Below are 72,089 nucleotides of genomic sequence, written 5' to 3'. Positions count from 1 at the left end.
AAATTATTCCCGTCAAATTTCTCGAACTCATAGACTTTGGTGGAAGTACCAAATCAGGGACCATACTTAGCTTCATTGTATCTACTCCGTAGTAGTTGTGGTCCCCTTTGACCATCTTCATCTGATCTTCTAGCAGCTTAATCTTTTCTTCCATTTTCTTCGCTTTGTCCTCCTCATCAAAGTCCGGGATATGGTAATCATCCGGATGATTGTCAGGGTTGAATGAAGAAGTTTGTATCTTTGCAACATATGAGGTCTTCACTTTTACTGCAGATAAGTCCACCGATGTGGCCTTCCCTTTTACTGTAGATAAATCCTCTTGCAGTCCGGGTAATATTTCGGGTGAGATAACAACATGTAGGGTCGGTGGTGTAGTTACCCCTTCAGATGAACATGCCCTTGGTGCACTCGCCTATTGTAAACCAGACAACTTGGCCACGATTTGATCGACCAATGACTCCTGGCTTTTCGTGATGGAATCAAGATTACTCTGACTGTTCTGTGCTATATTATCCTCCAACTCTTTCTGCAATTTTGCCATATTCTCCTTTATTTTTTCGATTCTGGCCTCCATTTGTCTCTTCTTTTCTTGAGTATTGTGCGAATGATGCATGTCTAATGCTTGCGGAGGTAAACTCAGTGTTTGCTATTTCTTCTCCTTTTGAGATATATTTTGTTAGTTAATATGAATGTAAAAACATGGAAAATATAAAAAAAAAATAAACATGAAACATAAAATTCAAAGAATGAAATGCATGATGTATGTAATTTAGAGGCATTGATCCAGAAAAGTGTATGTTATTATGAATAATCCTTATTTAAACAAAAGTGTTTTATCTTTTAAGAGACATAAAACAATAAAAGGTACATCCGGACTAAATCCTCTAGACCCCGAACATCCTCTAATAAGTTGACAAGTCTTCTTCCTTCATCTGTCACTGGTTAAATGCCTTATCGAACCACTCCAGCTTCCCTTGCTAGGCCGTGTAAATGACGAGTTACCTTCTGTACTTGCTCCAGGAAATCACGGATGATTACATCTCTAGCCTTCACCCTCTACTGAGTCTACTCCCAACAGAAACGCCACTGTAAACCTCTGTCAAAGGGCACTATCTGAAGTTCGCTTGCTTACTTCTTGAATCCATCCACAATAGCTTCTAACTTAGACATGGTTTGTCATCTCGCTCTTGTTGTTTTTTAAGGGATTTCTCTATATCAGCTACCTGGATTCTCAAGCACTTGTTCTGATGATGATTGTCTATCAAGCGTCTCTGAGCAGTTTTCAGCTGTTCTTTCAGAGCTTTTCTCTCATCAGGACCCTCAAATTTCCTTTTCAGACTGTGAGCTTCATCTTTCCACTGGTATCGTTCAGCCTCGAGTTCTCTTACCCTCTACTTTAGCTCGTTATTCACAGCTTCGAACTCTTCCTTTGCTTTCTCAAGTTCAGAAGGGACAAGCCTAAGATATTCCTCCATGGTCCTGGTGTCTTCACAGTCTGGCACAGGGATGTTGTCATTTTTCCTTAATCTTCGCCACTCCAAATAGTCTGGAGTAAGCATGTCCTTGGAAGCTACGACATCCATCCGGAATACCTTTTTCCACGATTCATCTACCTCTTTGAGTCTTTTCTTATAGTTATCGTCATGGCATACAAATTCAGATCCAGCTAGTCCATATGTCACTAGGACAAACTGATGTGCCCTAAACTATCGAAGTGCCAGAAGTAGAGAATACCCAACTTCTTCCAACAGCCCACACAGTGTCATGATGTTGGAATCTCCACATCAGAAGTGAATGTCATTGTGGGTCAACCAAGGGGCTCTCCAGGCAATATCTCAATCCTGAAGATGTGTGAAGACTTTTATCAATTTTTCCTTTGAGGCGCCTTCACGCCATTTCATAGTGATGAATTCACCTAAAGGTGAATAAGTGGTATTGAATCAGTGGTAGGCAACCCCATTAGTCTTCTAGAAATGACTATGAATCCAGACTTGAAGAAGCTGAGCACACCCAATGAACCTTTCTCTGCCAGTTTTTCTGTAGTGGTTAAGAGAGCGGAAGGTCTCGGCTAAGATTGTCGGTGCTGGATTTACTCACCTTGAGAGTTGTTCAAATAGCTCTACCACAGCTGTATCGATGCATCCCAAAGTCTTCGGAAAGATAATCAAACCGTAAAGACTCAGTGCAAAAAGGTCTATAGCATTTTATTAATCAGGGTGATTCTTCATCAGTTGCTTGATATCAGACCAAGGAATTCCTTCTTCGGTGCCTCTGTGCTGAGTTCGGTCAGTTACCCATTTCTCGTCTACTCCCGCAATTTTGACCAGTCCATTTTTGAAGGGTTGACTCTTGATATGCTTGATATATGCTCGTTCCAGTCTGATGCTTTCACAGTTTATCAGTGTAGTATACTCTTCGATAGTGGGTACCATGGTTAAAGGTGAAGCACATGTACCCCAGGTTCCAGAATTGAATGAAGGCTCTGATCAAGGGTTCATCTATCTTGACATAGAGCAAGAGTGCGATATCACCATGCTGATGGCTGAACTTCTGTTTTCGGTCACCCTTCCAATTGTCCCAAATGCTTTATAGTTCTTGGATATCATTCTGCTTCAAGCTGACAGAGGTGTAACCGACGAGTTCTGACACATAGCTTCCCTGAAGACTGTCTCCCTTCTCTTTCTGAGTCTTCTCGGACCATATTCGTACCTCGATATTTTTTATCTTTTGTATTATAACACCTTTGTCCATTAGTTCAGATTATTTGTGTGTAATAAATATTGTTTTAGGGATCAATAGCCTTTTTTATGATACAAATGCTAAAAAAGACAAACACGAAAGCAAAAAGTTAGTAAAAATAAAAATAATAGTAATGAAAGTAAAGGTAAAAAGAAAAAAGTAAACTGCATGGTTAGGGTAAAAACATCATAGGGTTTGAAATGTGGTTTCAGGGTAGGCTCTAATTCTCCATAGTCTTTAGGTTTAGGTTCTAAAAACGGTACCCGAGTTCTCCTTCCTGGTACCCCCTTGGGCTTATCATACCCCTAGTCCTAAGCCCATTACAAGCTTTTGTGGACTAAGTTAAAATCGAGAGGAAACAGTCCCTTATGCCCATACGGAGAATAAATTCACACGAAAACATAAGGTATATGAATCTCGAAGGTTACTTGCTAGGCCCATACGAATAATAAATTCTCATGAGAGCGTCGCTTTCACCCCCACTTAAAAACGGGTTTGGAGCTCGGGTTTAGAGCCTTAGATGAAAAACCAATTTTGACAAGCTGAAATCATTGAGAAAACCGTCAGTACAACTATTTATTCGAAAAAACATAATCAGAAGTAAGTAGTAAGGATCGAAAAATTGCCTTAAAATTTTGAATTTATCCTTTTCATTAAAAAGACAACTGGAAATTACCTTAGCCTGACTCACTTACCTGTCCCAAGCGGAGTCGCCAAGCTTTCGGAACCGCCTTTCGGGTGGGCCCGAAATTGGGCTTCGACTTAGGAAAATGATTTGGAGCCGCCACCGATCTTTTATTTTAAAACAAATGGGTAGATCGGATACCTTATTTCTTACCTGATCTGCGTCTTACCAAATATGTGTTGGATTCGGGAGTCGGTTACAGTCAAGGAAGGGTTAGCATCCTTGAGCTGGCCTTTCGGTACTAAGTAATTTCCAGTTATCTTTCATTAAGAAAAATTGCAAGTTTAATGAAAAAAGGTAAAAATTGATCCGAATTACTTACCTCTGATTGACTGAAGTACCCTAAAAATGTTAGATTCGTAGTGAAGTACATAATCGAATTGGGACAGAAAACGTGTAAATATGAAAATAATAAACATAACAAAAATAAGGAAAAATGATAAAATAAGCGAAAATATAAAAATAAATAAAAATAAAATGCTAACATAAATAAAAGATAAAACAAATTAATAAAAAATAAAAATAAAACAAACATAAAACAAAGAAAAATAATAATGAAATAAAATAGGAAGAAAAAGAACCTAAATAAAAAAAAGAATAAGAAATAATACATATGATATAACGTTTAAGAAAATAAGTAAAAAACAAATAAAAATAATAAAATAAAATATTTGGTAAAACAAAAATAATAATAATAAAAATAACGATAATAATAATAATAAAAAAAGTGAAATATATATATATATATATAATGTACAATAATAATAATATATATATATAATAATAATAAAACGTAATATATATATATATATAATTAAAAAATTAAAAATTAAAACACGAATTGAATTTAACATGGGTTAAATTGAAAAGCAAAACGAATCAAGTGGCCAAATTAAAAGAAAATCAAAATTAGAGACCAATTCAAAAACGAGTTTTGGGTTAAAATATGCATATAGGGAACACGAGGGGGCAAAACTATGATTTTCCCTCTTTGCTTCAAAAACACGCAAGTCATGCGTGTTATGGGTCGGGTCGGTTAGGTTCCACGGGTTGACTATATAAGTCAACAAATTCTTTTAAAATTTCATTTGCCTCACTTTTAAGCCAAAGCCCTCTCCCCCAAATCCATTTTCTATGCATCGTTCTTGGATGTTCTTCAAGAACAAAGAACACCACCATATTTTCTAGAAAACGGCCACCGCGCCACCTCTTCAGTCATCAGCGGCGAGAATTTTTTTTGTTTTTGAAAACTTTTTCGTGCCCCCAGTGCAAATATCGAGTTAGTTTTTACAAATCGACCTAAGGGGAGACTAGATCTGAGAATGAAAGTCTCGACAGCCTCCCCCTTTGTTCCTCAGTCTTTCGAAAAAAAGTAAAATGAAAACATTGCATGCAAATCGAGAACTTTGAAAAAAGTATGAGCTTCTACCTTGTATTTTCTTTTCGAATTTTTGCAGAAATAAGAAAGCTTCGAATGCTCTAAATATTCGTAAAAAAAATCTACTTGTATTTCGTATGTATTTCCACCATATTTTCGTGAGTATTGTTTTGATTACAAGCATCTTATTTATAGTCTAAAAGAGACTATTTTTAGTCTTGATTTATTTGGGTTTTTGACTCCTAATAGCACTGAAATTTGTTGGTTGTTGATGTTGATGAGTTCACGATGTTGTGCTGAGCGAAACGGCCGGAGGGAGATGTGTGAGTGGCGAGGGGTCCTCGGGGGGACAAGTGGCGCCAAAGGGAAAAGCTTTTGGAACCCTAGTATCAGTTCGGGTTGAGGACTTTGACCTAGTTCGGGGCTCCAAGTTGGCTTCGGGTCACGTGTGGTCTGTTGGGCCTCACATGTTTCTGTTGGGCTTTATAATATTGGACCTGAAGAAATAAAAATAAAATGTAAATTTATATGTATTATAGCATTTATAATATTATATAATAATATTAATTTAAGTGGACGAAATAAAGTGTCTTTAATAGAACCCTAAAGAGATATTTAAAAAAGAAAAAATGATTTGTGCTGAGGAAAAGCGTGGAGGATAATGGAGGAAGTAATGGTCGTAACCTACTGGTGCCATCAGTGTTCTCAAGTGGTTATTCCGATCATGGAAGTCGAGATTAAATACTCCAAGAAGTTTTTTATTTTTCTTTACCATTAGTTAGAACATATTATATATAAAATGTTGGAATATAATACCAATTGAGGGACTCACCCCTGTGGTTTTGGTATGCCCCTAAAGGCGTTGTAGGTGTTGGTTCAATCCACCCCAAATAAAATATCCTCCAATCTAGTAGTGGCATATATCAACACCTAATTAGATGTTAAATTTACAAACTGAATTAAAATTATGACCAAATTGAAAGAATATATAAATATTGATGATCAAATATATAATTATATTAATTTTATTAACTGACACATCATCATTTATGTTAAATGTTAACTGTAAGTGGTGTAATTGAATGCATTTAAATAATTTTTAAAGATTAGTTTACCCTTAAAATCAATTCTTCTGTGATATTAAGCCAATTTAATTAGTGTAATTTGTATAGCTTAAATAACTTGGCAATGACTTGGACTTTTCTAGAGCAATTGACTGTAAATCTAAAGATCAATGATGTTTGGCAAAGTCTTTTCAATTGATGAAAATATTTGATACAATTTTTTGAAATTACATCGGATAATAAATTGGTAAAAATATATGTATTTTTATCAAACCACTGATGGAATTAATTTAAGGGTAGATAGACAATCTAAAGTTCAACAACAATAATTATCTTTCTTTTTTTTCTTATCAGACAATAATTATCAACGTTGAAGGGGACGTCAAGGTTGCCAGCCGCTTGTGTTTTTCTTCAACAACCCCACCAATTATTTAATTCCGACGACCCACTTTTCATTTTTTACGAAAATACCCTAAAAGCCTCGAACCACGCATTTTTCCAATATCTAAGATCAAAATTGAGGGGGGGGGGAACTGCCAGAAGTATACGAACATGGTGTTGACCCTCTTGATCATATATCACAGTACTGGCAAAAAGGAAAATGAAGAACAAAACTTATAGGAAAAGATATAAAAAGTGCATATTTTTTTCTAATAATTAAAAATATGATGATTCTAGAATTTTTCACTCATATGCTATAATTTAATCTTGGAATCCGGTTTTTTCAAAAATTGCATTTCTGACCCTCCTCAGATCTCTTCCTTTCAAGGTCCTCCCTATCCCTTCGTGAACCGAGAAGGGTGCGATCCTCGCCCTCGCCAGTTGGTTCGCCAAAAACTCGTGAGGAGGAATCCGAACTCCTCCTTCCGACCAATCGTCGCCTTCCGCGTCATTATCGTCGCTCTCCGATCTCCTCCTATAATCACGGTACTCTTCCTTCAAAATCTTCGACCAGTCGGGTATGTTAACCGGCAGCGACGCTGGCGCCTCTCCTCCGACCGAATCCCCTCCACCGCGCTTAGTCGACGTCTTCTTCGCTACTCGACTGGCGGACCGGAAGTCAGGCGAGACGGGGCTAGTGGAGACACCGTTGTTGTAAATATCGGACTCGTCTAACTCGAATGCCGCCGAGTCGTAACTCAGCGCTGCTCGGAGTTGTGAATCGCTCGACAGGAATCGGTAGTTATTTCTGGAGTAATAGCTTTTGCTGCTCGCCATAAAAAGGAAATAGGAAAGAAAATCTTTCAATTCCCTCTACTCTCTCAACTATTCTCTCCACTTTTTTTTTTTTTGGTTTTGAAATTTTTCTTTGGTTTTCTGATCATTTCGATCTCATTTTATAAAGGTTGGATTCCATAATGGATAAGACTGGTTCGCTCAACTTAAAATTAAAAAAATAAATCAATATGCAACTCGTAAATTACAAAAACACCCCGTAATTTCCAGGAAATGCCACGTGGATTCCTCGTTACTAACATAATCTCGCAAGTGGAATTTGAAAATAAAACCGATTCTGGAGATTTCACGTTTAAGGTTTTCATGTATAAATTAATTCTAGTGATGTATTTTGATTTGTCAGTTTAATGAATTATTTTTTAATATACGAATGTAATAATTAATCATAATTAGTTTAATTATACTTTTAAAGATACATACTGTATCTATCCTTGCATTTTCTTGGATAAACTATGACAATGGTCACTCATATTTGGGCTAATGTTCGCTTTTACCACTAATGTTTAAAAAATTGCAAACCGATCACTGACATTATCGTTTGTTTTAAAATGGTCTCTCGATGTTAACAACCGTTAATAGGCGTGACGGAAATACAGTTGGACCATTATATGCTGACATGGATCATTGACCGTCACATCTAGATCATTTAGACCGACTCTTCTTCTTTTTCAACCCAACCCCTCCTTCCTCAATCCAACCCCATCTTCCTTTCTCTTCAATTTTCTTCTTCCCAATCAAACAAATTTACAATTAATCCAATCATTATCCTAAAAATTAATAGTGTGATTTTTCAGATTGGAATTTCTTTCTCTTCACTTTTCTTCTCTATAGCTTCCCAATCAAACAAATTTACAATTAACCCAAACTCTGATTTTGTTGGCTGATCTGGTTTTGCTGTTTTCTTGTTAAAATCTGTGCTTATCCTTCTTTCCTTGCTTCTTTTCTTATGAATTGCCAGAAGAAGCATGTAGAACTAGGAAAGACCACCATGGTGAGCAAGAAACATGGTAATTATCACGCTTTTACCCTATAATGGAGGTATGTTTAGACTTGGTTCATTCTTTGGGATTTTTTTAACATTTGTGACTAACTGCACTGTCTTTGCACTTTCGAGTAACTTTTAGTTTTAAGTTCCACTTTAGAATAAATTAAATTTTATAAATTGTTTTGGTCATAAAATGATACGTTGTCTGTTCTTTCGGCCGAATTTAATTTTTGGAGGTATTGGTTGGAAACCTTTTGACTTTCTGTGTAACTTTTGTTTTTGAGAAAGATCCAAACTTCTTTCTGTGGTCTAATTTTCCAATTATTTAGTTATACCATGTCCAGACCATTAAAATAAATCCCAATCTGAAAAATTACACTATTAATTTTTAGGATAATATTTGGCTTAATTGTATATTTGTTTGATTGGGAAGCTATGGAGAAGAAAAGTGAATAGAAAGAAAGAAAGAAGATGGATTGAGGAAGAAGAAGAGCTGGTCAAAATAGTCCAGCTGTGACGGTCAACGATCCATGTCAACATATAACGGTCCAATTGTATTTTAATAGGTTGTTAACGTCGAGTGACATTTTGTAACAAATAATAATGTTAGTGACCGGTTTGTGACTTTTTAAACATCAGTGGTAAAAACAAACACTACCCCAAGAATGAGTGGCCATTGGCGTAGTTTAACCTTTTTTAATAATTTTTGTACAATTATTAATGTTGTATATCAAATTTTTTAACTAAAATTTCGTTAAAGTGCATATATTGATACAGTTGAGGAAGTTTTGATTGGGCGTTTCAAGCTCTATGCTTTCACAAATATTCTTCTCCTTGAGCCGTTGAAAGTGGATAAATTCAGCATGATTCGTTGAAGTATTTGACATTTTTTGTGTCACTAAATTGTTTTTATCCGAATTAATTGTAAAACTAGATTATTTCCTTAACAACCTGAGTTTTAACCCCAGCAGTTTCGATAAGGACACGTGGACTTGCAAAGGCCACAGATGAGCACCACGTGGAATGGTAACTTGTCCACACAACTTAACAGTGGGTGGCAAAATCGGGAAAACTGGCTTTCGTCTCTCGCTTTGTATTTTGTAGGAGTGGGTTCACCTGACCGGGTTCCAGGATAGGCCACAGAAAAAGCGGTCCCCTTTTAGATGGTCGAGGATTTAGACACGTGTAGATAGAGGCCCACATTTTACACGTGGCTTCCAACCGTTTAGCGTGAGGTAACGAGCGTGATCGCACGTGAAGTGGGGCCCCCAAGCGGAATTCTTTAATATATTTTATCCGTCCCTCTCGATCGCGCGTTGGCTTGCCAGCTGGCTCGATCACTGGACGTTTCCAGGACGCATCGCCAAGCGAGAGAATTTTGGATCGGAGATTGGTTGAAAGATCTGTACTCCTTTTGGGCGCTGCGTGGAGGAGTTTATGATGGGTTGAAGTCTGAACTGAATTCAACTTCACGTTTTGCTTGTGAAATTCAATTTATTTATATATACTTCAAAGGCTTTCTTTCTAGAACACTATTAGCATTTCATCCCCGTGTGATTACGTGAATTCCATAATTTTACAAGAAATTATTTTATGGTCTCGGTTCATCACGTCATCCGTACCCCAATAAATAAGAGTAAAAAATTTTAAATAACTTCTAAATAATTACCTATTATTTTTTTACATGTTAGAAAGAGACTAATATTCACCTTAGAAAAATGAAATAAAAAATTATTATTGGTTGAGACCACAGATGACGTGATGAGCCGGGACGATCTAATAATTCTTCAAACTTTACAATTATGGAAAGCTATTTGGTTGCCACTCATAAAGACTTATAGGGATCAATTCTCATCTGATTTCATTGTACAGAAAACATTTAAAATTAAAAAAAATAAATTAAATGTAGAGGAAGATTTTCATAAATAATATTTCGGGTAATGTGGAAATGGAATTCAAGGATTGTTTTTTCAATGAACAAGTTTAGAAGAAAAAGTTTAACTAAAATAATATAATGTGAAGCAAATTTAAATGAGAAAAGGTATAAGAATGATGACAGAGTTGGAGCCTACCCTTATTGGCATCCCTACAAAGAATAATTCTTGGATTATTCCGATGTCAATGAACTTAAAGTCCTTATTTGATTTTATATAATAAAATATTTATATGTATATTTAGGTCAAGTTAGATCAAATATAAATTTTAATCCAAAAAATCACATCGTGTTTTGAATACAATCAATATAGGTATTTAATTTTCAAATTCGATTATAATAGACTAAAATTTTAACTTGACCTATAACCGTACTTATACATGACACCATCTTAACGAAAGTATCATCCAAAGATTATGACCTAAACTTTACATCCCTCCATAAAATTAATAAGAATGTATTCTTTTAAAAGAAGCGGTTAGTTTTATTAAATAAAAAGGAAATATAAAAAATTATAATAAAATGTTTACAACCATAAACGTAAACTAAACATATAATTAGATATTTTCTTCTAACCATTATAAAGAAACTAGTCAGTTGAGATAAAAACAAGAACTATACCAAGAAAAAGTTATAAATCCATCCAAAAATCTCGAATAAAAGATTGATACGAGCATATCAGCAAACGAACCTCAACATGGGATTAAACTATTGAAATATAATTGACAATCGCAAATCAAAGTCAAGCATCGGGAGATAACCATCTCTGAACACAAACCACGTATTCAAATCCAATTCGAGGTTTTAAAAGAGGGAAGATTAACAGGATAATGTATAAGCACCATCTTGATCAATAGAGACAATGTCAAATCCAACCACGAGAAAATAAAACGAAAAAAGTCAAATGATCGATAAAAAATGCAAAAAAATACAAAATATATTATAAAGGTAGAAAAATATGTCTCAGAAAGACAATATTATTAAAAATTATAATCTAAAAGGAGTAAAGAAGATCTGTTGTCGACAATCAACTCTAAAAGTTGATGCGGCCTATTAACAAATGTAAAAAAGAGAAAGGAGTGGCGCAAAACTTCGGAGAGAATTTAGGCCTAGGGTTTTACTTTGAATTGGACATCTTAATATGACTTCAAATTATGTCAAAAAAATAAAAATGATTTTTTTTATTGAACAAAGAGCTCAAACTAACTTAAGGGAATCAAAACCTTAGACATAAGCCATCCTCTTGGAGGATTGTGAGGGGAAACTTTTGCTGCAAAATCATCTTTGTGAACCGTCTTAGCCAATTTCAAGGCCAAACCAAGGGTGGTAGACAGCAGCTTTGGACCAAATGGGACAAACTGGTAGACCTCCAATAATTATTAGGTCCAATGTTGGTGAATGAAAATAATGTAATTTTCATATTGTTTTAAGGAAAAGAAAAAGGTGTCGATTTATTTATTTATTTTGTAAACTGGAAAAAAGGTCGATTAATATAGAATATTCTTAGAAGTGTTTCGTGAATCTAAAAATTCGGACGAAAATGGAACTTTGGCGCTAAGCGTAAAAGAATAAAAATATGCCTGGGAATATAAGGTAACAAAATTAATACAATTATAGAAATATGTTTTTAAGTTTTATAGAATTTTGATATATAGAATCGTACCTTGTTATTGTGTCACGTTCAGCACTCTAAAAAGAGGTGTATTTTATAAGAAGGTAACAAAATGTATTAATCTAACGTTAGAACTATGCACAAATCAACTTATCTCGATGATTTAAGGATCATTATTATTCTTAGAAGTTATAAGTTCGAACACCAGTGACTGCAACATGATTAATTAAACGTTTATTGTCAAATGATTGAGATTATTTAGAACATATATTATTTTAACTTAATAAAAAAATTAAGAGATGACGAGTATAAAAAGCAATAACGTCGTATATTTTATCGTGACTTCATTTAAAAAATTGAAAATGACCCTTTGATAGGTGACATTAGAAGGATCCTTTAACTGTATAATTTTATGTCAAACGCCAACAAGTGAAATAGGTCTGATGGACTAATTGTGGATGCAAAGCTAATATAAAACGTCATTAGATTAAATATGAAAAATGTCATGTCTCGTCCTCTAAAGAAGAAGTTGGAACAAAATAGACTGGACCGTGGGAGCAACCGCTCGGTGTCTCCAATTTTTTTGTATTTATAATTAGGATAATTTTTATATTTATAATTAGAGCCCTTAATTCTCTAACAAATATCACATCTAACAGAAAAATACCTAGAGATGACAATGAGTTGGGTTGGATTTTTGTCAGCTCCGGCTCCGACTCCGACATTCTGAAACCATAAACTAAATCCGACCCTCCTCCGATTTTAGTATTATTGAACCTGCTCTGACTCCGACCCGAAAAATAAATGAAGCACTCGATTTTCACACAACCCGAACCAACATATATTATAAAAAAATGAACTGGACAAGGAAAAATAAAAGTACAAGAAGAATTGAAATCTGAAAACAACAACAATATACCCATAAAATTAGCATATATATTTTAGAATAACAAAACTAAAATTCTTTTGAAGAAATTTTATTAAAAAAATTCTGAAAATAGAAAAGAAATAAAAGATTCAAAACACCCATAGATTAAAAAAAAACTCAGATTTTTCAATAAAATAGTAGAAAAAATTCAAAATTTCTTTTTTTTCCCCTTTAAACAAAAATAAAGAACAAAAGAACTCTTAAAAGGAAATAACGTCTGTGTAATGAAAAAAAAGAGAGTAAAGTTAAATGGCTTTAAACATTTGAGAGAGAGAGAGAGAGAGACTTGAGAAGAGATGATAAAAAAAACAAATTGAGAGAGGATGAAGGAAACGGCAGAAAGAAATGAAAAAGTTAAATAATAAAACCCTAACACAATATATATATATATATATAGGGTGGTATTTTCGTAAATAAGTTAATGTATTAGTTTAAAATATCCAGGTCAGGTCGGACTTTTTTAACTTCAAACCCGACTTCGATCTGAACCCGAAAATCTTTCATACTAAATCCGACCCGAACCTAAATTTTTTTTAAAAAAAATCCGTTCCTATCAGATTAAGTCGGGTCGAAACCCGTCGAACTCGGATTAAATTATCATCCCTAAAAATACCTATAAGAATAATTGAATAATAAAGAATATCATATCTCATTCCCTAACAAGGAAGGTGAAATACCTATAAGAATAAATGAATGCATTAAAACTTAAAAAATAATACTATTCTATTACACATATATTTTTAAAAAATAATTAAAAACGATGATATAAAATTTAAATATTCTATGTTCTCCAAAAAGTCAAAAAGCCGGTAGAAACTCTTGGAATATGATATATATTTGTAAATAATAAATTAAAGAGAGTGATGATGAGATTAGAATAAAGCTTTTGAATAAAAATAAAAGGCAACGGTCCATGTTCCCTCGATGATTTTAGAGACATCATATCTCAGTTATTTATTAACTGAAAGATATCGTGTAAGATAAAGAAACGTCTAGATAGGTGTAAGTTCTAAAAGATATGATTGAAGGAATAAATATTTATCTTATGTGACATAAATAGATGATATTTTGATAAATAATAAAAAATTGTATAATTTCAATATATAAATAAGAAAGTCGAACTTTAATCAACTAGTTATTATCGTTATAATTTAGTTTTAGTAAGTAATTAAATCAACAATAATCACATGATATTGTAGCAGCTTGGGTGGTGAAGAATGGCCAATGTCTAATGGCTAATCCCCAAAAGCTAGGGATGTCGACACGATGGAGTAATTATTCCAACATCTTCTTTAAGAAAAATAAAATAATAATAATTATAGCATGTTTGGGTGTGAATCTAGCTAGGAAAACAAAACCCTATTATATTTTCTCCAACAATATGTTCATCTTAATAAACCCCTTTTAACGGCTACGTTACTTTTTTCATAAGTATTTTAGTCTTTTTATATATTTTCTAAAAAAAATATAGATTTAATTTTACACACGCAAATATTATATTACTTGAAGAAAAATAAAATAAAATTCCCTTAACTCATTAAGATCACTTCACGAGTTCATTCATGAATTTATATGTATGGTTAAATTGATCATATATATATATATATATATATATATATATATATATGATTTTAAAGTCAGAATTAATTCTTCTTAAATATTTTTTCTTGATATGAATTTAAATTTTACTTGAATTCATTTTTTTGTCTCTCTCGAATTTTAGATATACATATTTAATAAGTTCTTTAAATACGAAAATTAGATATATTGTTTATTTCTAATGTTTAATTTTAATTTATTTTTATTTAAATTTAAATTATTCTAAATTTGATATGACTCAATTATTGTAAAACTAAAATCAACGTAAAGTTAAATTCAAAGTAAGTATCATTGAGACCCATAAGGAATTGCAACAGCTTTTGCTGTGCAATATGCTTGGAATTTTGTTGAGAAACTTCACAATTACAGGCCGAAAGAGGGACTAGGGCATGATATTCATCCCACAAAAGTTTTAATCGTGTAAAATAAGCTGAAACATTAGAATCACCTTGGCTTAGAGTGGCAATTTCACGATGCAAGAAGAAAATTATGGATCCATCTACCTTGTCAAAACGTTCTTTCAAATCTGTCCAGACGTGAGCAGCGCTTGAAGCAAACACGATTCCAGCCGAGAGATCACTGCTGACCGTGTTGAGAATCCAGGAAAGGACGAACGCATTACAGCGTTCCCACTGAGAGTGCAAGAACTCATCGTAGTCCTCTTTGCAGCAGGTGCCATCAACAAAACCTAATTTGTTTTTCGCCAGCAACGCAATCCTCATAGAGCGGCTCCATAAGTTGTAATTGTCAATGCCAACCAGGCGATGAGAAACGAGAACGCCTCCAGGTGTATCAGACGGGTGTAGAAACAAGGGATGGCTGAAATCAAGAACGGCGGTGGTGTCAGGGGTATTCATCTCGTCAAGAGAAATCACAGAGAGCAAAACTTAATCAAGAGGAGAGGATTGTGGGTGGAAGGAAAAAACACGGGAAGAGTGAGGACGACCCAAGAATAACCTGGGCTAAACTGATACCATGTTAAAATGAAGTCTGGACAGAATTATATTTTATTCCTTATACTTTCAATTACAACAAATAGGTCCTTTATATAAACAAATTCATGTAACTAACTCAATAACTAACATCTAACAAACTAACAGAATGTGTAACAATATTTAAAAACAGTTAACACTTTTCTAAAAGAATGGCCAATGTCTAATGGCTAATCCCCAAAAGCTAGGGATGTCGACACGATGGAGTAATTATTCCAACATCTTCTTTAAGAAAAATAAAATAATAATAATTATAGCATGTTTGGGTGTGAATCTAGCTAGGAAAACAAAACCCTATTATATTTTCTCCAACAATATGTTCATCTTAATAAACCCCTTTTAACGGCTACGTTACTTTTTTCATAAGTATTTTAGTCTTTTTATATATTTTCTAAAAAAAATATAGATTTAATTTTACACACGCAAATATTATATTACTTGAAGAAAAATAAAATAAAATTCCCTTAACTCATTAAGATCACTTCACGAGTCCATTCATGAATTTATATGTATGGTTAAATTGATCATATATATATATATATATATATGAATTTAAAGTCAGAATTAATTCTTCTTAAATATTTTTTCTTAATATGAATTTAAATTTTACTTGAATTAATTTTTTTTTGTCTCTCTCGAATTTTAGATATACATATTTAATAAGTTCTTTAAATACGAAAATTAGATATATTGTTTATTTCTAATGTTTAATTTTAATTTATTTTTATTTAAATTTAAATTATTCTAGATTTGATATGACCCAATTATTGTAAAACTAAAATCAACGTAAAGTTAAATTCAAAGTCTCAAATAATATATATTTTTTTGAATAGAAATGTATCAAAGATTACATATGATTTTAGATACAGGGACCATAAATGTCTTAAAACATGATTCAGAATGGGCGAGGGAACGACACTGGACAAAGTGACACCCACTTGACGTGGAAATTCGATTTTCATAAGAGTATCCGCGACCATGTTAGCTTTGCGGGGATCCATTTGAATTGGGTTTCCTATTATCGTTTCCGCAGTTTTCCAATTGCACGAACCAGGGAATGGTTACATGTACCAATAGCATTTTTAGCTTCGATGAGTTTTATGGCTTCAAGGCAGTCAGATTGAACTATGATTCTTTCAAACCTTGGTTCCAAGCGAGATTCAGACCGGTAAACATACCCCAAAGTTCAACCTAGAGCGGTGAGCAATGACAGATAAAACGAATGAAGCCTAGAATTCAATTTCCACCACTGTTGTAACAACCTAATTTGGCCCGACTTGAAGACCGAATGATTAAAGCGTCACTGGAACCACTAAAATGGCCAACATAAACTTTTCTTTAAAACACATGGAAATCATCATATAAATAACATCGATTAAAATCACAAAATAAAGACATAAGTATTCAAGTTTACAAAAGGGGAGCTCCCAAATCATATCACAGTATTAAAAATAAAATAGATTTACGAATTAATACATGAAGGTGTACGAATATTGTCACACTAATAACTAAACTATACTATACACATTCATTATATGATCATGCTATCAAGTAAAGACATAAACATACAAGTATGTCAAATACACATGCAGAGGTAGGCATCATGGTGTGGTCGGCGGCTTTGCTACATCTCGGGACATATACTACTCTATCCTACCTAGGGTTAGATCCAGAATTTCTACATAAAAAATATACACCTGATCGACCTACTCCTCGTGAGTACAAGGGACATCTGCGGCTGGCCAACAACTAAAGTGCCCTGACACTAGCTAAGATATATACATATATTCTAAATATACAAGACGGCCAACATACTGCTAGACTAACTCGGGTGTCCTTACTATTTCCCAAGCATCACACAATGGCTAGTTTTATAATGTTCTTATTCTATATTGTTATTAGTTGTAGTTGTGTTCATTAGTTGTTCTCACTTGTAAGTTCATTTAAGAAGTTCTAGTGATTCTAGACCCCTTTCCAAACCCTTGAATCAAAGTTGGTTTTCTTGCTCAATTCAGGATGACGGTATCGATACTAACCCTTTAGTATCGATACCCACCCTTGGTATTGATACTAAAACTGATTGCTAGAATATGATAAAACCTTGTAGTATCTATACCCCTATTAGGAGTATCGATATTGTTGTATTAGGGTACCAATACCATCTTGGGTATCAGTTCCAAAAATAGGTAGTTAGTTTGATACCGATACATTTACTTCAGGTATAAATACCTCCTCTTTAAGTGGTACATACTCCATGAGTATCGATACCAAATTTGGCTACTGAAATTTGTAATTTGAAGATGGTATTGATACCCCACCTTTGGGCATCGATACCCAAAGAACAACATCAATACCCTTTAAACAAGGTATCGATAGCACTAGCCAAAATCCCCTTGTTTTGACTATCTGAAGAACATTATCGGTACCATTCATATAGTTTCAATATTCAAACCCAAAAATACTTTATCTTTATTCAAAAATGACACCCAACTTTACCCATTTTCCTCATTCAGGCTTTTAAACGTTATTTAAGTCTTATATAAGCTGATAGGGATCATAACAAGTCATTTTTCATGCTATATGAACTCATACAAACTACCAAGTACATCTAATGATTCATAAGTGATATAGAAGAGTTAGAAATATGTTACCTTAGTCTTAAGCTGTTGAAAAATGACAACTTACCCAACCAAGCACAATCATCTCCTTGCATTTACTCTTGGAGCTTTCCCCAACCTCTTTCAATAATCAAAAGATAAGTAATGAGTTACTAACTCATTTAGGGGCCTAAAAAGAAGTTAAGGAGGTTTTTTAAGCTTAAAACTTGTAAAAAAAATGAATTGTTTTGGCAAGGGTTTCTAAAACCCCACTTATGGCCACCATGGCCAAAATTTGATATTAAAGGCCAGAATGAAAGCTCTAGTGATAGAGATTTTGATTCTTATCTTCTTTAATTCGTGTAAGGCTTATAACACTATAAAGTTTACACATTTTGTGGTCCTAGGTTGAGAGAAAAATAAGAGAGATGAAGAGATGAGAAGAAAACAAAAGACTAATAAAATAAAATGCCCAACCGTGACCTCGTTCCAAATTAATGAGATTTAGCCTTTCATATTCTAAACGATATAATTACACTTTTGGTCCCTCAAGCTTTGGTCTCAACTCGGAATACCCTTTTTATCTCTATTTAGGCTCAACCTAAGCCCAATCCAACTCAAACTTGGGCTGCCGAGGCAACCCCTGAGTTTCAAAAACTGTTCATTTTATTTTCAAACGTATTGAATGGTATCATAACTAAAACACAAATAACAAATATAAAACATTTTTCAAAAACCAGAGCTCCATGACATATAATTTAAAACAAATAATACATTTTGAAGTTCACAACTCAAATACATAAGGTTCTATGAATACACATGCCCATTAAAGCTACAATACATTATTCTGTCGGATATGCTTGAAGTCCTGCTACGATGGTGCTCCACGAACAACCTAGACTAGAAACTTGCCAATAGAAAACATCCTAAATCTTGAACTTACAAAACCCAACAGTATAATCGTTAATCTAAAGAAACATAAGAATTTCATAAACATAAGCATGTTGAAGACATGGCATAAAGTAGTAGGTGCATAATTACCTTGATCAAGTTCTACCTACTTAAGGCTTTACTGCTCTATCACTGAAGTAGGGGTTTCATACTTCCCTTAATCCTCTGCTAAGAGCCTCACCATGAGTACAACTCTAAAGGGTCTTTAACCCTAACGACTGAACATGCTACGCATTATCTAAATGTGACACTAACATTCGTGTGTATTATCTGAATGCAACTTGACATACTGTGTATCATCTAAATGTAAATCTGACTAGTATTTGGTCTCACATAGCTCTCAAACACTAGTTACTGAGGGAACTCCGGTGTTACATAGCATCGGTGTAATTCCCATAAATATACTGAATAATATCTTGGTCCTTACATAGCCATTGGGTAGATCACTAAGGGGAACTCGGTGTCACTTAGCATTGGTATATGTTGAAAACATTTTTGTGTTTCGATATAACAAATTAAGTTTAAATGAATTTTAAGATTTTACAAATGATTTTCTAAGTATATTCGATTTAATTAATCGAATATCAAATTATTACTCCAAGTCTTTCAAGATCATTTTCAAACCTTACTAAAAGTGTAAAATTATGTTTTATACTTAAACTATTTTTTAAGCAATTTTCACAAAGTATTTTGAACCGAAATCAAGCCTAAAATAAATTTATCAAAGTGATGCACCAATGCACCAATCCATGCATCAATGCACCATGAATTAAATTGAACATCGAATGCATTTCATGCATCGATGCACTTACCATGCACTGATGCACTTACCATGCACTGATCCACTGAGGATTTTATGAAAACATCGAATGCATTTCATGCATCGATGCACCAACCATGCATCGATGCACTCTGGCTATTTTGAAACATCGAATTCACTTGATGCATCGATGCACTCTTAGTGCACCAACGCACTAAGGGTCCAACGGTCAAAATATTTGAATTTTACACTGATGCACCAATGCACCTGGGTATGCATCGATGCACTGACGCTCCCAACTGCTTTAATTAATTGTTTTCACACTTAAACGACTCTATTGACTTAACTAAGCATCCCCAACGTTCAAAATCATTTGAAGGTGTATTTAAACAAGCTTAGAAGCCATTGATCAAGAACAAGAAACAACAATCAACAAGAATAAAGAGAGAATCAAAGATGAAGCATCAAACCTCAAGTTTGAGCATTTCAAGCCTATTTTTCATTCAATATTCATTTTGCTTTCAAGAACACTACTTGTACTCAATTGTATTCATTTTTTAGTGTTATTTTATTTGTTCTAGAATTGTGCAAACAATCTACCTTGTGAGGATTTCCTTGTAAGTTTGCAAATTTGTAATCTTCTATTTGAAAAAAAGTGTTCTCAAGAATTAGGGTATATTCTTGAGGGAGTTGTAAGGTTATCTCTTTGGCCTCAAAAGAAAGAACAAATTAGTGAATTTGTTGGAAAATCCTTAGTGTGGATAGCTAAGGTAGTGGACGTAGACTTTAATTGAGAAAGTTGAACCACTCTAAATCGCTGTGCAATTACTTTCAATTTTCTGCAAAAGCTTCCACCAAAATTTTAATTGCCAATTCACCCCCTCTTGGTCGATTCCATCAATCGATTAACTCAACAATTGGTATCGAAGCCTTACTCATTTAAAGGTTTAACCACCTCTTGAGTCGATTCGGGAAGAGTTAAATCGATAAAGATGGCATCCACTTCCGGTTCATTCTCAATAGAAGAATCCAGACTAATTGACGCGTCTCCACACTTCAATGGAACAAATTATCGTCGTTGGAAGAAGTTCATGATGATATTTATCCAAGCATTTGATATGGAAGTGGGATTATGATCAAGAAAAGATATTCTTCTCCTACGAAGAAGGCAAAGAAGTGGAGTGATCAAGAACGGAAGAAAGCTCAACAAAACACAAAGGCTATGCACATGTTATGTTGTGCAATTGATCCTAATGTATATAAAGGTGTTTCTTCTTGTTCAAGTGCCAAGGAGATGTGGGATAAGCTTGAGGAGATCTATGGAGACAAGGAAGAAGAAGAACCAATAAAGGTGATGTCTCTATTAGCTCTCACAAAGCCAAATATATATTCTAACTCAAATAAATTAAATTCAAAATCTTTTAATGAGTTACAAGATGCTTATGATGAATTATTTTCGGATTTTGAGACCATGAACTCCAAATACAATAAATTGATTTCTAAATTTATTGCTAAAAATGATATTCTTTTGAAACCTAAAACAGACTTGGAAAATCAAAATAAAATGTTAAGAAAGGAGTTAGAGCTTTCAAAAATAAAATCTGAAAACTTTAAAAAAGAAATTGTCAAATTAAACAAACTTCTTCTAGAAACGAAAAATGAATTTTGAAAAATAAAATGAAATCTTGAAGAAGGATTTAGAGCTTTCAAAAATGAAATTTGAAAGTATTGAAAAAGAAAATTTCGATTTGAAAGTTAAGCTTGAATGTTTAACAAAAGAAAAAGAGATCATTTTAAATAATTCATCTAGTTCAATAATGACAATATGTTCACATTGTAATTATCATGGTCATAAGGAACATACTTGTCCTTTAAAGAAAGGAAAACAATTTAAAATTAGACAAGTATGGGTTCCAAAAGGAACAAGAGGCATTGAAACTAATGTTCAAGGATCCAAAGCAATTTGGATACCAAAATCTACTTAAATGTCTCTTGTAGGTGTGTGGGAGCAATGGTGATGAAGAATATGATATTCAAGATGCTCTAGCCACACATGAAAAAGGAATGGATAACCTCTAAACTTAATATTTTTATTTTATTTGGTTGCTCATTTAGTTTATGCATGCATGAGGTTTTAAATGTTGAATAATTCTAAATGATTATGTTTTATCTCATGTATGTTAAAAAAAATATTGTATGATGAACATAGTAATTTTTGGTAATGTTTTATAAACTCTAGTTCATCATATTAATTTTTGGTCAAAATTGTTTTTAAAATGTAATTGATATCTCTTTAACAATTGATATCGATTTTTCAAGAACTTTGGTTTTGCAAAATTTTGACCTTAAATTTTTCTTAATAATTATGCATAGATTTTTTTTAAATATTATAAAGTTTTAATGCATAACATTTTCAAAAACTTTCTGCATGTGCTCTTAATCTCGATAATCAACATTGCATAATGTTTTGTATGTGAATGGATTAAAGCATAATCTGATTAGATGAATTTAACAAAATATGCAATGTCTTATTTTTAAATTAAGTGTTTGCAAAATTGATAGACATTGCATCTACTTTGATTATGCTTGTTGGTCATAGAATAGGAAACATTTACATGGTGCATTTAGACTCTATTGATATGACTAATTTGTGCCTAGTTGCTAAGGATGAGCATGATAGTTGGTTATGGCATAGGAGACTAGGACATGCTAGTATGAGTGTTTTGCAACGGCTAATTCAAGGAGACTTAGTAAGAGGGTTGCCTAAACTAAAATTTGATAATGATAAAATCTGTAATGCTTGTGCTAAAGGAAAACAAAAGCGAGTTTCTTTTAAATCCATTAATGATGTATCAACTAGTAGAGTATTACAATTGATCCATATAGATCTTTTTGGGCCAACTAGGACTACTAGCTTGGGTGGAAAACAATATGCATTTATCTTGGTATATGACTATTCTAGATATACTTGGGTTCTATTTTTAAGTACTACAGATGAAGCATTAGAAAAATTCATCACGTTTTCAAAAGTAATCCAAAACGAAAAAGGTTATTCTATAACTAGTGTTAGGAGTGATCATGGAACTGAATTTGAAAATCTTGGATTTACTGATTTTTGTAATTCTAATGGTATTAGCCATAATTTTTCAACACCTAGAACCCCTCAACAAAATGGAGTTGTTAAGAGGAAAAATCGAACTTTAGAATAAATGGCTAGAACCATGCTTTGTGAAAATAATTTGCCAAAATATTTTTGGGCGGAAACCATAAGTACCGCTTGTTATTTTATAAATTGAGTAATGATTAGGCCTATTTTAAAGAAAACTCCATATGAACTTTTCAAAAATAAAAAGCCTAACATTAGTTATTTTCATCCTTTTGGATGCAAGTGTTTTGTTTTAAACAACGGTAAAGACAATCTTGGCAAATTTGATGCTAAAAGTGATGAAGGAATTTTTTTGGGTTATTCCTTAAATTCTAAAGTTATCGAGTATTTAATAAAAGAACTTTGGTTGTAGAAGAGTCTATACATGTTGTTTTCGATGATAATCTCCTTCCGAGAAAGGATTCTTGTGTGAATGATAATGTAGGTGTTATAAATACAAATAACGTTAGATATGACATTGGAGAACCATCATCAAAGGAAGAAACGAAAAATGAGGAAACTCATGATCCTCTCGAGAACCCAACCATTAAAGAAAGAGAAGTCTCTTACCCAAGGGAATACAACTATGTCAAGGATGGTGAGATTATAGGTGATCCATCCAAAGGGGTAACAACTCGATCCTCTCTTAGAAATATTTGTAATTATGTGGCATTTATCTCATGCATATAGCCTAAGAATATTAAAAAAGCATTAAAAGATGAACATTGGATTATGGCTATGTAAGAAGAGTTAAATCAATTTGAGAGGAGTAAAGTATGGACATTAGTTGAAAGGCATAGTAATAAATATATTGTAGGTACTAGATGGGTATTTAGGAATAAGCTTGATGAAAGTGGTAATATAGTGAGAAACAAGGCTAGACTTGTTGCTCAAGGGTATACTCAAGAAGATGGAATAGACTATGATGAAACATACGCTCCCGTAGCTAGGATGGAAGCAATTAGAATGTTATTAGCATTTGCATGTTTTCATGAATTTAAATTATATCAAATGGATGTTAAAAGTGCATTTTCAAATGGTTTTATAAAGGAAGAAGTGTATGTGGAACAACCTCCAGGTTTTGAAGATTTAAAATTTCCAAATCATGTTCTTAAATTGACAAAAAAATACTATATGGTTTAAAACAAGCTCCTAGAGCTTGGTATGAAATATTGTCAAACTTTTTAATTGAAAAAGGTTTTTCAAAAGGGAATGTTGACACTACATTGTTTTTAAAGCATAAAGGTAAAGATTTATTAGTAGTTCAAATTTATGTTGATGATATAATATTTGGTTCTACTAATGTTCTTTGCCAAGAATTTTCTAAGCTAATGCGAAGTGAATTCGAGATGAGCATGATGGGGGAGCTCTCATTTTTCTTGGGACTCCAAATCAAGCAAAGAAAAGATGGCATCTTCATTAATCAAGCTAATTACGTCAAAGATATGCTCAAGAAGTTTGGTCTGGAAAATGGGAAGCCATATAACACTCCAATGAGTTCATCGACAAAGCTTGACATAGATGAATGAGGTAAATGTGTGGATGTTAAATTATATAGGTCAATGATTGGTTCTTTGCTTTATCTAACTGCAAGTAGACCGGACATTATGTCTAGTGTTTGCTTATGTGCTAGATTTCAATCATGTCTTAAGGAATCACATTTACTAGTTGTTAAGAGGATCTTTAGATACCTTAAGGACACTCCTAGTTTAGGACTTTGGTATCCTAGAGACTCTAGCTTTAGCTTGCATGCCTTCTCTGATGCGGATTATGGAGGATGCAAATTAGATAGGAAAAGCACCTCTGGTACTTTCCAATTCCTTGTAAATATGTTGATTTCTTGGTTTTCAAAGAAACAAAATTGTGTTGCATTATCTACCATACATTTTAGCCAGTAGTTGTTGTGCACAAGTTTTATGGATGAAACAACAACTTTTTTACTATGGAATTGAAGTAGATATCATTCCTATCAAGTGTGACAATACTAGTTCTATTTGTCCATTAAAAATCCCATCCAACACTCTAGAACTAAGCATATTGAAATTAGACATCACTTCATTAGAGACCATGTCACTAAGGAAGATGTAGTTCTAGAATTTGTTGATACTTTGCACCAATTAGCGGATATCTTTACAAAACCTTTAGACAAGGAAAGATTTTGGACACTTAGGAGAGAATTAGGTTTAACTGACCTATCTTCACTTAGTGTTTAAAATAATTTTAGCACTTTTAAGAATATATGAAAAATGCCTATAATGATAATTTTTTATTGCATTCTTTGCTAATAGTTAGGGGGAGTTTATGTTGCTTGATGAAAATTAATTTTATGTTCAAAAGTAGTTTAAGGATTAATTTGATTGATTGAACATGATTAATTTTCAATATATGAGTTGCCAATACCACTAGAGCTAATTAATTTAGCATTTTGAGTGTTTAAAACAGATTTTTTACATTTTTTGTGCTTCATGCATCGATACACCTAACAGTACATCAATGCATCCTTTATTGTGCATCGATACACCATGAAGGTGCACCGATGCACGCCTTGAATGTGCATCGATGCAAAAGGCCATGCATCGATGCATCCGTTGGGTTTTTGGTTAAAACCCCTGATTTTCCTTTATTCTCTCAAAACCCTTCTCTCTCTTCATACAACCGCTCGTCCCCTTTCTCTCTCTAAACTCTCCATTTGTCTCAAATCAACAAAAATTTATCAGAATCTTCGAGTTTTTCAACTTTTTATCCTGCTCTTATCATCAAATCGTGCAAAACAACATCTCATTCTCATCAATCCGAAATTTTCAAGGTAATATTTCAAAAACCTCTATATTATTGATTTTTGATCTTAGGACTAGTTTTAATTAGTTCTACGATGAACATTATATCGGGCATTGATTATTTGATGATTAAAAACTAGATTTTACAACTAATTTCATCAAAAACTCACAAATTTTCAAAGAATTTTTTAAAAATTTTCAAAATAAAAAAAATCGAAAATCTGAATTTAATTTTTAAATTTGATGTTTTTGATTTAATTATGTTGTTTTCATGAAAACTATACATATTATGATTTTACAAAAATTATTTTCTTCAAAAACTTTGCCCATTAGGATTCGGTTTAGAGAACCTTGAATTATTGTGGACTCAATTTAGTTTTGAAATTGATTAAGTTGCATACATGTGTTTCAATTTGCAGGTTATATTTCTTATTCCGATTCTTAAACCACGTCTAATCCCAAACGCCCTAGAACTTCATCGAGTCGATCTCGTTCAAACCAACCTCCTAATCTCGTTCCTCAAGCTCCTAATAGCCTATTAGGATCTTGTTTTAACATGCCTGAGCGTCGTAGAGACGAATTGTACTCTAGGTACAGAAATTCTTTCCAAACTTATAGAATCCGTGAAGAGCGTATTCTTTCTCTTCAAGCCATGATATATATGGACTTTGAATACCTTCTGATTCTTAAAAATTGGAAGTTTGATAAATTGTTTCATCTCAAACCTATCGTCTATCAACAATTGGTCCGCATTTTCTATTCCAATGTGTATTCAAAACGAAACTCAATGTGAAACTATAGCCATTAGATCCTATCTTTTAGGCCAATATATTAATATTGACCCCGAGACTATAGCTTTCCGATTTGGGTTATATGATAGTGGGATATATAATGAGAGTGAAAATATGGAATATCCCTATGTTCCAAACTCCAGTGTTAGTACTCTACGATCTCATCACGATCGTTTTCTCCATTTGATGATCTCTTGGTGGTTTAGACCATCCGGAGGTAGGTACTCCACACTTCGTGCTAGGGATTTATGGTGGATGTATGTATTAAAAATAAAATCAAAATAAATCTGCCCTACATTATTTTCAGTCAACTAGTGAACATCATAAACATTGTTCCTTCAAAACATGTTGAAACATTTATTTATGGATGTCTTCTGAGTAAACTCTTTATCAAACTCGGTCTAGACGTCTCTCTTGACAATCCTATCTCACTCCAAAATCAAATCAATCTTACTTCCTTGAAGAAAGCGGATTGGAAACAAGACGAGGAAATCGGTCTTTAGGTATTTCGACCCGGTAAGCAAACCTCGGGAGCTACCTCTTCACGAGCCGCTCCTAGCTCTTCTCGTGCTCCTCCTCCTCCTCCGGAACCGGCTGCTGACGATGATCCTAAGTTTCAAAAACTTATGTAAGATATCGACGATCATATTCCAGACGATGAGTCTGCACCGGAACCACCACGGCAAGAAGATCAAATGCCACCATATTTTCGATCCTTCTTGGAGTCGTTTGATCTACGATTTGCCTACATGGAGTCTCAGATTACTGAGTTTTAGCGGGAGATGCGTGAACGTATGGACGCTCTCACTCTTAAAGTTCGAGCTCATTATCCTCCTCCTCCCGATCCTCCTATGGAGTGAATTTGTTTCCTTGTTATGTTTTCTTGGATTTTCAAACTTGGATTAATTTTTGATATTTCTAGATTGTTTGTTTTGGATTGATAAATGTTTGAATTTGTTAGGAGTTGGATGTTTTATGGATTTTGAACTTATTATATATATATTTGGTTTTATTTTATATTTATTATTTTGAGCTTAATGATTATTAATTTTTGCATCATATTAGTTCATTTTGACCAATTATGTCATTTCACATTTAATTATGAATATTGTTTATGAAACTAATGGCTAATCTCTCTTTTGATTATGATCTTAGCAGCTTAAGCTATATATATATATATATATATATATTTAATCAATTGGCTATGTTTTTCAAAACCTTGTTTAAATCGATTTTTAAATCCTTTTGATTTAACAAAAAGGGGGAGAAATATTAAGTGTTAAAAGGGAGAAGTGTTATAGTAAGGGGGAGTAATTTTTCAAAATTAAGTGTTAAAAGGGAGATGTGTTATAGTAATGGGGAGAAATTTTTCAAAATTGATTTCAAATTTTTATAAAATCTTAAAATAACACAAATGTTTTGTTATATCAAAAAGGGGGAGATTGTTGAAAACATTTTTGTGTTTCGATATAACAAATTAAGTTTAAATGAATTTTAAGATTTTACAAATGATTTTCTAAGTATATTCTATTTAACTAATCGAATATCAAATTATTACTCCAAGTCTTTCAAGATCATTTTCAAACCTTACTAAAAGTGTAAAATTATGTTTTATACTTAAACTATTTTTTAAGCAATTTTCACAAAGTATTTTGAACCGAAATCAAGCCTAAAATCAATTTATCAAAGTGATGCACCGATGCACCAATCCATGCATCGATGCACCATGAATTAAATTGAACATCAAATGCATTTCATGCATCGATGCACTTACCATGCACCGATGCACTGAGGATTTTATGAAAACATCAAATGCATTTCATGCATCGATGCACCAGTTTCATGCATCGATGCACCAGCCATGCATCGATGCACTCTGGCTATTTTGAAACATCGAATGCACTTGATGCATCAATGTACTCTTAGTGCACCGATGCACTAAGGGTCCAACGATCAAAATATTTGAATTTTACACTAATGCACCGATGCACCATGGGTATGCATCGATGCACTGACGCTCCCAACTGGTTTAATTAATTGTTTTCACACTTAAACGACTCTATTGACTCCACTAAGCATCCCCAACGTTCAGAATCATTTGAAGGTGTATTTAAACAATCTTAGAAGCCATTGATCAAGAACAAGAAACAACAACCAACAAGAATCAATAGAGAATCAAAGAGAAAGCATCAAACCTCAAGTTTGAGCATTTCAAGCCTATTTTTCATTCAATATTCATTTTGCTTTCAAGAACACTACTTGTACTCAATTGTATTCATTTTTGAGTGTTCTTTTCTTTTTTCTAGAATTGTGCAAACAATCTACCTTGTGAGGATTTCCTTGTAAGTTTACAAATTTGTAATCTTCTCTTTGAGAAAGAGTATTCTCAAGAATTGGGGTATATTCTTGAGGGAGTTGTAAGGTTATCTCTTTGGCCTCAAAAGAAAGAACAAATTAGTGAATTTGTTGAAAAATCCTTAGTGTGGATAGCTAAAGTAGTGGACGTAGACTTTGATTGAGAAAGTCGAATCACTCTAAATCGCTGTGCAATTACTTTCAATTTTCCGCAAAAGCTTCCACCAAAATTTTAATTGCCAATTCACCCCCTCTTGGCCGATTCCGTCAATCGATTAACTCAACAGTATAATTCCCGCACAAACTGAAGCATTGGCTCGGTCTCATATAGCCTTCAAGTCAAGCTTTAACATATCTGACATACTGAACTGATGGGACTGTAAACGCATAATTGATACAAACATACATGAGGTAGGTATGGTAGTGAAGTCAGAGGAATTTACGTGCATCTCAGAACAACATTCAAACTACCATGAAATACGGGTTAGCCTAGGGGTAAGAACCAGAATTTACGTGCATCAAAATCTTACGCAAATGAACTAAACCGACATAACTAACTATGTATATCTAAGGCCTACATGCCATATAACAGTGGCATTTCTAACCCACTCCTCAAGAGTGTTCGGTCCTTACACCTTAGTTAGCCCCTGAAGTGCCTTGCATACTGGTAATGCCCTACTAAGGAAACTGTATACCTTAACGTAGTTGGACTCACTAAAGTGAAGTCAACGACACACTAATTATTATCTCGTTCATTCTCTCATCTAGAACGTTACGCAAAGGCTTACTTATTCTCTGAGCAACTGACTAGCATGCTATCTGGCTTGGGTTCATTTCTGAGTAGCGGTACTCTATTCGATCTTATTGTACTTCCCTTCAGAACCTCTATAATTGAAAATGGTGGTTTACTTTTCCCAGGTTTACTGACATACTTGAAACTCATGCTTTTCACTACCACTGAATATGACATAATCATTGTATCGCTTATTGGATGTCTCCTTAATGATCCTCGATACTGACTATTCGTATTCGTTCTCGTTCAAAGATACTTTGGTGTATTACACTTAATATGGTTACTTCTGATGTAACCTACTCTTGCAAGTGCTTTTAGGCATGCTTGGTCATTTATGTCCCTCACGGACTAAGTCTTACTATTACGGATTGTTCTTAGCTCTTACAGACCTTAAATGGGTCAAATATGACCATCCAAAGTGAGTAGTAACGATACTCTATTTGTAATATTGATACCTAGGGTCAAGTATCGATATCCCTATGAGTATCGACACAAAAAATACATTCTATTATGAAATTGGGGCCTCAGTATCGATATTATCACCCCTTGGCAGTATCGATGCTCCTCCTCTAAAATCCCTAATTTTTATCTCAATTTAACTAGTATCAATATTGTTTACCGTAGTATTGATACTCAATGAAATATGCATTTTTGGCTCAAAAAACACTTGAAAATCATCCTATAGTCCATAATTTGATTTTAAATAATGAACTGAAGTTTTAGAGAGTTAACTAGGGTCCATAGGTGTCATAAAACACATTAATAACACCTAAAACATCTTTTAATCTTGAAATCAAATTTGAACCCTAATATGCTCAACTACGCAAATCTTAGCAAATACTTGAAACTTATGAAAGCTTAATACTTCAAAGGATTGGAAATACACTACCTTGATTTTAGAAACCTGAAATAAACCTCATTTAGCTAGTAATCACCCTCCTCAAGGCTTGGATAATGAAAACCCCTCTTTTCTTGCAAAATGAAACCCAAAGTTTAAATCTTAAAAAATGAGGTTACTAGGTGGTTTATTATGACAAAAATGAAGTATGAAAGAGCTCAAAATCTTATCTTGCTAAGGAACTTGGAGAGGGAAGGTATAAAGAAGAGAAATGAAAAAGAAGAAACAAAGAGAAGAGAAATTAAAATGAAACCCATGTCTAAAGTAAAAATAAAAACCCTAAAATCAGCTTCCAATTCCCACAAGGGTCTAATTACACTTTTAGTCTTTTGCTTTTGTCTTATATTCAAGAATCCTATTTTTAAAGCTAATTAGGTCCAAAAAAAACCCAATTAAACCCAACAACTCAAATCATGAAATCCACGGGGTCTACTTACCTCTCGGGTAAACCCGAAACTACTAGCCTTCAATTTAGGGTGTTACATCAAGACTTCCTACAAGGCTAATAGGTCTATCTAAAACCCTCTCGAGTTAGCGTGAAACTACTAACCAGATATTTGGGGCATTACTACTCTCCCATCCTAATAAGAAATTTCATTCTCAAAATTTACCTAGATAAAAGAGATGTAGATACTAAAGTTTCTTATTTTCCTCGGTCTCCCATGTTGCCTCATCAACACTATGGTTTCTCTATAGAACTTTCACTAGTAAAATTTTCTTATTTATTAGCTCTTTAACATCATGTGCTAAGATCTTTATCGACTCATCTTCTTAAGTCATATATTGACTTGCCTCGATAATCTCAAGTGGTATGATGTGTCATGGGTCAAACTGATACTTCCTAAGCGTGGGTACATGGAACACATTGTGAATAGGCTTTAACTTTAGTGGTAAAGCTAACTGGTAAGCTATGGATACAACCTCTCAAGTACCTCATAAGGCCTTATGAACCGTAAGGTCAACTTTCCTTTACGCTCAAACCGTAAGGCCCTATTAACGTTTCCTTTTGATTTGCCAAACTTAGAGAATTTCAAAGCTTTTCTTTTGCCTTTGCTTTTGGGTACTAAAGGTTCTATTGAATGATCAGAGAATGCAGTTTTTCATGGTAGATTGTCGAGGGCATTTGATTCATCATGCACTTCAACGGGTTCCTCCAAAATAGCAATTGGACTGAACATTGACCTTTGCTTCTCTAAGACTTTGCCACCCCCAGAGATTGATCGATAAATATGTATATATCGTCAATTTATTTTTGTTTCTAAAATTTTATAAATTCATCTCTCTTAAAATTTTGCATCTAATATAAGATTCTATGTTCGCCCTATGCTTATCTAGTTAGAAATATTATGGAGGAACACCACTAATATGTATATACATACTTAAATGAAAGGGTAAATTACTCAAATGTTCTCTAGACTATAATAAGTGTTTAGTTGCATCTATTGATTATGAGAAACTTTTAAATAATCAATTGAGTTTATTGAATGTTATAAAAAGGATCCTTTTATGATAAATAATTAATGAGAGATGACATGACCATATGATAGTTAATAATATTGGTATAATAATAAATTTAGTTCTTAATATTTACACATTATTATAATTTGTCCATAATTCAAAAAAAAAATTCTCAATATCACATGCTTTTCTACATTGATTCAACTTGGTATGGGTCATGCAGCTATCACATCACCCTTTCTTAAACTCCAATTTCTTAAACTCTATCCCTGATTTCTGGAACAAAAAAATTATAAAGAAAACTATGAAAATACGAATACTAATTGATTTCTATATGATTTTATTTGTATATATAAAGGGAGCCGCTTGTAAGATATTAAAATTAAGATAGAATGCATATAATTGTATTTGAGCTAAACTAGAATGTTAAATAAATAAAATGTTATAGTCCATATAAATTAGAAGACTTAAAAATTGTGAAATAAAATAAAAGAAAAATGTTATCATAAGTTATCTAAACTACAAGATGAAGAGTTCAACACTGAATTTAATAACAAATAATTAACAAAATAATTACAATTTTATAATAATTTAAAAATCTTGCATTGAACTCACATCCAGTTTTTCATTCATGATCTCTTTACTAAAACATGTATATTTTGGGTTCTTAACGTTTGATTGTGATATTTTAATATATGCTAGAAAGATAATTGACATTCGATCGATTCTGAGACTTGGAATAATTAAATTTAACTTTATGAATTTAAAAATAGTTAAATTAAAATAATCTAAGACTAGAAATAATTAAAATTCAAAATTATCTAAATATGCAATTTAAAATAATCTAAACTAAAAAAAGGTAAAGTACAGAAATGATCCCTCAACTATAAGGTGCTACTTTGTTGAGTCATCTGACAATTAAAAATTACAGAGTGGTCATTGATTATAGGATGTTGCTTTGTTGAGTCCTTGATAATTAAAAGTTACAAAATGGACACTCGGCTATTCATATGTTCCAAACTCATCATTTTTTGTTAATAGTTTATGGTAATCTGAGCTAGGCGTTAACCTATTGACTGAGATATGATGAAATTTGATCATACAATCTCAAACGACTATCATATCACAGTCAGTATGTTAACATCCAACTTAAAAGGCCATCGACTTTTTAACAGAAAAGAACAAGTTTGGAATATATGAATAATTGAACGATCATTTTGTAATTTTTAATAGTCGAGCGACTCGACAAAGCAACATCCTATAGTTGGAGGACCATTTTGTAACTTTTAATAGTCAGGGGACTTCATAGAACAACACCATATAGTTGGGGGATCATTATGTACTTCACCCCATAAAAAAAATCTAACTAGTAAATCTCAGTGACTCAAACTCAAAACAATTGAAACCGAAATGGCTTAAATCTAAGACCATCCACGTCCAAAATGATCATAACCAGTGTTTTGAAAATTCAACCGGACCGGCCGGTTCAACCGGGAACCTTTGTCTAGTCAGGTTCAATCTACACCGATTAAAACAGCTATTAGTGAACCGTCCGGAACCGCTAAATCGTTCGAACTGGACCGGCTGAAAATCGAAAAAAATCAAAAAAACCGTCAATTTTGTTTTTTTTAAATTAAACCAAACTACGTCGTTTGTTAAACGAGCCAAGTCGAACTCGAGTATTGCTGAGCTCGACTTGAACTTGAAAACTTTAAAAGTAAGCTCAACTCGACTCAAACTCACGTGCTAAAAATTATCAAGTTCAACTCAAACTCAAAATATAATATTGAAACTTGAACTCAAAAAGGCTTGAACTTAAAAGAAATTTAGAAGCTCGATTGAAGCCTAAAATTCGAGCTTGATTGAAGTGAAAGAATAGTTCACTTAATGCTCATTAAAAGGCTTCATGATTTTGAATGCCAAATTACCTCTATTATTTATAGAAGTTAATTGTGATGATCTTCTATGTTTCTTAGCCATATAGGATTATTTTGTTCTCATATTTTTACTCTTTAGACTTTTGGGATGCTCTTCTAAGTTTCTTAGCCATGTGGGATTGTTTTTAAAAAAATTAAACCAAACAATATCATTTTGTTATGATTTTTTAGCCCCAAATTTATTTTTTAATTATAGTTTTATAATTATATTTATTATTTAATATGTTTTACCTTAAATATTATGTTGTAGTTAATTTGAATCATTTTGTTTCACTTGATTTTATGGTTTTTAACTTATATATGTTATGACTTGCTTTGAATATGACTTGTGATATAAAAAATTATTTTTTATTAAATATTTTTGGTATTTTTATTTAATTTTTTAAATAATTATGACGCCGTCTGGTTCTTCATACCGGTCGGACCGGTTCGCTAACCGATCCGATTCTGAAAACCATGATCATAACCTAACACTAAAACTCAAAAATCAATGAAAGATTGAAATAATGTTAAACCGAACCATTGCATCCTATTGAAACAATCCTAAGAAGCACAAACTCTGCATTAATCCTTTTCGTTGACAATCTCCATCAGAGCTGGATTTTTGTTAAGATCAGTCTTACTTCAACACGGAATAAAATGGCAAGTACCGAAGAAAACAAGACAAAAAAGGTGGAAAACATAAGAAAAATATGATGAATGGGGTGCTTGGAATACTGAAGTTTGAAGCATGCAGCCCTTGGTCGCTACCTCCTCCATTAAGCTTTCAGTCAATTTCTAGAAATTGTTGGACCAGTGCGGGAATCAGTGGAAAATTGGAATACGGAACAGAATATGTTACACTGTTTCGAAAGCAACATCAAATTTGGAAGACCCCAATAAATCATATTCATCAACTTAGGTAGAGTGGTTTAGATATGTAACCCGGTTCAACCTTGGATCAATTGGACTCATTCAGTTGGGCTGAATTTCTGCAATGAAAATATGGCTACGAGATGGCAAGATGCATATGATTCTGAAGCTGCTTCATCTGCCTGATTGTTGTTACCCAACTGATTCTTATTCATTTGGCTTACTGGTTTTTGACATGCATTATCAACCTATCAAAAATGATATTTTATGCAAACAAAATAAATTAAACATGATTTTGATATAATAAAATATAAATTTAATAGTTTTTTATTTCTTTATTTTTGAAAAAAAGAAGGTTAGTGTGATCCATGAGCTTATTTTGCATTCAACATGGCTTTTAAATTGATACGAATGTTATTTTATGTCAAGATTCACAATGTTGACATGATGATTAATAGTAGAAAATGACATGATAGAAGAATTCATTTAATTCTTTTAGAAATTTAGATGGTGTGATTGATAGGTCATCATCCACACTTAGCGGTGTTCAAAATCAGGTACTCAAAATATTGAGTACCTAAAATTTTTGGGTACTAAAATATTGGCTCATGTCTTGACTCATTACTCGTAAGTCAAGTACCCATATTTTTCAGTCACGGGTATCTGATTTATATTTTTTTTATTCTTTCTTTAAATTATATTATTTTTTAAATATAAATATAAATATATATATATATATATAATTTAAAATTTAAAAGTCCATAATACATAATTCACACATAAAGTTTAAAAATTCAAATTACATAACTGAAAGATAAAATTTATTAAAATTTAAAATAAAAAAATATAATTAAATTTAAAATATTTTGAAGTTAAAATAATTTTAAAAATAATTTAGAACGCTAATGTGAAATAATTTAAGAAATTAAAAATTTAGAATGTTATGGTGACAAAATTTAAGAAATTAAAAATTTAGAATATTAAAGTGTAATAATTTAAGAATTATGAACAAAAAATCTAATATAAAATAAAATAAAATTATATAAGAAAACGAGTACCGAGACAATGAGTACTCGGTTAAGCAACATTTTGTGACTCGGTTCCAACCCAAAAGCCTACGAAAAATAGTAGGTCGGATACTCGGCCCATAAAATATAGTATTTTCATTATAAATACCGGCATTTTTAACCGGATTAACGGATGGAGTCATTCGGGTTGGATTTTTTGAACACTCCTATCCACAATTGACTATCATGTTAGTATCGTGAATCATCACTTTAACATTGTTACGGTCAACGATGATTTCCAGTAGTTAAGGATTACACTAATTTTCTTTTTCTCAATTTAAGGGCTATATTAAATGAAAATTAAATTTGGAAGTCAAGTTGATTATTTATCAAAATTTGAGTACCTTGGAAAACTATTACATATATACATATTATCAGGTCTGATCATCATGTTCTGATGCAACTATAAGCCCAAAGTTATACCCAATTGCCTTTTCTTTTCTTTTTATTGCTTAAAATCCTATTTTTCTCAGCTAAATGCCTAAATGCAGTCTCTCAAAGTGTTAAATTACGGAAATGCCCCTAAGGTTAAATCGGGTATCGAACCCAAGCTATATTCTCTCTATACCCTTCCATTTTCTTTAATACCCTAGTTCCCTTATTTCCTCGTCAAAATGCCGCCCAAGTTTGATCCGACCCAAGTCGTTTACGTCTTCGCACGCATCACCGGCTGCGAAGTCGGAGTAGCTAGTTCCCTCGCTCCCTCTGGCGGATGCATGTTGAATTCCCACCTGAAACTCGAATTTTTTTACGTTAGTTGTTCATTTTATTAAAGGTGTACACTCCAAATTTTATTTGTGCCCTTGAAATTCGAATTTCTTTATGTTAGTTGTAAATATGCCCATCCTGAAATTTTATTTGTGCTCATCCTATATGAAAATTTTTTATTCGGAGTAGCTAGTTCCCTCGCTCCCTCTGGCGGATGCATGTTGAATTCCACCTGAAACTCGAATTTTTTTACGTTAGTTGTTCATTTTTTAAAGGTGTACACTCCAAATTTTATTTGTGCCCTTGAAATTCGAATTTCTTTATGTTAGTTGTAATATGCCCATCCTGAAATTTTATTTGTGCTCATGCTATATGAAAATTTTTTATTAAAAAAATTCGTCGTTACTTGCTCCTAAGATAGACCCACTCGGTCTCTCTCCCAAGAAGGTCGGAATATCGTCAAAGAAACCGCCAAGTATTGGAAGGGTCTTCGTGTTACCGTCAAGTTTACTGTCAAAAACCGTCAGGAGAAGGTCACAATGGCTTAATTAATTCTATAATTTGACACTTTAAGTTAGAGGGAAACCTTAATTAATTCGCTTAGTATAATTAGGCATAATAACAACTGATTGATTTCATCACTTGATTTCAAATACAAGACAATGCTCATTTATTAGGGGGTTAATGGTGTATCTCCCGCGTTATGCCTTAAAGGTGACTACTGGTAATTCTCGAAATAAATCAACATCTTTTTGAAAACCATGCATCATGATTTCTAAACATATTTTATTGGGATCGATAATAAAGCTTCCACTAGTGTCGAGGTGATCGTTATTTGTTTTTATAAATCAACACCCTTTTTAACATTTACATACATAATAAATTTTTGATTAAATAAAACATCGACTCAAAATTTCTAATTTTAAAATATAGGGTAATCAATTAGGTACCAATTTTTTGGCATTGTGGGGTGCTAATCCTTCCCTACTCCCAAATTCGATTTCTAGTTTTTGCAAACCAAAATTTGGTATTTTTGATAAATTAAAAATGTTTTATTAAAATTACCTGATTTTAGATGTTCCAATCGCATCTTAAAAATGATTCGTGGCGACTCTCATCTTTTCATCCCAACGCTTTTAAAAAAACTCATCATCATAACTAGTCGATTTTTCGCCATGAAGATCCGATTACGACATCGTGAAAAATGATATAATTTAGACTCTTATCTTCGTATTAAGTTTTTTTTTGAGAAAATCGCCTCAGTGACCAAAAATGCCTTATAATATACGATTTTAACCAACTTTTTTTTGGATTTGCCAAAATGACCAACAAAATCGCAATGCGATCTCTAATTCGCAACGCGATTTTCAGTATCGCAAATTCGCGTTGCATTTCGCGTTGCATTTCGCGTTGCGATAGTCTACAGTGTCGTTGCGATAGTCTACAGTGTCGTTGCGATTTTCCATTTCGCGTTGCGATAGTCTACAGTGTCGTTGCGATTTTCCATTTCGCGTTGCGATAGTGTACAGTCATTGCGATCGTTGCGATTTTCCATTTCGCGTTGCGATAGTTGAAAATCGTGTTGCGATAGTGTACAGTGTCATTGCGATTTTCCATCTCGCATTGCGATAGTGTACAGTGTCGTTGCGATTTTCCATTTCGCGTTGTGATAGTCTACAGTGTCGTTGCGATTTTCCAAATTCGTTGCGATAGTCTATAGTAAATTAAAAAAAGATTTTGTTTCTTAAGAATTTTCTCTAAAAGATAGTATCGCGCAGACGGTCGAAGACCGTAGTATTACACGACGACCACGACCACGACCACGACCACGACGACACGACACCACGACCACGACCACGACCACGACCACGACCCAAGACCACGACCACGACCCGACCCGACCCGACCCGACTCGACACGACACGACCCGACCCGACCCGACCCGACACGACACGAGACGGCGGCGGCGGCGGCGCGCGAGAGTCCTCCTTGTTCTCTTTCACTCAACAAGGAAATGCGAAATCCAAGCCTTAAATACACTTCCCAATAGTGTTTCCAATACTATGTGGGATTGAGCATTACTCAACACTCAAAGAAAATATAGCAATTTTTGTAACATGTTCCCACTTAATCACATATCTAAAACATTTTATCATTTTATCAAGAGAATTAAAAGAGTTGTAGATATCTACATTTCAATTCAAACTTATACATATAGTTTTAATATGATAAAATGTTTTAATATTTTTAGATATGGATTAAGTAGGAAACATGCTACAAAAATTACTATATTTTCTTTGAAGTGTTGAGTAATGCTCAATCCCACATAGTATTGGAAACACTATATGGAAGTGTATTTAAGGCTTGGATTTCTCATTTCCTTGTTGAGTGAAAGAGAACAAGGGGGACTCTCGCGTGCCGCCGCCGCCGTCTCGTCTCGTCTCGTCTCGGGTCGTGGTCGTGGTCGTGGTAATACGTGTGTTCGACACGTCCGCGCGGATACTATCTTTTTAGAGAAAATTATCGTAACGACACTGTACACTATCGCAACGCGATTTTCAACTATCGCAACGCGAAATGGAAAATCGCAACGACACTGTAGACTATCGCAACGCGAAAAGGAAAATCGTAACGCGATTTTCAACTATCGCAACGCGAAATAGAAAATCGCAATGCGATTTTCAACTATCGCAACGCGAAATGCAGCGCGAATTTGCGATACTGGATATCGCGTTGCGAATTAGAGATCACATTGCGATTTTGTTGGTCATTTTGGCAAATCCAAAAAAATTGGTTAAAATCGTATATTATAAGACATTTTTTGTCACTGAGACGATTTTCTCTTTTTTTTTTGAAAAATGCATTTGGGCATGGGTTTCCTGTTTGAGTTTAGGGATGTGACAAACTGACTTGATCAGTAAAACTGACTTAAATCGACTCGAGTCAAAACTGTTTGTGACTTAACCGGTAGTGATTCGAAACCGACTCGACTCTGAACTAATGTTGACCTAAACCTGAGTTGGAACTAGAAATTATGGATCTGAATCCGATCTGCACTCGATCTGAGAATGACTTGAACCCAACTTGAACCGATAATATGATAACCGAACCCGACCTACATCCGATTGATATGAACTCGAATCCAAGATTAACCTGGTAAATAACTGGTATTACCTGACCTGTTATCAACCTGACTTGATATGAGTCTGACTTGTAATTGACTTAACCTGTAAATAATCTGACTTGTTATTGACCTAATTTGATATTTACCTGACTTGGTATTTACCTTACTTATAAGTTATAATTAATGAAGTCGTGAGATTTTGAATTTATAATAAACTATGATAATTAACATTATTACTTTTAAAAGTTAAAACAAATTGTTAGTTATGATAATTAAATTAATAAATTTATTTTCTATATTAATTATAACCCTTATATTATAAATTTTAACTATAACCATTAAATTAATTTCATTAAACGATTTATTTATTGAATGTGATTTTTTTAGATTATATAAAACTAATTTAAGTATTCATAGGTTTAATTTATTTTTCATGTAATAATTAATTAATAAGTTAAATATAATATAATTTAACATAAAATTTTAAAATATAATATAAGATGAAATTATTTGAGATTAAAAATTCATATATATATTAAAAATTCATATATATATATATATAATATTCAAATTGAATGGTTGGAAAAAACTTTTTAAAATAATTTTTTTTTTGTGTGGAAAATTTTGATTGTATTTGGGAATTTAGAGGAAAATTGAAAAATTTTGAGAATAGAGGGAAATTGGGGAATTTTAGGACTAGAGGAAAATTGAAAAATTTAGAGAGAATAGAGAAATTTGGGAAGTTGGCGCCAATGGTAGTGTCCAACAATATATTTTGAGTTAATGAGGTCCATGCTCCTCCAACAATCATTAATTTTCCACTTTGTAAATTGATTTTTGATTTATTTCATTTTAAATCATGGTTTAATTGTAAATTTCTTCTTGAATTTTCTATTCGACGCAGGTTAATCCCGTATACATTCTAATTACTTTTAATTTTTCTTTCTCTCTTTCATGTGCATAATTATTAAATGTAAATGTTAATTTTATAATATTTTATTTTAGTCACTCATGTTTAATTATATATATATACACTCGTGTGCATACATCACATACATATACTTACATATACATATATATTATACTTATATATATACTTATATATTTATACTTATGTATGTACTATTATATATATACTTTATATATATTTCTATATACTTATATATATAATAAACTAATGCATAATATATATTTATATATATACTTATGCATATATATATAGTATACATATCAATAAGTATATATAAAAATGACCTGACCTTAAGTCAATATGTATCCGAATAAAATTTGACATGAATTTTGTCTATCAATGATGTGACCCGATCTGAACGAGATCAGAATAAAGTCCATCCGAACCTGAATTAACATGGTATTTAACTGTTTTGGACATGAACTGTTTTGACGTGAACTAACATCGATCTGAACTGAAATTAACTCGAACTGAACCTGATGCCAAACAAGCTGAAAATGACCAGAACTGATTTGAACTGGACCCGATCTAATTCAAATCGAACCATCAAATTAACATGACGATTTCATTAAAATCTGAACGATTACCTGGTTTTACATCATATTTAAATTGGATGTGATATAAGAAGCATTGCACATGATTAGAGAATTGCTCCAACTCAGAAATCTCTTTCCTCAAATAAGAGCTAATGCCGAAGCCCATATTACAATTTCATTGATAATATATATGTTTAATTATAACATCTCTCCAATCTCTTTGGAATTTAGACAAAATTTCCATTTTAGAAAAAGAAATATTATTGATAGGAAAAAGTCTTAAACATCATCAAAAGTTAGGATATAGCATTACATTAAATAAATTATATTTCTTTTTTAAAAAAAGTTTTTGATGAAATAAGTTTTTATACTGATGCTTGGAATATAAATTCAGAGTGAAAACGTTGCTGAAATGTCGTAGCCACCGTCCATCCGATGCGTCACCAATAGAATCAACCGGAGAAAAAAAAGATTTCGTAATGGAGACACGTGGTGTATTTCCAACCATGACTCAAATTCAAGAAAGCTACATCAAAGTTGGGCCACGAGAACGACCAAAAGCAGTTTGATAAAATAATAATTATTAGAAAATCATTATATATATAATCATAAGTGTACAACGATTATGAAGTTACGAGGCTAACGGTTGAGAATATATAAATATATATGTAAAATTGAGGTGGCGTGGTCGGTGGTCCATTCATACAATAATGTCAGCATTTTATAAATATATAAAAATACAAATTATAATATTGGTCAGTATTATTGTTAGTCTAATTGATCGGTCTCGTTAAATTGTTAATTTGTGAATTTCATGTAATATTGTTTTAATCAAATTATACAGTATCTTCCTTACATTTATCAATCTTATTATGAAAATCATTGGCTTCTTAGCTTATTTTTGAATAATTAAATGAGCAATTCCTTGATGTTCCAGTTACTTCTCAAATTAGTATATAGTAGTATCTCATTCCAATCCAAAAGAAAAAAAATATCATTATTTTAGCTAGTATATATAATTTTTTAGTTTAAGCAATTGTCTCTTGAATCGTTATATCATTTTTCTCTAAAAAAAATATATATGAAATTTTCTTAATATCAACTCTTTCAAAAATTATATATGGAATTGCTCCAACTCAGAAATCTTCGGAACTTTTGTTCTCTGAAATTTAAATCGTTATCTCATTTTTTTCAGATTGTTAAATCTGTTAAAAATATGAGGATTAATTACATATTTAGTCATTTAACTACTCATGTGATTCTTTTTTGTCAGCCAACTATATTTTTTCGCTCAAAATGACCACTAACTTAAGTTTATAAAAATTTAAGTTTAATGATGATTTTAGGGGAAAAATAATTGAATGAACAAAACGGAACCGTAAAAATAGTTGAGTGCCTAAATATATAAATTACCCCTTTTTTAATATAATTTACTATTAATTTTTCTGTTGATATTAAGTTTAAATTCGATATCTATCATAAAATTATCTATGAAACTGTGAAGAAAATGAAATAAAACACTGTAGGAAAGAAAATTATTTTTATTAAATTAAGTTGATTACAAAATAATATCTGTTCTAAATACTCTCACTTATTTGACAATAAACGCTCAATCACTCTATTATAATTACTGATGTTTAAACCTATAATATCTAAAAATAATAATAATTTTTTAACCATTAAAATAAATAGGTTCGTACATAGAAAAAAAATAGAAAGCAAATAAAGGGAACGATGAAAATGAAACTGGGTGATATAAAATCAGAACCATCAATGATTAAAGAATTAGCACAAAACATGAACCACATATATATTTGGAAGAATTAAAATTGGCCTTTGGCTACATTCAGAGCACAAGTTTATCCTGCACAGCCGTCATCAGTTTTGCTTCATTTAATAATCAAGGAATCTGACCTAGTATAATATTAAATAACAATAATCTTTTACATTATTTAATTTCCCTTTTAGTAATTTTGTATTGTCTAAGCAAAAAGAAGCATGGATTAATAAATTAAAGAGAAAGGCAGTATCCTGGTGAAATTAATGTAAGGCAGTTGCAATAATTCTTTTGGTGGAATTAAATATCTTTTGTTTTCCAGCGACTTGTTGGTGTTGTTTAGCTAAAAAGCTCTACACGTAGAGAATCTGTATTGTTATTTTATAAGGGGTAATCCCACAAGACATCACTAGGGTATGTGCAAGTCTTAAATTGGTCCCTGTATTTTAGAATGTTTAGATTATATTTTGTTTAATTAATTATTTCTATCTGCTTCAGCGCGGATGAATTGCTTTACTTTTGTGATCTTTAAAGGCTTATATGCACTATTATCCACTAATTTATACACTTTTTATTAAGTTGTCATTTAAAATATTTTTTTGAAATATTTTGTCATTTGAAATTTAAATCATTATCTCATTTTTTCTCAAAATGTTAAATCCGTTAAAAATACAAGGATAAATTACACATTTAGTAATTTAACTACTCATGTGGTTCTGTTTTGGTCACCAAGCTTTTTTTTTCCAAAATGACCACTAAATTAAATTTTTGAAAAATTAAGTTTAATAATGATTTTGAAAAAAAAAATAATTGAAATACCAAAAGAGAAATGTGAAAATAGTTGATTGTCTAAATATGTAATTTACCCTTTTTATTTTTAACGAAATTACTGTTTGTGACAAAAGAGGTAATAATTTAAATTTTAGGAGATAAAATGTCTCTGAAAATATTTTAAGGGGCAATACTGTATAAATAAAAATTATTTAAAAATTTAAAAATCGAATCAAATGGCCAAGGACATCGAGACGACGGCGGAGCAAGGCGGAGGCGAATTCTCAGCCAAGGACTACCATGACCCACCACCGGCACCACTGCTCGACTTCGATGAACTCTCCAAATGGTCGTTTTACAGGGCCTGTATTGCCGAGTTCATTGCCACCCTTCTTTTCTTGTATGTTACGGTGTTGACCGTGATTGGCCATAAAGTCCAAACCGACCCGGCCAAGAATACCGTTGACCCTGACTGTGGTAGCGTTGGCATTCTAGGTATCGCTTGGGCCTTTGGCGGCATGATCTTTATCCTTGTTTACTGCACCGCCGGTATCTCAGGTGAGTGCACCATATTAATGCAAAATCTATAAAGCGGTTCGGTTTTGTCATCCCAACTAAAATAACTGTAAAACCTACTACAGGAGGACACATAAACCCGGCGGTGACGTTCGGACTTTTCTTAGGGCGAAAGGTATCGCTGATCCGAGCCATCATGTATATGGTGGCTCAGTGCTTAGGTGCAATCTGCGGCTGTGGGTTGGTCAAGGCTTTCCAGAAGACTTACTACAACAACTACGGCGGTGGTGCCAACGAGCTCCAACCAGGCTTCAACAAGGGCACTGGCTTGGGCGCTGAAATCATCGGCACCTTTGTTCTCGTCTACACCGTGTTCTCCGCCACTGATCCCAAGAGGAGCGCAAGGGACTCCCATGTTCCAGTATGTACTCTGTCCTCAACCCTCTTTAATCTATTTATGATAATCTTATATAATTTTATCTGTTCATACGAGTGAACAAAATTCAACTTTAAAAAAATAAAATTCTTGATTTTATAGTAAAAAATTCCACTTTATTTGATTTGATTCAATTTGAAAAATTTTAAATTTGAATTGAGTTATAAAATAAAACTTAAATAATTTAAATATTTTAATAATTAATTGATTGGTTTTTAAGCTAGAATCAATTTTTTTAACTTATATATGAAAAAATATATATGTATATCGTATATAATTGTAGAAATTCGTTTAAATTGAAATCGAATAATACCATAGTATTATAAATATTTACAATTAAATTAAATTAAATTAAAAACTCAAACAACTTAACTAATAAAAATTATAATAAAATTTAAGTTATAATATAATATCAATCTAATTTTTTTAAATTCTTATATTTAATTTAATTTGATCAAATACTTACCCTCATTATTTGAATTATAAAATAAAAGTTGCAAATCTAATTATTTTAAACTTCTTTTACTTAATATTGAATACTCACCCTCGTCAGTGAGGAATTATTGCAGTGGTTCAATAGATTGTCCATATATAGACTTTACTAGTAATTTTCCACTTGTGTTAGTGGGAAGTTTGATGGGTAGAAGTGTAGGAGGGTAGTTAATTTGCCAACCTTTTGAAACTCTTTAATAACCAATAAAAATCAAATATTTAGGTGTTGGCACCACTCCCCATTGGATTCGCCGTGTTCATGGTCCACCTCGCCACAATTCCGGTCACCGGCACCGGTATCAACCCCGCAAGGAGCTTTGGAGCTGCTGTGATTTACAACAAAGAAAAGGCCTGGGATGATCAAGTAAACTACTCACTATTCTAAGAAAAATATAAATAAACAGAGTTTTCATATATAATTCACGTGTTGGTTTATTTTTTGCAGTGGATGTTCTGGGTTGGACCCTTCATCGGAGCCGCCGTGGCTGCCTTTTACCACCAATTCATCTTAAGAGCAGCAGCCATTAAAGCCCTTGGATCTTTCAGGAGCAATAATTAAAATTCACCTCAATTTTTATTACAACAAAAACAATGGTCTATGGGGATGCAATAAGAAATGAAGATGAGTTCATGTTTGTGTCGGGGGAGGGTTCCCTTTTGCAGTTTATGTCTCTGGTTTGAAGAGCGGGGGAGCCGATGAACTGTAAATAAGAAAATATATATGGATGAGTCTTATCAATCCCTGTTTGGTTTTTAATGTAATTTGTAATTTTGTGTTGTCATCTTTGTTTTATCCTTATCGTTTCCATTTTTCTTTTCTCTTTTTTTTTAAAGTAAAAATGCAGTGTTTTCTTTTTCATGCACAAAATATTGTTTAGTCTCAACCACTATCCTTCTGTCATCGGCCTATATTTGTATCGACTTACAACTCAAGCTAATCATGCTATAAAAATATAGCTTACCTAACCGCTTCAAATCACTTAAACTTCCCTAAGCTTCATCAATTATGACTTATAATTAGGATGGTCATATTTTAGATTAGATCGAGCTTTTACTGCAGCCAAATTTTTGAAAATTAAATTCATTTATACACTCGATCCGAAGTTAGAAGACTATTTAATTTAAAATTTTATTCAATCTTAAGATAAAAATTCGGACTTAACTCAACTCAAATATATATATATAATTTTTATTTTCATCAGATAAAATGAGAATCTAGTTGAAAAAAATAATATAGAGTTATTATTATAATTATTCTTAAATATATACATATTTATTATATTATTTAAAGTATTTTCACCATAAATATAAACTATTTCTTCAAAAAAAATCCTATTCGAGCTTATATTTTTAAACTATCTTAATAACTCTACTTATAAATCAACTTATTTGATAATATTAACTATTTGAGTTAATTTATGATATTATAAAAGGAAGAAAATCAAATTATATAAAATTAAATTATAAAAATCAATTTTCAAATCTAATATAGTGTAAGAACCAAAACCATAAATTAATCTCAATTTACCGCTTAACTAACAAGTTGGTTCTAGCTTTTGTAATTTGAAACCCTAAAACAAATATCAGCACGTAAACTAGTACTCGACAAGGATGTCTTTAAAGAGATTAGATGAGTTGGCTTCGGTGGGAGTGGTTCCTGGAAATAAAATAATGTATTTGATTCTTTAACTATTAAATTAGCATATAATTATTTGGTAATGACAAAAATGATGTAATGCAGGTGCAAGGTCGTATAAGATTAGAGATGGTGGGTTAATTTACATTATCTTGTCCTTAATTTATGTATCCCTTTTTGTCATTTTCAGGGCAAAGCAGGTGAGTGTTTAGCTCTTTGATGATGAAAAATTTGGCTATAAATTACAAAGAATTAGATGAGCTTTTGCTGTCACTATTAGAAGGGATGGATCGACGTTTGGATGATTGCATTTTCTATAAATTTGAATCTTTTTATATAATATAAATATGTTTATTAAAAATTTAATTTAATTTTCTAAAATTTTGTAATATTTCACTTTGAAATTTTATAAATACTTATATTATTCCTATAAATTCTTACATCTATATCTTTAAATAAAAATACAAAATATTCCAGTTTCATAGTGTTGAAATCACGACCTTGGAGCAAAATACATAAACCACTGATTAATTTGATGACGTCTTGGATCGGTTTTAGAAAAACTTATGTGGTTATTATGCAGTATTTTGTTTTTTTAAGAAAGAGAAAATAATCTCAGTGACAAAAAATACCTTATAATATACGATTTTAATTTTTTTTGGATTTGCCAAAATGACCAACAAAATCGCAATGCGAAATACAAATCGCAACGCGATCTCCAGAATCGCAAATCAGTTACCAGAATCGCAACGCGATTATTAAGAATCGCAATGCGATAGTACAAATTCGCATTGCGATTTTCCATAATCGCAACGCGAATATGAAAATCGCAACGCGAATATATAAATCGCAACGCGATTCTGACTATCGCAACGAGTATCTGTAAATCGCAACGACAATACGTAAAATCGCAACGCGTATCCGTAAATCGCAACGAGAATACGTAAATCGCAAAGCGTATCTGTAAATCGCAACGAGAATACGTAAATTGCAATGCGTATCCGTAAATTGCAATACGTAAAATCGCAACGCGTATCCGTAAATCGCAATGCGATTTTTAAAGCGCCATTACAATCGCGACGCGTATTTTATTTTCAAATTCCAAACACGAATATTAAGAGAAAATAACCTCAGTGACCAAAAATGCCTTATAATATACGATTTTAACCAACTTTTTTTGGATTTACCAAAATGACCAACAAAATCGCAATGCGAAATACAAATCGCAACGCGATCTCCAGAATTGCAAATCAGTTACCAGAATCGCAACGCGATTATTAAGAATCGCAATGCGATAGTACAAATTCGCATTGCGATTTTCCATAATCGCAACGCGAATATGAAAATCGCAACGCGGACATATAAATCGCAACGCGATTCTGACTATCGCAACGAGTATCCGTAAATCGCAATGACAATACGTAAAATCGTAACGCGTATCCGTAAATCGCAACAAGAATACGTAAATCGCAACGCGTATCTGTAAATCTCAACGAGAATACGTAAATCGCAATGCGTATCCGTAAATCGCAATACGTAAAATCGCAATGCGTATCCGTAAATCGCAACATGATTTTTAAAGCGCCATTACAATCGCGACACGTATTTTATTTTCAAATTCCAAACACGAATATTAATTATCGGAACACTGAACCGTCCACAGTATATCCCGTAATCGCAACTCATAACCTAAAACCTAAAATCACAACTCAGTCCCATCTCCATCTCTCACTCTCTACGGTGAAATCCGTCCCCATCTCCGAAGATTTCCGTCCCCATCTCCGGCGAAATCCCTCACAACTATTCACGGTCAGAAATCCCTCACAATCATTCAGAAATGGAAAATCAACCTCCGAGGGTTAGATTTTTTAATTATTTTTATTTTGAAATTTTTGCATTATTTTAGGTTTTTCATATTGAAATTGATGATAAGTTTACTGGTAATTTCAATAATAGATTAACCATTTCACTTAGATTTCTTATTAAATTTATTCGATTGCTGCCAATACTGCTAAACTGTTTAGTCTTTAACCCTGTGAAGTTAGTATTTGTCTTTGTTTTGTCTTTTGGTTGAAGTAATGCAATCCATTAAAGTTTCAATTTGCAGAAGAAGAATAGTTTCTAAACTTAAAATCGCAACATGAAAATGAAAATCGCAACACGAAAATGACTATCGCAACGAGAAATGAAAATCGCAACGCGAAACCAAAATCGCATTGCGATTTTCATTTCGCGTTGCGATTTTAATTTCGCGTTGCGATTATCTCGTTGCGATTTTCATTTCGCGTTGCGATTCTCTCGTTGCGATAGTTATTTCCACGTTGCGATAGTCATTCTCTCGTTGCGATTTTCATTTCAACCAAAAGACAAAACAATGTTGCAAATTTTAGTTTCAAGAATAAACTACTACTCTTTATGTTTATTGTTTTTTGTATATCTTCACAGTGTAGTTTTTGGTATATCTAACTTGGTATGTTTATTGTTTTTGTAGAAATTTTTTTCGGCTTCATTGACATTAAGGAATAAAGTTAGCCTAGCCACTACAATTGCTTCGAAGCTTTCACCTGCACGAAGAAAATTGTTTGAGGAAACCTGCTTCGGGCCATGGCTGAGAGTACAACATCCGGGTGGAGATGCTAATTTGACCTATTTGTGGCTTCAGACCATGACTAGCGATCTATCCGACAGTATACAACGTGGTGAGGAAGAGATATGGTTTCATTTTCCACCGGCGTATACTTGTTTTGGGCGGAAGGAGTTCTGCTTAATCACTGGTCTACGATTCGGACACGATGATGTAGGCCGGTACACTCGTCATATCACCCGCCCATCATGGTTATCCCGGGTTTTTCCTGATGAGTCAATAGAGAAGCCGAACTTACACGTCGAAGACCTGAAGAAATTGTTTAATAAGAAAGATGGTTTTACTCGGATGAATGACGTCGATGTTGTCCGAGTATGCCTTCTAGTACTTTTGTATGCCGGCTTTTTAGGCAGAGAGGCCAGACAACCTATTCCTCAGGAGCTAATATTATTGGTAGAGGACCTAAATGCATGGAATCTGTTTCCGTGGGGTTCATATATATGGAAAGCTACCTGGACTAAGTTGTCGACTGCCTTTGATGACCGTAAAAGTTTGCGTGGCGATGGGTCGAAATACACTTTGTCAGGCTTTGTTTGGGCCTTTAAGGTAAGAATTTCTATATAATGTTTTCAAAATTATAATTAATTATTTAACAATTACTAATGTTTGTTATTATATTGTTTGTAGATTTGGATATTCGAGGCTTTCCCCAGCATGCGGACGTATGCATTAAAAACTTCAAATGATATTCTTAGGGCTATTTCCTGGAAGAGGAAATGTCTGTTGGATTGGGAAGACTTAATACCATATGCGACAATAAATAATGTAAGTTAACACAAATACTATCATATATAAACAAGTTATTAATAGTAGACGTTTAACTTTGTTTGAGTTTTTATATTTTTAGGAGGCCAACACTCTATTACAGAGACTGACACCCACGGAGGCTGAGCTTGCCACTGATTGGTGGCAAGCTAGTCAGCGTTTTTTTGATGGCACGAATGATGAGCAGCCTCCACTTCCTCCACTTCGAGAGCCATCACCTCACCTAGAGCCATCACCTGATCGACCCGACTATACACCTCTACAACGAGAGCCATCACCTATCCCGTCACATCATCGAGCCTCTTCTCCACCATCACCTCATGATAGGCGACTGGCAAAGATGCCACGACTTCTATCTCACTGTTCTCCACCTCCACCTCCACCTCCACGGGATGAGTCAAGGGAGTTACGTGATGAGGTCAATGCCTTGCGTGAGGAGATCGGTACTCTACGCGATAACGATGGTGCATGGCGTGTGGAGGTGTCTACTTTACGTGGTGAGGTTGCCGCTCTACGTGAGATGATATTATCATTGCAGAATGAGGTTCATACTCTATGCAACGAGGTAAGTTTAAGATTTTCCATATTTAACTTGATGATAAATATCATGTCTGTTTATTTACTGATTTTTGTATTTAATTATTTAGCGGCCCGATAAGGTGGATGCTTTACGTCGGGTTTTTCTTGCATGACGGAGTTCACGCATCAGACGGCGTGCACGTGCTATTAAGTCTCCGTACACCCCAATAGTGCGAAGACACCGCAAGAAGAAGCCCGACTCGCCTGTCATCCCTCAAGAGTCCACTCTTATCGTTGAAGAGGCCCCTATCATTCCTCGAGAGTCCCCTTCCACCGTTCAAGACGCCACTATCATCGTTGAAGAGGTCCCTCCCACCATTCAAGAGCCCGATTCACATGGCGTCATATGTAAGATTCTTGAGAAACCCTCTGACGTGCCGAACATGATGGATAAGAGTTGGCTCTCGTATGAGTTACCGGCCAGTACCATTCCGGTATCTGAAGTGGAGAGGAGACAACTACCGGACACAATTCTGGATAACACCCTTTGGGCTAAGACCGCAGTTGATTTTTATTTACATGAGCGGAGCCAGTGGTGTTTCACTGACATATGCAAGCTCAACGATGATATCTATTTGTTGCTTGATCGGTCTTGGTGGGGCGTATTATTAGGGGTCGAAGACAATGGCTATTTCGATGGAGGGGTAAGTCTTATATTTTTCTTATATATATTTCAATTTGATTATTTTTTTTTAAATTTATGTAAGTCACTAATATATGTCTTTTTTTGTAAAACAGCATATCGATGCGTGGGTGTCACGTCTTCTAATAATTAGGAAACTTAAGGAAAATAAAAGAAATACACGATATACAATTATGCCGACGTCTTTTAACGCCGTTCACTTGAAGAATCAACGAGATGAATCATTTGCGTTGGGCAATGGACAAGCTAAACTTTATTCTGCATGGTGGGAGGTCGATAAGGTTAGTATTTATTTTAGATTGAGTTTAAAGGTATTCATAAATAAGTTTGCAAATGAATGAATTATTACTTATGATTATAGGTGTTTATCCCTGTTTTGGAACGTAAACATTGACTTCTCGTCGAGCTTCAGCTCCCATCCCTTAAGGCAATAATATATGACAGCATGATAAATTACATATCATTGGCTGATTTAGGAGATATTATTAAGGGATGGAGCTCTCATTTGGCTAAATTCTTGGATGCGATAAATTATTGGACTCGTTCTGAAAACAAGAAGCCAAAGAAGCTCAATATTATAGTTAGCAGAGACGAGACCGCACCACAATAAACGAAAGGAGTCAGAGGGGATTGTGGTCCTCTCGTATGCTTGGCATTGGAGCGTTTGATCACAAGAAGTATAAAGTATCTACCTCCCACCGATAGAGATAGAGCTGTAGTAGGCTTGTGGTTTTGATATTATATGGCTAGATCGATATATACGAGAAGATGCCTACCTGCATCCGCGTTATAAAAATGTCCATAAACAATTGGTAAGTTTATAGGCTTCTGGTTTGAAAATGTTTGGTTAAGTACCTAGAATTCAATAATTTGATATTTGTAGGTTTTAGATGTGTAGAAAGTGTTGTTTGAGTAAATGTTTGGTTTCTGCAGGTTAATCTCAGAAGTGAGCTACGTGAAAATGATGTATGGCTGCAAAAGTTGATTCAATAGTAGATGAGGAAATAAGAATTATTGCTTATTTTTTGATTGTTTAATTGATTTGTAAAAGATGATTTGTAAAAGTTGATTTGTTTAATTGATGTGAACATAATTCTTATTTGTGCTTGTTTAATTGATTGAAATGTAATGGTTGATTTTGTTGATTTCAATCTGCATTATGTTGAAGGCAAAAATGACTATCGCAATGCGAAATGAAAATCGCAACGAGAGAATCGCAATGCGAAATGAAAATCGCAACGACAAAATCGCAACACGAAAATAAAATCGCAACGCGAAACTAAATTCGCGTTGCGATTTTAGTTTCGCGTTGCGATTTTCATTTCGCTTTGCGATTCCCTCGTTGCGATTTTCATTTCGCATTGCGATTGTCATTTCGCGTTGCGATTTTAGTTTCGTTGCAATTTTCATTTCGCTTTGCGATTCCCTCGTTGCGATTTTCATTTCGCATTGCGATTCTCTCGTTGCGATTTTCATTTCGCATTGCGATAGTCATTTCCGCGTTGCGATTTTAGTTTCGCGTTGCGATTTTCATTTTGCATTGCGATTTTCTCGTTGCGATTTTCATTTCCGCGTTGCGATAGACATTAAGATGATTGCGAACGTCATTTCTGTGTTGCGATAGTCAAATGAATGCCTAATAAGTGATAACAACTGAACAAATCATAGCAATTTTCAAACTCAAGTTACTAATACATGCCTAACTGAAAATGTTAAAAGTTCACACATAAAATCCACATAATACAACGTTTGCATTTAAAAATCACCTAAGTTAACAGTCCCAAAAGGTGAAGCCGGTTGTGATTGAGATTTTAAAGATGATTGCGATTTTGATTGCCTTTTGCTTGACACCATATGAGCTTTGGATTTTGATGAGGATCCATATTTTGGTAGAGGAAAAGATGATGTGATGGCACTGGTGATCCACATGTCAACCTTGTATGACCACTTTCCTTGCACCGACTACATGTCAATCTCTTCTTCTCTTCACCCTTAGACGGTATACGATCGTGACTTTTTGGTCGGCCAGGTAGCCTTCTGTCCATGGCTGGTGGCAAAACTGTTTGTAAGTCATCTGGTATGTCCCACTCAGAAGGATGTGGAATAGGGTAGACAATCTCGCCATAAGTCTGTCGATATACTTCTGTAGTGTAGCAATCCATAGCGTATGCGCTTGAATCATCTTGGTTTAGATGAAGAGAAACTTTTATAACATGGCCACACGAATAACCATATGTTTGCCATTTCATACAACTACACGTCTTTGCATTTAGATCGACAAGGCCATTTAAGTTATTATCCAGTACTTCAAACAAAGTGTTTGAACATGGTTCAACTCTCCATGACGTTGACTTCAGAACACGTTTCGTTATCTTTTTTTCTGTCCATGGTGTAACACGATGTTCCAATGTTCCTGTAAATTTAAATAAATAATACTTAGTAAAATATATGATAAGTTACGAATTTAAAGAAATAATACCTGCATGGTTTCTTTTCTTGTAGTACCACTATTGAATAGAGGCTCGAAAAAACTCCATTAACATAGTAATGGGTAATTTCCGGGAATGACGACTTAGAGCGTTGATTGATTCTGCACTATTAGACGTCATGAAACCATATTTTGCTCCAAGTTGATGTACTCTTGACCATCTTTCAAACCCGACATCTTCTAGTGCTTGAGCACACTGAGGCAAAACACGTCTTAAACAGTTTATATGCTTATTAAAATCCACTTCCCGATAAGCTTTTACAGCCTTCCAGTATGTCCATTTGTGATTTTTTATACCAGCAGACCTTGATTTTAGATTTCTATACAAATGAACACCACAAAGTCCATGAAAAGAATATGGGAAACACCTTCTAACAGCATTGTCAATTGAGTTTACCCTATCGGATATGATTGTCACATTGCTAATAGGACCTATGCAATCCCTAAGATGCCCCATAAACCATGTCCATGAATCAGAGGTTTCAAATTTGCCAACCCCGTAAGCTATTGGCAGTATCCCATTATTAGCATCCATGGCTACTGCTAATAAGTTTACTCCAAGGTATCGACCTTTTAAATGTGCTCCGTCAACTATAATAACTGGGCGCATGCAATTAATAAATGAACGAATCTATATACACAAGAAATATAATCATTTAAATGTGAAATGCATGTAACTAACAAAAATGAGTCAACAAAATTATATTGATTTTCTAACCGCAGCACCAATGGCGATAAACAGCAACTCAAAGCGTCCATCTCTATCTGTTTTGATATGAGTTACCGACCCAGGATTTTTCAGCTTTAAATTGTGACAATAAACCGACAGTTGGGCAAACGATGCTTCTGGCGACCCCCTCAACAATTCCAAGGCATAACATTTGGCTCTCCAAGCTTGAGAATATGAGATACTAATCTTGAACCGAGCATTCATGTCAGTCATAATTTCATGTCCCCGATATACCCTACCATTCAAAAACATTAACTCAGCCAGAAAACCACCCAACACCTTTTTTTTTGCATGTCTATGGTGAGGAAAAACTTGGGTTCTTGAACATGTATGTTTATCAATAAAAGTCCTAACTTGAAAAATTTCACAATCTCTTATCCTCTTTGCAATCATACGCCACATACAGTTTTTGTCAATCATACACCTTGTTTCGAAACGATCTTTGCTTGATTTGTTAACTTTTAGTTGATAGCCATCTTCCACACATTTCGTATACAAAGCTATCTTCAAGTCTTCCTTTGTATCAAAACAATAATCTTTCTTGATACGAATAATTTTTGTGTGACAATCAACTGCTATCTTTACCAACTCTTCTTCCGGTATCTGAAGTAATTCTGGCATATTCCAGTTATACTCCCGTGGCATTTTCTTCGGGGACTTTTCTTTGGGGATTTCTTCTTCTTCTTTTTCTTCTTCGGTGTTATATGAATTACAGAATGAATGTTCAACATGTTCATTTATAGTCTTAACTTCCTCCTCATTATCATCAACAACATCTTCCTCGGCAACGGCTGTTTCATCATCAAAATTCGGGTATTGACCAATATCAAAATCATTACACGCAGGGTCTGTTTCTTCTTCTGAAAAATCATCAAAATCTGAGTATTGACCAAGATCAAAGTCCGGGTATTGACCAAGATCAAATTTCGAATACTGACTAGTACTCACAATTTTTTTTGTTGGCTCATCATCGTCTAACTGGTCAATACGAAAACCGGAATTTGGTGCTGAAAGTTGATTGGGATTTGGATTAGGGAAAGGTTGTGGGTTTTGAGATTGTGTTTGGTATTGGAAATGTGGTGAAACAATATTTGCTTGGTGATGAAATTGTGGTGGAACCATTAAATTTTGAGCACCATAAACTGGGGTTGAAAAACTTAGTTGATTACTACCCGCTACTGACCCAACTTCACTACTTCTAGGTTCAACAACATACAATGTAACATCATCACTTGAAACACTAATGTAAGCAATGAATCGTTCAACATCTTCATTGTCGGTTAACAAATAAACTTTATCATTTCTCTGATAAGATAGCCTAAATCCACTTAGGGGCTCTAAATTCAATTTATTTGCAACACGTAACATTAGAGTTTCATAAGTTAACTTTTTTAATGACAGTTTTAGTTGAAGATTCATGGGTAAAGGCATATATTGTAAAACACCATGAACATTCTCCTATGACCCTCCAAAACACAAATCTATCCAAACATAATCAACATTAGATGATTTCATTATTGTAAATTAATTTACTAAACAAACGAGCTGCGAAACTAAAACCTGTTGCCGGATGGGAAAGGATGTCGTTGGATATAGGAACGGATGTCGCCGGAGAGAGTGATAGATGGAGATGGAATGAGTTGCGATTTAGGGATTTAGGTTATGAGTTGCTGCTGTTGCGTAGTTATATACCCAAAACATTTGTGTTGCAAAATTAAAACCTGTTGCGAATTCAGAAATCGAGTTGCGAATTTGAAATTCAGTATTGCGATAGTCAGAATCTCGTTGCGATTTACTAAATCGCAACGCGATTTACGTATTTGCATTGCGATTTACGTATTCGCGTTGCGATTTACGTATTCGCGTTGTGATTTACGTAATCGCATTGCGATTTTCCAAATTCGCGTTGCGATTTACGTATTCGATTTTCGAATTAGGAAAATCGCAACGCGAATTTGGGAAATCGCAATGCGATGGTCAGAATCGCGTTGTGAATCTGGAAACTGATTTGCGATACTGGAGATCGCGTTGCGAATTATCGATCGCATTGCGATTTAGTTGGTCATTTTTGTAAATCCAAAAAAGTTAGTTAAAATCGTATATTATAAGGCATTTTTGGTCACTGAGGTTATTTTATCTTTAAGAAATTGAATTCTATATTTAGAGACAAGTCAAACTGAAATCTGTGTTTTAATTGTTCAATACATCAATTTTTAAAGACATTTCCATATAATATTTTTAGATTATTAAAAATATTTACTTTTTTATATTATAAAAATTAAAACTTAATTATAAATTAAATAAAAAATTATGTTTAATTATAATAATGATTATTTTAAAATAGATTAATAAAGTTGAATCAAGGTAAACCTGCTGTTGATATTTTATTTTTTGAATTTTGTGGGGAAGTTTCGATTTACGATAATTTAATTTAAGATTAAAAAATGATAGACAATAGACGTAACTGAAAATATCATGAAAAGAAATGACAATCTAGCTTAGTTGGTAGAGCACAAAGTTCTTAACCTTAAGGTCGTACGATCTAGTCTCAGGAGGATATTTTTATAATTCGGAGGTCTCCTACGGAAGCTGCTCTCAACCTAGTGTTGGGGGCAACTTACTATCTTACCTCTCCCTTATCCCATATATGGAAAAAAGGGACATCCATTTTTTCTGAAAATATCATAAAAAGAATAATATTTTTGATTAAATGAAACCTAAATTGTTATCTTTTAAAAAAAATTATTGAATCCAAAACAAAGTTTATATTTTAGGCTGCATTTAACAAAAAAAATGTTATAATTTTTATAATATTTTCGATTACATATTTTCTACTGCTTCATAAACTTATATTAGACTACTATCCTTAAATATTCCCATGTTCGTTGTAAGTTAATATTCTAAAAATATCAAATTCTTTTAAAACATTTTATATATTTTAAAAAATAAGTTTTTATATTTAAAATTGAAATATGAGTCAGTTTTGGATTAGCTGTGGACTCTCCGGAGTATTCCATAATAATAGAAGATTCAAGAGTTCAATTTCAACAAGGAAAATTAGGCAAAAATTATTGTCAGAGCATTATTAATCAAAATCACATCATAAATAAAAAGTGATGTTACCTGTCAGTACTGGAAAAGTCTGGAGTATACATACATTCAGACTTTCTACTGTTATTATTTCATATAATAATAATATTAGTGTCACATAAATCTTATGCATTCAAATTTACTAACAACATTATCTTTATAATATTCCATCTAAATTAATCAGTTAATAGATTAAATACTATTGATTAATTTAAAAAAAAATTTAAAATTTAATTATAATAAAGTTACTAAATAAAAGTAACAATAAGTTAATTAAATTTATAGTATACTAGTGAAGACACTAAAATTCGTCCGATTATATTATAATATACATACATATATAATTATATAACAAATTATAATATATGTAAATTATTATTTCAGGCCCAAAGTCATTACAAACAAATTCAGCAGCCCAGCAGAGATCCAATAGCACGTAACCCAACTGCAATGGAAACCCTAGCCCCATATGCTCTTCAACGCCGCACAACAGCCAAGGAAAGTCCCACAGCCGCACGCTACTCCTCCGATCTTTTCGGTGGACGTGACTCCAAGCCACCAACGTCAGGCGGATCTCGCGAGCATTATCAACAACCCAAACAACCCACCAATATTAGGTTTTCAGTTAGAATAGGAGTCTTAAAAATAGGGTTTTTGTTCAACTATAAATAATATGTAATCATCCATTGTATGGGGGACGATTGGAAATACGAAATATAAACAGAAATTTTCGAACAACTTCAAGAGTAGTCCAAGCATTTTTGCAAAGTTTCGAAGGTAACAAAGGGGAAATACCTTACCTTTTTGTTGTTATTTGGCTTGCATGTTGGTGTGACGTTTGTTTTCTCACTGTTTTTGTTCAAAATAACCCTAAAGAGAAACATTTTGAGCTAATGACCAAAAGGGAGTTTTCGAAACTTTAACTTCAGATCTACGCTCCCTAGAGGCTATTTTTCAAAAAACAACTCGCATTTTTGGAATAAGGATGTGAAAATCTTTTGAAAAAATGAAAACTTTTTATTTTTGCCGCCGATGAACGGCGGGCGGCCAGGCAGCGTTTTCTGGGTTCTTGAAGAACCACGGCGGAGCGTTCATCCTTGTGATAAACATTACAGAGAAAACGGGAGAAATGGATGACTATAGATTTCAAAATAAAAGAAATAAAGGTTTTTAATTTGTTTTTTAAGCTATATAGTAAGTCCAGATTCGACCCGTCAACCCGACCCAGATACATGAGGATCCGCGTGTTTTTTGAAGTAAAATTGGGTAAACTGCGCTTCTGAACCTTCCTTTTTAAAAGCTTCTATTTTGACCTTGAAATTAATTTTTTTGAACATGATTTTCTTTTAATTTGTCACTCACTTTCTTTTTCTTTACAATTTAGTCCTCTTCTAAATTTTAATTTTTCTTTGTTATTTTCATTTAATATTACGTTATAATATATATATATATATATATATTTGATGTTATTCCTTCCTATTATAATTATTTTTTTTTATTATTTCTTATATTTTATTGCATATACATGTATCATTATTCTACTACTTACTTATTTTATTTATATGTTATATTATATATATATATATATTATTTTTTTTTGTTTACAGGCTAATATATATATATATATATATGTATATTTTATTTCTTTTTATCCATTTTTTACCCTCGTTTTGGTTTATTTATTTTATTTTCGTTATTTATTGATTTTTTAAAATTATATTATCCTTTTCCTTTATTTATCTTATTATATTTTGTCTCTATTTTATTCCTTTCTTTTTCACTATCTTCATATTAATTATATTGTTTACCTTTTGTCTTTGTTTTATATGTTATTATTTATTTATTTATTCTTATTTATTTCATTTTCCTTATTTTCAATTGATCTTCATCACTTTTGTTTTTCTAACACTTTTCTTGATCCTTTAAGGGTACATTTTCAAAATCGTTAGAGGTAAGTAATTTGGACCATTATTTTATCTTTTAATTTAACTTACAACTTTCTTAATTAAAGACAGCTGGAAATTACATAGTACCGAAAGGGCAGTTCAAGGGTGCTAACCCTTCCTTGACTGTAACTGACTCCCGAATCCAATACATCACTGGTAAGACGCAGATCATGTAAGAAATAAGGTATCCGATCAACCCATTTGTTTTAAAATAAATGATCGGTGGCGACACCTAACCCATTTTTCCTAAGTCGAAGCCCAATTACAGGCCCATTCGAAAGACGGTTTCGACAGCTTGGCGACTCTGCTGGGGACACAGGTAAGTGAGTCAGGCTAAGATAATTTTCAGTTGTATTTTTAACGAAAAGGGTAAGTTTAAATTTAAGGTAACATTTCGATCCTTATTGCTTACTTTTGATTATATTTTTCGAGTAAATAGTTGTACTAACTGTTTTCTAATGATTTCAGCCCCTAAAGATTTTTCATCTAAGGCTCTAAACCCGAGCTCCAAATTCATTTTTAAGTAGGGGTGAAAGCGACGCCTTCATGTGAATTTATTCACCGTATGGGCCTAGCACGTAGCCTTTGGGATTCATATACCTTATGCCTTCATGTGAATTTATTCTCCGTATGAGCATAAAAGAATGTGTCCTCTCGAGTTTAACTTAATCCACATAATCCTGTGATGGGTTTAGGACTAAGGGTCTGGCAAGCCTAAGGGGGCATCGGCAAGGAGAACTCGGGTACCATTTTTTAGAACCTAAACTGGGAGACTATGGAGAAATAGAGCCTACCCCAAAACCACATACCAAAACCTAGGATATTTTTACCCTAACCACGTTTCTTTTTTATTTTGTTTTTTTTTTCTTCCTTCATTTTGTCACTTTTTATTTATTTATTTTTACTTTACTAACCTTTTGCCTTTGTGTTTGTTTTCTTAGCATTTGCATCATAACAAGAGGCCATTGATCCCTAAAAAGGTGTTTGTTATACACAAAATAATCTGAACAAATGGACAAAGGTGTTGTAATGCAAGAGATTAAAAATCATGAGGTATGACTATGGTCCGAGAAGACTCAGAAGAAAAAGGGAGACAGTCTTCAAGGGAGCTATGTGTCAGAACTGGTTAGTTACGCCTATATCAGCCTAAAACAGAACAATGTGCAAGAATTTGAGACATCTGGGACAGTTGGAAGAATGATCGGAAACAGAAGTTCAACCAATTGTACGGTGACATTGCGCTTTTACTCCAAGTTAAGACTGATGAGCCTTTAATCAGAGCCCTGGTTCAATTCTGGAACCCATGATATAGTTGCTTCACTTTTAATCGGGAGGACATGGTGCTCACCATTGAAGAATACACTAGCTAGGGTTGCGGGAGTAGACGAAAAATGGGTAATTGACCGGACTCAGCGTAGAGGCAGTGGGGAAGGAATTGAATGGATCCACATAAGGCAATTAATGAAGAACCACCCTGATGAGTGGAAGCCTATAGACATTTTTGCAGTAGGTCTGTACGGGTTGATTATCTTTCCGAAGGCATTGGGTTGCATTGACGCATCCGTGGTAGAATTGTTTGAACAACTTCTGAGACGGGTTAACCCAGCACCAACCATCTTAGTCGAAACCTTTCGATCTCTCAACCATTGTCGAAGATCTGGCAGAGGAAGGTTCGTTGGGTGTGTTCAGCTCCTTCAAGTCTGGATTCACAACCACTTCTAGAAGATTAACGGGATTGTCTACCACCGATTTAACACCACATATTCACCTTTGGGAGAGTTCATCACAATGAAATGGCATGAAGGTGCTTCAAAGGAAAAGTAGATGAAAGTTTTTACAAATCTTTAGGATCGGGATATTACCTAGAGAGCCCCCTAGTTGTTCCTCGGTGACGTTCTTTTTCGGTATGGGGATTCTGATATTATGACTTTACTTGGACTTTGAGGTGCAGTTGGGTATGCTCCGTTGTTGGCACTGAGATAAAATGGGGCACGTCAGTTTGTCCCCGTAATATACAGACTAATTAAATCAGAGTTTGTGTATAGCGGTGACAGTTATAAGAAGATGGTCAAGGAAGCAGCTGATTCGTGGAAGAAAGTATTCCGGATGGATGTTGTAGCTGCCAGAGACATGCTTACTCCGGATTATGTAGAGTGGTGAAGATTGAGAAAGAATGATAACGTCCCGGTGCCAGACTATGAAGACACCCGAACTATGGAGTAACACCTCAAGCATGTCCCTTCTGCACTTGAGATAGCTAAGGCAAAGTTTGAAACTGTGAATAATGAGCTGAAGCAGAGGGTTAAGGAACTTGAAGTTGAACGTTATCAATGGAAGCTCAATGCCGACTCTTAGAAAGACAGAACAGACAAACTGGAAAGAGAACAGAAAAGAATCCGTTTTGAGCTCGAAGATTTTAGAAAGGGGTATCAAGATAAAGTCAAGGATAACTCCAAGTTGAAAGTAACCTATGAATACTGGAAAGACAAAGCTCACAGTCTAAAAAGGAAGTTCGAGGGGCCTGATGAAAGAGCTTGGAAGGAACAGTTGAAGACTGCTCAAAGGCGCTTGGCAGACAGTCAACATCAGAACCAACGCTTGAGAATCCGGGTGGCTACTTAGAGAAACAACATGAAAAGATGGAAAGGCAATAGTTGAGTTAGAAGATATTGTAGATGGGTTCAAGAGGCAAGCAAACGAGCTTCAGATAGTGCCCTTCGATGAGGATTACAGTGGCGTTTCTGTTGGGAGCAAGTGAAGGGTGAGGGCCAGAGACGCAACTATCCGAGATTTCCTGAATCAAGTGCAAAAAGCAGCCTGTCATCTTCACGGCCTGGCAAGGGAAGCTGGAGTGGTTCGACAAGGCATTCAACCAGTGACAGATGAAGGCAGAAGACTTGTCAACCTACTAGAAACTGTTCGGGGTCTAAAGGATTTAGTCCGAATGTACCTTTAATTTGTTTTTATGTCTCTTATAAGATAAAACATTTTTTCTGAATAAGGATTAATTATAATAATGGACACTTTTCTGGATCAATGCCTCCAAATTGCATACATCATACATTGCATATTTTGCATTTTACATTTCATGTTTATTTTTTTATTTTTTATTTTCCATGTTTTTACATTTGTATTAACTAACAGAATATGTCTCAGACACCAAGCTTACCACAGCAAGTATTAGATATGCATCACCCGCACAATACTCGAGCAAAAAAGAGACAAATGGATGCCAGAATGGAGAAGATCGAAGAGAACATGACAAGACTGCAGAAATAATTAGAGGACAAAATGGCTTAGAATAGTTAAAGTACCATGGAGTCCATCAAGAAAAGCCAAGAATCCTTAGTCGATCAAATTGTGGCTAAGTTGTCTGGCTTACAACAACAGGCAAGTACACCCGGAGTAGGTGCATCTGAGGGGATAACCATACCACCGACCCCACAGGTGGTTGTCTCATCCGCGATCTTACCTGGACTACAAGGTGACTCATCTGCCACCAAAGGAAAAGCTGATACAAATTTACAAACTTCCACAACCAGTCCTGACAGTCATCCGGATGATTATAATATCCCGAATTTCGATGAGGATGATAAGGCAAAAAAGATGGAAGAAAATATCATAATGCTGGAAGATCAAAAGAAGATGGTCCAAGGAGACCATGATTATTATGGAGTGGACGTAATTGAGTTGAGCCTAGCCCCAGATTTGGTGCTTTCACCAAAGTTTAAGGTCCCATAGTTCGAGAAGTTCGACGGGAACAGCTGCCCTTCAGCTCATATCACTATGTTCTGTCGGAAGATGACAGGGTACGGGGGAAATGACCAACTCTTGATCCACTACTTTCAGGAGAGATTGTCTGATTCAGCTATTCGATGGTACAACCAGTTCAGCCGAACTCATATCAAGACATGGAAAGACTTAGCCAAGTCTTTCTTAGAACAATACAAACATATCAATGATATGAGACCATACCGAGTTGTGCTGCAGAGCCTGGAAAAGAAGAATAACAAAAGTTTCCGACAATAGGCACAGAGATGGAGGGATTTATTTGTGCAAGTTCATCCACCCTTGGAAGAAAAGGAAACTAGAAAGCTATTTGTACAGACCCTGAAGACACCTTACTTCGGGCATCTGGTGGCAATCACATCGGGAAGTTTCTCAGATCTGGTTATGGTTGGTGAGATGGTTAAACTGGCCATAAAGCAAGGAAAGATTGAGGGAGGTGACTCCAGTAGAAAGCCTCCCATGAAGAACAAGGATCGCGAGATCAACAATGTCAACACCTATAATGCTAGCAAAGGTGTTACGATCTCAAGTTAAAAAACAACTGCAGCTGTACCATCCAGTACTTCTAACGAAACTCAGAAAGAACCAAGAAGAGAAAGGGAACAGTTCGTTCCCATTCCCATGACATATAAAGAGTTATATCAATAACTCTTCGAAACTCACGCGGTGTCACCCTATCCTATGGATTCGATAAAGCCCCCTATCCGAAATGGTTTGACGAGAACGCCCACTGTGAATATCATGGAGGTGTGCAGGGGCATTAAATTGAAAACTATCTCGCATTCAAGAGACTGGTACAATGAATGCGGAACAAAAATTAGATCCATTTCAACTCTGGAGCACCGAACGTCGCCCAGAATCCTTTTCCTAATCATCAGGAGACATGAATCAATGTAATCACCACCGAGAATGGCAAGAGAATAAAAACTTGTGTTTTAGAAGTCAAAACTCTTTTGGCTTGGATATAGAGCCAAATGGTAAGGGTGGGGCTTCTTACACCCCATTTATGTGCAACAAGGATTGAAGATGGTAACCATTGTTGTTACCATAACGAAGAGGGGCATAATGTGTAAGAGTGCCCAGAATTCAGATCAATAGTTCAGCTCATGATGGACCGGAAAGAGCTGAAATTTTACGAAGAAATTTAAGATTCTTTGGAAGCAGATGTTTGTGCCACCGGAGAATTATTAGACAGAAGATTTGGTAGGGGTAATCCTTTAATAATTACCCCTAAGGAAAATATGAGAGTAACAATACCAGCCAAGGTGGTGATCACATCACCTCAGCCTTTTCAATACAAGGACAATCGGCAAGTGCCATGGAAGTACGAATGCCAGGTGAGTACTTCCAAAGGATGTGATAGCAAAGTGGGGCAAATACCAGTTGAGCCATTCAAAGAAGATGTGCTAGTTGTCAATGAACCTATAAAGGAGGAAGAAGCTAAAGAGTTCCTCAAGATCTTGAAGCACAGCGAATACAACATTGTAGAACAGCTCCACAACTTACCTACGCGTACTTCAATGCTAGCATTATTTTTAAACTCAAAGGCACACCGAGAAGCACTGTTGAAGGTCCTTAATCAAACGTTTATGCCACAAGACATACCAGTCAGCAAGATGGATCGACTGGTGAATAATATTCAAGCTGATAATCTAATCTCGTTTTCAGATGATGAGATTCTATCCAGAGGAAGAGACCGAACAAAGGCATTGCATATCACTACGTATTGCAAGGGGCATGCTTTACCGAGTATATTGATTGACAACGACTTGGCCTTGAACGTGATGCCTTTAGTGACATTGAAGAGGTTGCCAATAGATACCTCTAATATGAGAGCATGTCAGAACGTGGTCCAAGCATTTGACGGGACCAAAAGAGAGGTAATCGGTAAGATCGAGGTACCGTTGACCATCGGACCAGCCACCTATGATGTTGAGTTCCTTGTGATGAATATCATGTCATTCTATAGTTGTCTTTTGGGAAGGCCATGGATTCATCAAGCAGGTGCAGTACCCTCCACGTTGCACCAAAAAGTTAAATTTGTTATTGACGGGGCCTTAGTAATTATCAATGCTGAGGAAGATATCGTGGCAAGCGTGATCACGGAGGCGCCATAAATCGAAGTAGACGAGGAAGCAGTAGAATGTTCGTTCTGCTCCTTGGAGTTTGTGAATGCCACAATCGTGGCGGAAGGAAAGAAGATTCCAAGACCCAGACTCTCCAAGTGGACAAATATGGAGATCAAGCAAACCCTGGGCTGAGTCGCCAGGACCGGGAGAGGTTTTGGGAAAAATTTGCAAGGAAGGATTAATCTTGTCCTTCCTGTTTAAAAATTAGACCATTTTGGGCTCAGTTTTCAGCCCAGTTATCATGAAAAGAGGAAGGAGATCCAAAAGAACCGGGAGAGAAGATTAGCCAGATTGACTGGAAATGAACTCCAATGAAAGCCTATGACATTCCCGCCTCTTTAAAAAGCATTCAAGTCAGGTGGTTATGTGTTTGAAACCACCACATCCGAGTTAGAAGTGGCTCTGGAAGATCTAATCATTAATGCCGTGACCACAGAAGATGTTGACAACGAAGATAGATCTGGGATATGCCCTTTGCCACCTAGGTTCGTGCCTAGCAGCTGGTCGGTGGAAGAATTACCTATGGTTTACAAGAATCTTTCAGAGTAATATTCGAGCTATCCCTATTTGCCTATACCCGAGGAAATAGGTGATCTTTTGTAAGGGTGAATAAACATTTGGTTTAATTTCAATAAAGGATGAATTTTTTTCCTATGTCCATGGCAAACAAATTTTCTTTCATTTCTTTTTGAATTCATTGTCTATTTTCTTCATTCCAGCACTTTATTTCCATTTTCTTTCAAATTTAATTCTTTGACTGTTTCGTGTGAGATATTTCCTCTCACAAACCCATATCTTCTTTGTTCCTTCAGGACCCCAGATAACGATAATGTAGGCACTGATGATCCTGATCCGAAGGTAGATTTTGAAACGACCATTTGTCTAGGGGAATTTGATGAATGTGACACTGAAGAGGAGTGCAACTTACCTACCGAATTGCTGAGAATGGTGGAAAGAGAAGATAAACAAATACTGCCACATGAGGAGACTACCAAAGTCTTGAATCTGGGTACTAAAGAGGATAAAAAGGAGGTTAGAATCGACACGACTCTCTCGGCTGAAGCAAGATAAAACCTGATAGTCTTACTTCAGGAGTATAGAGATGTGTTCACCTGGTCATATCAAGACATGTCGGGACTAGACACAGATATGGTAGTTCATAAACTGCCAATTAAGCCAGAATGCAAACCTGTGCAACAGAAACTGAGAAGGATGCGACCAGAAATGCTCCTTAAGATCAAAAAAGAAGTCAAGAAGCAATTTGATACCGGTTTTCTTCAAGTGGGTAAGTATCCAGAGTGGGTGGCTAATATAGTGCCAATTCCGAATGAATACGGGAAGATTCGTATGTGCGTCGGTTTCCAGGACCTTAACAAGGTAAGCCCTAAAGACAATTTTTCTCTGTCTCACATTGACACGTTGGTAAACAATACAGTCGTGAATGCTTTCTTTTCATTCATGGATGGATTTTCAGGATATAACCAAATCAAGGTGCATCCTGAAGACATGGAGAAAACCACGTTCTTCATAATGTAGGGAACCTTCTGCTACAAGGTGATGCCCTTCGGACTGAAGAATGCTGGGGCAACATATCAAAGAGCTATGGTGACCCTATTCCACGATATGATGTACAAAGAAATCGAGGTTTTTGTCGACGACATGATTGTCAAGGCACAAACCGAGAATGAACATGTCGAGAAATTGAGAAAGCTCTTTCAGAGATTGAGAAAGTTTCAATTGAGATTGAACCCCAACAAGTGCACCTTCGGGGTAACATCTGGAAAACTATTAGGCTTCGTGGTCAGCAGAAAAGGCATCGAGGTCGATCCTGATAAAGTTAAGGATATTCAAAGTCTACCTCCACCACGAACATAAAAAGAGGTCAGAGGTTTTCTGGGCAGATTGAACTACATAGCACGGTTCATATCTCAGTTAACCGACAAGTGTGACCGATCTTTCGTCTTTTCCAAAAGAACAACGCTGGAACGTGGGGTGAAATATGTCAGATTGCATTCGAGAAAGTAAAGGAGTATTTGTCTCACTCTCTTGTCCTGATGTCCCCTATCCCGGACAAACCTCTGTTCTTGTATCTCTCTATATTCGAGAACTCCATGGGGTGTTTCCTAGGCCAACATGATGAATCCGGGAAGAAGGAAAGCAAGAAGTTCACCGATTGGGAGGTTAGATATCCTCCTATCGATAAGGTTTATTGTGTTTTAGTTTGGGCCACAAAAAGACTCCGACAATACATATTGTACCACACTACTTGGCTGATTTCCAAGTTAGATCCCCTAAAGTACATGATGGGTGTACCTACTCTATCTGGAAGGTTAGCCCGATGGCAGATGCTCTTGTCTGAATTTGACCTCGAGTACGTAAGCTAAAAAGTAATCAAAGGAAGTGCCATATCAGAGTTCTTGGCTAGTAAAACCAATGAGAATTACGAGCCATTGGACTTTGATTTTCCAGATGAAGACTTGATGACTATATCCTTAGAAGAAGCAAGTACTTCAACGGACAGTTCCTGGAGAATGCATTTCGATGGTGCATCAAATGTATTAGGACATGGCATCGGGGTAATCCTAATCTCTCCAGAAGGGAATCACTATCCATTTACCAGTAGACTAAACTTCGATTGCACCAATAATATTGCAGAGTATGAAGCATGTGTCTTGGGAATCCGAGCTGCACTGCGCAAAGCATAAAGACCTTGCGGATATACGGAGATTCATCATTAGTAATCTATCAGCTCTGTAGAGAATGGGAAACCAAGGATACAAAGCTGATGGAATACCGGAGACTAATACTGGATCTGGTCGAAGAATTCGATGAAGTCACCTTCCACTACGTGCCTAGAGAAGAAAATCAAATGGCTGATGCCTTAGCTACCTTGGCAGCCGTATTCAAGGCTGGCGGGGAGTCTGAAATGATGCCAATTAATATGCAGTCGTATGAGTACCCGGCTCATTGTTACCAAATTGAAGAAGTGAAAGACACTAAGCCTTGGTACTACGACATTCTACAGTATATCAAGCATCAGAGTTATCCAGAAGAAGCCACCGAAACTGATAAGAGAACCCTTAGAAGGCTGGCAGCTGGATACGTTCTTGACAGAGAGATTTTATATAAGAAAAACCATAATCAAGTCCTGTTAAGGTGCGTCGATGCTGAAGAGGCAAAAATGATAGTTGAAGAAATACATGATGGAGTTTGTGGAGCACATGCAAATGGACATATAATGTCAAGACAAATAATGAGATGCGGATATTTTTTGTTCACACTGGAAAGTGATTGCATCAACTATGCTAGAAGATGTCATAAACGTCAGATTTACGGAGATAAAATCAATGTTCCACCTCATCCACTTCATGTGATGACGTCGCCCTGGCCTTTCTTTGTGTGGGGCATGGATGTTATCGGGCAAATCCATCCAAATGATTCGATTACTTCACAAAATGGGTAGAAGCTGTATCATATACCAGTGTTACTCAGTCCACTATTTGCAAGTTTCTGAAAAAAGAGATAATATGTCAGTATGGTCTACCTGAAAGGATTATCACCGATAATGCAACAAACTTGAACAGCAAGATGATGAATGCTGCTTGTGAACAGTTCAACATAAAACATCATAATTTCACTTCTTACAGACCAAAGATGAACGGAGCAGTAGAAGCAGCAAACAAAAACATTAAGAAGATAGTAGAGAAAACGACTGAAACTTACAAAGACTGGCATGAGAAGTTACCTTTTGCTTTGTTCGCTTATCGAACCTCGGTACGAACCTCGACTGGGGAAACTCTATTTTCACTAGCTTATGGAATGGAAGCAGTGCTACCCATTGAATTAGAGATTTCGTCACTCCAGGTCCTGACAGAGGTCAAACTGGATGATACATAATGGTTACAATCCAGATATGATTAGCTTAATATGATAGATGAAAAGAGACTGAAAGTCATTCATCATGGTCAAATTTATCAGAAATGAATTATCCGAGCACATGAAAAAAATGTGCGCCCGAGAATATTCCGCTAAGGAGATCTGGTGTTAAAAAGAATTTGGCCAGTCTAGAAAGATTTATGAGGAAAATGGACACCAAATTGGGAAGGACCTTATGTCGTGAAAAAGGTATTCTCCGGAGGGGCTCTTGTCCTGGCAGAAATGGACGGACCTGAACTTCCACATCCCATCGCTTAGGATAAAAACCCGAAAGGGCGGCTTAAGTCAGAAAAAAACAAAAAAAACAAAAAAACAAAAAAGATAAAAAAATGTTTAGGGTGAAAACCCGAAAGGGCGCCCTAAATTGAAAAAATGAAAAAAGAGAAAAATAACAAAAGAAAAAGAAAAAGAAAATAAGGAGGGTTCAAGATGAAAACCCGCAAAGGGCATCTTGCAACCAATGATGGGTCCAAGTTGAAAACCTGAAAAGGGCGATTTGGATATTGACAGTGGAAACATCCCGACATCTGAATCTTCTACAAACTCAACAAGTCAGAGAAAGGTTGCACTCTCCATAACGTTGTCGTATTTTCAAAAATCCCTTGGCAAAGGCTGTGTTCAAAGTCACCTGAAGGCTTTTCAGCTCAGAAGTGCCCACATTATCGAGATCTAAGACATCCATTTACACCTCATAATGTACTCATTTTCCAAAATGTTTTTCATGTGTTATTTTTTCTTTTTTCTCATGTATAAAAGATGATCTTTTCTCTAAATCACTCCTTTTGAGCATCTTGAATTGAACTTAAACTCAATGATTTATCTACTTATGCAAAAGATAATCGCATATTACTGTACAAAGATTCATTGAAAAGTACAGGTACCTGGAAGCCGATCAAGGCTCATGAACATACTTGAGATGGTCGGGAAGCATTTCCCAAATCAAGAAGCAAATAGAATGTGCACATCAGATTTAAACATTTGAAGAATTCAAGATCAGGGATCAGAACTTCAAGATTACATAATCAAGATTTCAGACAGGCAATCGGAGATCGATATTTCTCTCCAGAGCCCCAAGATAACATATGTTGCATATGTATTTTAAGCACACCTAACAGCATTGCATTCATAGCATCAGATATATGCATAACTTTTTTAGGTTTTAGCTAGAGTCAATTTTAACTTCGCAGCAAAGAATATTGAACTCGAAGCGACACCATTTGCTCGAGAGTAGATTTCAACTTCACAACGGAGGGTATCTAACTCGAACTCAAACTTCACAATAAAGGGGTCATCCACTGTTTTAACTTCACGATGAAGGGAATCGTGTCCACCCACACATCCACGATTTCAACTCCACGACGGAGGATATCATGCCATTCGGGGCTCAACTTCACGACGAAGGGGCTTCCCAATTTCAGAGCCAATTTTAACATCACAACGAAGGATATTGGACCCAAGACAACACAAGCTCAACTTCATGATGAAGGGGTGGCTGATTGCCAACAAACAACTTTTCAATTTTATTCAGAGTCAATTTCAACTTCACAACGAAGGATATTGGACTCAAGATAACACAAGCTCAACTTCACAACGAAGGGGCGGCTGATTGTCAACAAATAATTTCCCAGTTCCAGAGCCAATTTCAACTTCACGGCGGAGGATATTGGACTCGGAGCAATACAAATTACTTGGATTTCAACTTCACGACGAAGGATATCCAATTATCAGGCTCAACTTCACGACGAAAGGGCCACCCACTGTTTCAACTTCACGACGAAGGGAATCGTGCACACAAGCAACAGTCATCTCCAGATTGGATTTCAACTTCACGACGAAGAATATCCAACTCAAAGAATGAGTGTCTGCCAATAAACTTTCCAGTTTCAGAGTCAATTTCAACTTCACGACGAAGGATATTGGCCTCGAAACAAAGAAACCTACATTGGATTTCAACTTCAAGACGAAGGATATCCAATCCCTCGGCTCAACTTCATGACGAAGGGGCCATATACAATTCCAACTTCACCAACAAATTGACCCAACTTCACGACGAAGGAGTCATATGTGACACAGCAATACCGAAGTCTTCAGGACAAGTTTTCACCTCCACGATGAAGTATCTTGAGCCAGAAGACGATCCAGGAGTTACTGGCCAAAGCATTGAGTTCGATTTTAACTTCACAACGAAGGATTTCGTGCTCAGAAATTTCCAGTTTTGACTCGACCTCACGACGAGGGAGTCATTTGATATTTCAGTTCAATTTGACAAACTAATCAAATATCGGGTTTCAACTCTACGACAGAGGACATTCGATATGGATGAAATTTGTGTCTTTTAATCTTTGCTCTATTTTCGTTACACGATAATGAGCAAAGAGGGGCAGCTGAAGACACTAAAATTCGTCTGATTATATTATAATATATATACATATATAATTATATAACAAATTATAATATATGTATATTATTATTTCAGGCCCAAAGTCATTACAAACAAATCCAGTAGCCCAGCAGAGACCCAACTGCAATGGAAACCCTAGCCCCATATACTCTTCAACGCCGCACAGCAGCCAAGGAAAGTCCCACAGCCGCACGCTACTCCTCTGATCTTTCCGGTGGACGTGACTCCAAGCCACCAACGTCACGTGAATCTCGCGAGCATTATCAATAACCCAAACAACCCACCAATATTAGGATTCCAGTTAGAATATGAGTCTTAAAAATAGGGTTTTTGTTCAAATATAAATAACATGTAATCATCCATTATATGGGGGACGATTGGAAATACGAAATACAAACAGAAATTTTTAAGCAACTTCAAGAGTAGTCCAAGCATTTTTGCAAAGTTTCGA

The 72,089-nt window shown here is 34.5% G+C and overlaps 2 protein-coding genes and 1 long non-coding RNA gene across 3 annotated transcripts; 1 reads left to right on the top strand and 2 right to left on the bottom strand.

The window, feature by feature from the left end:
- Positions 1-6,304: 6,304 nt before the first annotated feature.
- Positions 6,305-7,198, bottom strand: LOC120119498. The gene has a single exon (XM_039139314.1). It carries the CDS (start codon positions 7,082-7,084, stop codon positions 6,569-6,571), a length of 516 nt encoding a protein of 171 aa, XP_038995245.1. The 5' UTR covers positions 7,085-7,198; the 3' UTR covers positions 6,305-6,568.
- A 31,233-nt stretch (positions 7,199-38,431) lies between these two features.
- On the bottom strand, positions 38,432-45,397 carry LOC120119490. Its single transcript, XR_005515834.1, has 3 exons — positions 45,265-45,397; positions 39,143-39,145; positions 38,432-38,445 (listed from the first exon to the last, which is right to left on the bottom strand). It is a non-coding gene; the product is annotated as an uncharacterized LOC120119490 (long non-coding RNA).
- Positions 43,647-45,655, top strand: LOC120119479 (probable aquaporin PIP2-2). Its single transcript, XM_039139299.1, has 4 exons — positions 43,647-43,976; positions 44,060-44,355; positions 45,086-45,226; positions 45,308-45,655. The coding sequence occupies exons 1-4, from the start codon at positions 43,655-43,657 to the stop codon at positions 45,419-45,421; spliced, it is 873 nt and encodes a 290-aa protein (XP_038995230.1). The 5' UTR covers positions 43,647-43,654; the 3' UTR covers positions 45,422-45,655.
- Positions 45,656-72,089: the final 26,434 nt, after the last annotated feature.

Source organism: Hibiscus syriacus, unplaced genomic scaffold (genome assembly GCF_006381635.1).
Source record: "Hibiscus syriacus cultivar Baekdansim isolate YM2019G1 unplaced genomic scaffold, ASM638163v2 tig00000991_pilon, whole genome shotgun sequence".
NCBI lineage: Eukaryota > Viridiplantae > Streptophyta > Magnoliopsida > Malvales > Malvaceae > Hibiscus > Hibiscus syriacus.
This window is presented reverse-complemented; position numbering and strand designations above follow the sequence as displayed.

What these genes read in the sequence shown, in the direction of transcription:
- LOC120119498 (XM_039139314.1), bottom strand. Translation starts at nt 7,084, where the DNA reads ATGGCGAGCAGCAAAAGCTATTACTCCAGAAATAACTACCGATTCCTG.
- LOC120119479 (XM_039139299.1), top strand. Translation starts at nt 43,655, where the DNA reads ATGGCCAAGGACATCGAGACGACGGCGGAGCAAGGCGGAGGCGAATTC. An exon ending in CTGCACCGCCGGTATCTCAG is followed by an intron (nt 43,977 to 44,059) that starts GTGAGTGCACCA and finishes AACCTACTACAG; the next exon opens with GAGGACACATAAACCCGGCG. An exon ending in AAAAGGCCTGGGATGATCAA is followed by an intron (nt 45,227 to 45,307) that starts GTAAACTACTCA and finishes TATTTTTTGCAG; the next exon opens with TGGATGTTCTGGGTTGGACC.